Source organism: Prunus avium, chromosome 7 (genome assembly GCF_965620075.1).
Source record: "Prunus avium chromosome 7, drPruAviu1.hap1.1, whole genome shotgun sequence".
NCBI classification, from domain to species: domain Eukaryota; kingdom Viridiplantae; phylum Streptophyta; class Magnoliopsida; order Rosales; family Rosaceae; genus Prunus; species Prunus avium.
The window spans coordinates 19,459,754-19,531,842 of NC_142290.1; the positions used below are offsets into that span (position 1 = coordinate 19,459,754).

At 38.9% G+C, this 72,089-nt stretch overlaps 2 protein-coding genes, 1 non-coding gene and 2 pseudogenes across 21 annotated transcripts; 3 read left to right on the forward strand and 2 right to left on the reverse strand.

Moving 5' to 3' along the window:
- Window positions 1–6,758: 6,758 nt before the first annotated feature.
- On the forward strand, window positions 6,759–43,386 carry LOC110752189 (ABC transporter A family member 1-like). Of its 19 annotated transcripts, XR_015825743.1 has the most exons (13): window positions 7,595–8,068; window positions 8,539–8,618; window positions 8,905–9,073; window positions 9,900–9,982; window positions 10,718–10,934; window positions 11,942–12,159; window positions 12,313–12,373; window positions 12,554–12,640; window positions 13,708–13,790; window positions 14,199–14,267; window positions 14,370–14,468; window positions 40,648–41,244; window positions 41,345–43,336. XR_015825743.1 is itself a non-coding variant. In XM_088244380.1 (10 exons), the coding sequence occupies exons 5-9, from the start codon at window positions 10,905–10,907 to the stop codon at window positions 14,250–14,252; spliced, it is 450 nt and encodes a 149-aa protein (XP_088100506.1). In that variant the 5' UTR covers window positions 7,593–8,068; window positions 8,539–8,618; window positions 8,905–9,073; window positions 9,900–9,982; window positions 10,718–10,904; the 3' UTR covers window positions 14,253–14,267; window positions 40,648–43,376. The 19 variants fall into 19 exon arrangements, 3 of the variants coding, with proteins under 3 accessions (XP_088100509.1, XP_088100506.1, XP_088100507.1); XR_015825751.1 differs by having other exon boundaries at window positions 7,593–8,068; window positions 40,648–43,377; XR_015825737.1 differs by having other exon boundaries at window positions 40,648–43,336.
- Window positions 9,560–9,690, forward strand: LOC148293077 (U2 spliceosomal RNA; annotated as a pseudogene).
- Window positions 43,387–43,794: 408 nt separating the features above from the next.
- LOC110763192 (receptor-like protein EIX2) lies at window positions 43,795–49,589 on the reverse strand (annotated as a pseudogene).
- LOC148293078 (small nucleolar RNA R71) lies at window positions 45,084–45,190 on the forward strand. The gene has a single exon (XR_015825922.1). It is a non-coding gene; the product is annotated as a small nucleolar RNA R71 (small nucleolar RNA).
- Window positions 49,590–53,796: 4,207 nt separating the features above from the next.
- Window positions 53,797–55,428, reverse strand: LOC110763193 (UDP-glucose 6-dehydrogenase 1-like). Its single transcript, XM_088244320.1, has one exon. It carries the CDS (start codon window positions 55,401–55,403, stop codon window positions 53,952–53,954), a length of 1,452 nt encoding a protein of 483 aa, XP_088100446.1. The 5' UTR covers window positions 55,404–55,428; the 3' UTR covers window positions 53,797–53,951.
- Window positions 55,429–72,089: the final 16,661 nt, after the last annotated feature.

Here is a 72,089-nt window from a genome sequence, read left to right on the forward strand (position 1 = left end):
TATTGCCATCAATGAATTCCTTGGCTCCCTTGATCATGGAAGACATCAAACTGAGCCTCCCACCCTCTCTAATGACAACCAGCAACATTTGTGGAACCCCCCGGCCTCTCCTTTTGTCAAGGTTAATGTGGATGCATCCTGGAATCCAAACCCAAAGAGGGTTGGCATTGGAATCCTGATTAGGAACACCCATGGAGATTTTATCAAGGGTACATCCATCCCATCAGTGGCGAACTCTGCTATAGAGGCTGAGGCTCTGGCTTGTCTTGAAAGTTGCAAACTCGCTGCTGAGATGGGTTATCGTCAAGTCACTTTTGAATCTGATTGTAAGGAAGTAATCTCTCCTTTGAAGGGCTCCTTATCCAAAGGAAAGTGGGAAATCTATCCTATCCTAAGTAATGTTCCGGATGTTTTGAACTGCTTCCAGACCTACGTTTGGACGTGGATTCCTAGAACCGCTAACCAGGCGGCAGATCATTTGGCAATGCTTGCCAATTCGAGGATGAGCCCTGAAGTATGGGTCAACCGACCCCCATCCTCCCTAATGCATATCCTAAACAAAGATGGTTTACCATGCCCCCCAAGGAGTGCTTAATGGTTGCGGCTGTGTGGGCTTCTCGACGTATTTGTTTGTCTTATGACTACGTCTCTGTAGTTGTCCTCCTTCTCTGTAGCTGCGTTTTTATTATGTCTTGTTGTTCGCTGTGCTTTGCTGATTTATGGGCTTTGTACTTCTCTTGGCTATTTGCCTGCTTTTATGAAATTCCATCTTTCAGACCAAAAAAAAAAAAAAAAAAAAAAAGAATTCCCACCAAAATCAATAATCTCCAACTTGGACATTTGTCCAATATTTTCAGGTATTCTTCCACTTAATTTATTGCCCCCGAGAAGCAAGTATTTCAATGATAAAAAGTTCGCGAGATCAGGCACTAAACCCATAATGCCATGATTCTCAAAGATATCCAAATCCTCAATATATTAATTATATTTTACTTGATGCTTAATTATATAATAAGGAGGAAAAAAAACAGCCGGTGAACTACTGTTAGTTGGGTGTTAGGAGTTTTTATTCTTTTTTAATTAGGAGTAAATTGGGTTTTTGTTTTAGGATTATCTGTCAACTTTTAAATCCCTTAGATTAAATTTTAATGCTGTGGCATATGGAGAATAAAAGTAAAGGAGATCATAACAGGGAAAATCAGAGGAAGGGATTCGGATCCTATCAAATAAACCTTAAAGTTTCCTCATATCTTCCTGGTGGATTCCAAAGTTCCATATTCTAGACTAAGGTTTTAGCCATTTATTTGTCACGCTGCATCAATTTAACTATTGGAAAATACCATGAAAAACTTGGAGCTTAGTTAGTATATTGGAAGATACACATGTATTATCATAAGTGTAGCTCTAATATTTTAAATGAAACAGAGAAGACCTTACAATATTGTAAAACAATAAATGAAAACAACGACACCCAATAAAAATACCCATTAACTAAAGGAGAAGCATGGTATAACCACAATTCCGAAAGTAAATTAAGAGAGTAAACATAGGCATGTATTTTCCATATAGCCAAAAGGTCGTAAATCAGAAATTGAATCAATCAAACTAAAAGATAGCTACAAATTCAGTAAGGGTTAGATCATCAGATCTTCAATGAGCTTGAAATCCATGCACTAGGCAGTTTGAGATATTTGCACATATAGACATCAATTATAGGGCTGAAGTTGTAGTATTGACTGAAATCATATTAAAGGCACCGAATTCAAGACAAGTTTGCTGATCAAGGACTTGATTAGTAGGCTTCCAACACATGCTGGTGTGCTCTTCTGCTTTGGATACATTTCAATTTTGTTCCACAGAATCAATCTTCTTGGATGAAGCTTGTATCTTGGCTTCTAGTGAACCAATTAGTTTAATCAATTCGACCTGCGAAAACTCGTCGATTCGATCATCCCATGTTGGGTACATTTTTTCAAACTTTCAATCCACGTCTTCTTTCTTGGCGGCGTTGTAAAAATCAGACAAATCGAAGTTTTGCTTTAAACCAGGGACATGAATATCCTTGGAAGCTTTATACTTGTTAAAAATGCGATTGAATTCAGCTGAATCTTGAGGCCACGTCTCAGATTGAATTGCCCTCCCCTTCTTTTGATCAGCTTCATAAATGCTCAAGCAAACATCAATATCACAGAGTTTCGAAACCTCGTCCGCCTTTTTACATATACTTTTCTTTCGCTTCCGAAAGGTCATCTTATGAGCAATCTCATTTGGTATAAGTTCTAAGCTTCTTCTAGCTCTAGGAGGCATCTTTTTATAACTCTGCAAACAAAAACAGTTTCAATAATAAAATAAATAAAACGATAAATAAGTATATGAAAATTTTCGTACAGAACCCTAAAGGAGGTCCCTCAAATACAATTATTTGAGGGATCCCTTAATAGAAGGGAACTGTATATATATGATATAAATGGCAAAAAGTGTTTTGCTAGCTACAATCGACATACATAAGGCAGAATCAGGAATTTTTCAGTGGGTGAGCTAGCTAAAAATTTTAGCTTAACGTCTAATGATTTTTTTATAAAAGAAATCTTACCTTTGCATTTTTGAAGTTCAAATTTATTAGCATCAACCAATTAAGCTTCTAAAATGCAAAGTGCAAAAATATAAATAATTAGTTTCACATATATATTAGTTGTAAACACAAGGACAATAAAATTAGGTTAACATATTATTCCACTCTTAAAAGAGAATACAAATGAACTTGAGAAAATAATTTTATTTTGTGTTGTAGTTGATGGTGGACCATATAGGTATTTTTTTTTCTTCTTCAAAAATATTTTGCCAAAGGTAGCATATAATTTCACGCACAAAATACAGGCAGCAGAATATTTTTTTTGGTTGAAACAGGTAGCAGATTTAGCATAGGAAAAAACCAAAAAGAAGCAAACTTGTTGCCCAATGAGGCTTGTTTTTCTGTTCAACACATGGATTAAGATACATAAAACCCTAGTCACATACACGCACACAATATCAAGATATTTAATCACAACACAAATTAGATAACTCCTCTTTGCTTTTCTTTTCGAAGTTAAAATAAATCTCTTATTGAGAGATTCAGTTCACGAAAATAACAGATACAACATAGAAAAGAAAAAAGTTTGGATCGATTTAAGTTTTGAATGTAATTAGAAGCAAGCATGTTGCAAAACTTTGGATTCGAACCAAAAGAAAAATCTAGTGCTCAAGCATTGATCTTTGAAGAAAATACCTTAATTTTTTTAACAGCTTCTGAATCCAACAGCAGCTTACTTCTTCTCTCCCTCTTTCGGAGACATCTATCATCTAACATAAGCAAAGCAATAATAAAGGTCGGGTTATTGTGATTGAATAATTTATAAGGGGAGGGAGAGTGTGAGCCAGTTAAGGAAACTAAATTCAAATCCTAATTAGTTTCTCTTTAACGATATGGTTTGATATTTGGCAGGTTCTTGTGGTGGTTTTTACATTAATACCCTCAAGCTGTGTTGTGGTGGGCTTTTTTTCTGGGAATATTGGTGAAGCAACATAGTTTAGGGCCTGTAACACCTCTGGGCTACTAGACGCTGGAACGGCGCCGTTTTGCTTAGGGGACGAAATGTTTGTTTGGTTTGGTTTGGTTTTCCCTAGGGCTGGGCATTTCATCGCAAGCTCCAGCGTAGCCGTCTCCATCTCCACAGCAGCTCCTTCCAATCCGTCTTCTCTCCATTCAGATTCTGAACAATCGTACGGAAAACCAAAAATCCCCAAATTCCAAAACCAAGAAACTGCTGTCTCATCCTCCTCCTCCTCCTCCATCTCGGTAAGTTGTTTGTGTGTTGATTTTGGTTATGTGTAGTTGATTCTGTTTGATTGATTATGCTTTTGTGCTGCTCTGGGTCGATGGATTAGGTTAATTAGAATGCCCAATGACCTCGAGTCTCGACCCTGTATGTTCATTTTCCTTCCCTTGATTTCTTTTTCCAATATTGGTACTGAACCTTGTTGAGAAATGGTAGGCAGGATATGAAAATTAGCTCTTTTAGTTCCCAATATTTGGGTATTTGGTTGATCTGCAGTTGCTAGTTGTGGACCAAACTTGGGTTGTTTCTTTGTTTCTGGCCTTTTTTACTGTGATGCTTGTTTAGTCACTCCTCTATAGCAAAAACGTTTTATGTTCATTGCAATAGAAAATTAAGCATAATTGCTTAAATGGTTTCTGAATACATAATTTTTTTTTTTGGTAAATATAATTTAATTATTTCAAATTAAATATATAGAATGACTATTAGTATGTCATTGGGTTGGATCACAAGGTCATGCCTAGGTGGGGGTCACCGGGTCAAGATCGATGGTCATCAAGTTGAGTCCAATGGTCACTAGGTTAGATCAGAAGGTCACTAGGTCAGACCAAGAAGTTACTTGTTTGAGCTTGTGGTTAAGGAGGCTGGTTTGATTGTTAGAACTTAGAAGGGCAGGATCAAGGGTCAACGAGGAAACAAAAACAAATATAGTTACCAATCTTACTTATTTCAGTCTTAAAAAACTGAAATAATAATAATAATAATAATAATAATAATAATGAGTCATGGCTTGTTTCCTTGGAAATTCTGGGAGGGCTGCTCTCTGGCGCGGAGAGGGTTTAATCTGGTCCACCTTGAGGTCCTTTCATGGAGGGCTGCTCTTTGGTGGGAGTAGCTGTTGTGCAGCTCTCACATGAGTTTTTCTGTACCTTCATATATGATTTGAGTTTCCTTGTTGATGTGCTTTCATAAACAGAGCTATTTTTCCTATCATGTATATAATATGATTTTCCTTAGATTCCTGAAAGAGGAAGAGCTTTGAAATTTGTAGGCAATTCTTTTTTTGTCATTATACAAAATAACTATAAACTCATAAATTGATTCGCATTATGTTTGTCATGCAATCATGTTTTCCTAGTATTATTGTGCTTTATGAAATTTAAGCTGTTAGTTTTTCATGAGATATGATGGCTATAGGTGATAGATTGCAACTGATTCCTCTGTTATGACAGTTGATTTTCTCCAGTTATTGTTGCAGTCAAGGTTCGTTCTTCATTACCGGCTGAAGGTGATCCAAGTTTTTAAGTTAGACATCTCCAAACTGAAGCAGTGGATTTTTACTTTGGTTGGTCCTCTCCTTGTGTTATTTTGTTTATACTGTGACTTTATTGTTTAGATTAAATATCATTTCTATTTTGATCCGACTTTATATGTTTTTAGATGTTCTAATACCAAACGACCTTGGTTTGTTTTTCATTTTCTCTATATACATCTGATTGTTTTATTTTACTTTCTTGGTACTCAGTCTCATTATTTGTTACTTTTTGTACATAATCTATAAATCTGATATGAAATCTTTGTTTCTATGTTATATGATTTCCCCATCCTTTTTTTTTGTTTTGTAGTTATGTTTTCTATGACAATCTGGTTGATGTTATTTCGTTTTAGGGATTTGGGGTTTTATTTTTCTAGAGATGTTTGACTGTTTGGGACTTAGTTCTGCAGAAGCATAGTAGAGTTGTGAATACTTCAAAAAGGCCTGACTTGATGGATGGGTTTCTCTTGATTTCATAAAGTGCTTAATGGAGGATTTGTTAAAGATTGTTAAAGATATGAACATGCTCTGATCTGTGGGTTTTTTTTTCCTTTTCATACCCAACATTTATCATGAAGGACTGGATTCTTTTCTGTTTTATTTAAATCATTTTTTAGTTTAGACCCTGCTGTCATTCCTCTGACTAGGATTTGTTTATTGATTGTCAAAAGAGTCGCCAAAAAGAAAGAGCACCGAAAGTAATGTCGACCAAGATATGTGTAGTGATTCGATCTTTTCATCACCCAAACCTTTTGTGGGGGCTTCCACCTTCTACACGGAGGATTGCATTGCCTGAATCACGAGTCTTATATACTGTGTTGCGATCACCTCATATTGATAAAAAGTCCAGAGAGCAGTTTGAAATGGAAATCAAGAAACAATATCTGGTCATAAAGACACAACCGCATGAATTGCAGAAGAAGTTTTTTTGGCTAAAGCGGCAACGTATATTTGGAGCTCAATATGAACTCCTATTTTCTTGCAAGACTCGCTTGGATAAGGAACAACTGCAGAAATTGCTTTGAAGGAAGATCATTGCATTGACCCTTCCCTGAACCAGAACCAGAACCAGCATGGCGCCGCTGGATGGTTCTGTTTAACACAATAGGAAGGGAGGGGAAAAAGAGCACTTCAAGTGATGCCCTGGTTCGCATTGTGGCTGGAACGTGGATGAGCAGGTATCTTTTGGGATTTCTCTACCCAATTTCCCGGTTGATCAGCTATTCTGTGCTTGAGAAGGTTTGCTACCTGTTATTGTATTTTACTTGAAATAAAGCTCAAGATTTACCTTACTCACCTCATGGTTTCTGTTTATTTCTTTATGTTTTTTTTTTCTTGGTTAATGTTATGGACGAGAGTAATTTGTTTGTCATCCTTTATGTTCCTGACTGCAACTTGTTTTTTATTCATAATGTTTAGCTGTGTCACTGAATAAACTGAACTATTTGTTTAGGAATTGCTCGAATCCAAAAATCAAAGAAGCAGCAGTATTTCATGACCAAGGTCCCCAATTTTTTGATTATAGCATACGTCTCAATCACACATGGGCTTTCTCAGGATTTCCTGATGTTAAATCCATCATGGACGCAAATGGTCCCTAACTTAATGACTTGGAACCGGGCGTAAATACAATACCAACAATGCAATACAGCTTCAGCGGTTTCTTAACTGTATGGTTGTTTCGTACCTTCGCCATTTATTAATTTTTGATATCTTACTTTTATTTGTTACTTTAGTTGATGTATGGAGCTTTGTCATAATTATATTTATATTTTCTAAAAAGCTTTTTGTTGAAACCACAAGTTTAAGCACCTTTCAAAGCTTCAGACCACCAAAACACACTAGAATGGCAACTAGGCCTGTACCAAAATGTACGAACTTGCAGACCTTGATGCCTAAATATTCAAAAATAATTATCTTTATCGAGGATGGAGATCAACCGACAAGGAAAAACACTATCCTTAGCTGGAACGGAGTTGTCCTAGTTTTCTTTAAACCCAAAGAAACAGCACCAAACACAAAGAAGCTATACAAATTCTTCAAGATCAGCAAGCAAAACCAATGTGATTCCCAAAACAAAAACCAAAACGTTTGAAACAAAGCTATCTCTCTACTACGGTCTAAGAACCGGAGGAAACGTCACCGTCTCACCGATCTCGATGGTTTCCATATCTAATCTCCAAGACATCTTCTGTGGTCTAATGAGTTGGGAGCAACATGATTGATGCATGTGTGGGTCTAAATTGACGGTAGGTCTTCAATTGGTGATTTTTAAAAAATTCGAGTCTTTAATTTACTGAAAAATTGTTAAAGGGCTAAATGGACAATATGCAACTCGTTTAGGGGGTAATGCGAAAAATCCAAGTTATAATGAAAGAGTTGTGATTTAAAGAAGTTCAATGGCAATTTCAACATTTTAGAAAAATTTGGTTTAATTTCCAACCAAAAACGAAAATTTTGGTTTAAACGTCACTCCCAGACGTCACACTCCTAGACGTCACACTCCTAGCGCCCCGGTCCCCACCTTTCTATCTCTCTAGCTCTGATTTTCCCTCAACGCTGCAGTAGCCGTCGATTTCTCGCCGGCGTTTCTCTCCCGTCCGGTCACCAATGGCCGCCGTTTTTGTCCCAAAATGTTCCCCTGCTTTTCCTCTACCTATTCCATCAAAACTAAGCCAATCCTACCGCAGTGGAATACGGTTTCTCGTTCGAAAGAAATCCCAAAAATAACCGCCGATTTCGAGCTATTTTCGGTGGCGGTTGCCGTCGCCACCTATCTGGTTTTGATCCCCGCCCTCGAAGGAAGCTAATCTACCAAAGAGCCCCCTCATTGGTCCACTGGTGACGGAGAATCGAAGCTGGAGATTTTTCACAGCCACCGAAGCTTTACAGGCGAGATTTCGGAAAATCCGGCCACCGTCAACCGTCGACCCAGGTATAAAGTTTGATCCTCTCGTCGTACTTGACATTTTGACAGAGGTGGCGACCGGCGATTTTGAGTTTCGCCGGCGCCGGATTTTGAGTTTGATCCTCTCAAGGGTAAAGGTAATTAGGATTGTTATGATAGCATGTGACTTTAACGAAAAGTTGGGATCAAGCTCTGGTGCTACTGCTGTGGCTGTTGTTGTCGACTTGTAGTTGTTGTCGTTGTCTTTGTTCTTGTAGCAACTTGCTTCGTTGTTGTTGTAGTTGTTTGTTTGTGCCTTCATTTTAATTGTAAAAGTAAACAATGAAAACTTATTGTCTTCCTTTTGGATTTTAGTTTTTAAGTGGCAGTTTCTCGTTAGGTGTTATTCATAATTGTTTCAAATTAAAATAATTTTCTTATTTATTGATTTTTTCTTCACTTCTGTGAAGAAAAAGTTGTTGAAACCAATCTGAAACTTCTTTATGATTTTCTTGCAGATATTACTCCCCACAGTAGTAATGTTGTTGTTAATAGCTCTAAGGATGCGTGTTGATACTGAGATTCACCCGTCGCAGCCGTAAGTGGCGACAAAGTTTGGCTAATTTTTGTGTTTCATTTATATTTGTAATATAGTGTGCGTGTGTGCATGGCAGGGCGTGTGTGTGTGGTTTTTACTTGATTTGGTACTACATATTTTAAGGATGTTTCGCTTTGGGCAATATTCTCCCAATACTAAATAAATTTGAAGGAAATAAGGAAACAAATGAAATTAAAACCCTACATGGATTTGGGCAAGGTTTTTGTGTGCGGAATTTCTCATTTTGTGAGAAGTATTGGTGCTAAGTTTAATGAGACTTGACCAGGTATATCCGGAAAGGGATGTTTGTGGAAGTGGGCAAAGGAATATCACCTAACTTTAAACAAGTTTTGGAATTACTGTTGAATAAGGAGGAGTTTCTGGCTTTTGCACCAGACACCGAAGAAACAAGGTCAATGATTAACATAATATCGGTTAAATTTCCCCTCTTGAAGGTACCCATTCTTATCTATTGCCTGATTTTGTTACTTTTGGTATGTAGTTGTGTGTTCATGCACATTCTAGGCACATTCTTTTTCTTTAGCACATCTGAGCTTTGACACCTCTTCTCTATTTTGAAATTTATTTTTAAAAGCATTGAAGTCGTTGTCACATATGAGATTTGTTAACCACCCTACATAGAATGGATGATATTGGTGTGGGACTCCAGTTACCCTCAATTAGATATCAAGAGTGTATTGTCTTCATTCTAGCAAACTATTGAAAAAGAAGATGTTTTGTTAATGTTACCATCCTGCTTTGATTTTCTTAAATGGTGTTCATTTGCATGGGGAGGCTTCATCTTTAGATTATGATTTTGGGGCGAACATAATTCATTAGTGCACTATTGTGGGCGAGACATGGTCAATTAGGCTCTGTTTTTTTCGTTGTTGTCTTTTTCCTAATAAAAAAAAATTTAGGGTTAAGTTCTTGGCTTTCTCGCACTTTCTCGGCCTTTTGGTTAAGAACAAGTGTAGTATATGTTCTTATTAGTAGTTTCAGATGATTGACCCAATGGCCATTACTTATTAGGCATGGAATGTGTTGCTTTTTATTTATTAGAAAAATCTTATTTTCTGCCCCTTCCTTTGAACTGTATGTATTAGTTGCAAAGTTCTGAGCTTTGTGAATCCATATGGTTCTCTTCGTCACATTCAAGCATGGCTTTGTTAGTTGGAATTTGCTTGTATAAATTAGAAAATGAAATAACAGGTTTCACATCATTTCCTTTACAAGGGTTTTCATGGCTCAAGCTAAATAAAGTCCATTTCATACTTGCAGAATGTTTCTAGAGTTTACAAAGATGAACAGGAGCTGGAAACCTATATAGGCTCATATCTCTATGGTACCTGCAATCAAATAATGTAAGTCGTACTTTTGTATCACAGTATGGATCTGAGGGAAATTCCCTTGAAATGAATTTCGATTATAGTTGGGACTGGAGAAGTATGAAAGACTAGTGGAGAAATGCAAATTACCAAAATTGTTTCTTTTGATGGTTTTCTAGTACTGGTCAAATGCTTCCTGCCTAATATTTTGCAGATTAGTGATCTCTTGGACTACATGACTGTTGCTATTCATGTATGCTTGATTCGCGTGAAGCATTGATTCAGTGCATTATAGTTTTCATCTTTTTAGATGTGGCTTTGGCTTCCTGATATTATCTGTATGATCCACACGTCTTCATGAATTGAATGTGAGGTCTAATCATGCATGCATGATTTTTGAAAAAAAAAGGAGCCAACTATCATACCTGCACCAATTAAATGTTTTTCATAATGTGGATAACTGTGCTGGAGATATTACATTGGTTATGGTACGTTGTAATATCTGCACACTCTAATTACTTTACAAATTAAAATGTGTTTTGCTTTTGTTTTTATTTTATATTTTATAATTATTTAATTTATTCTTTTTAAGTAGTTATCTGTGACTTATGCTTATAGTTTAAAACTCTTACTATACTGTATTTCTTATGTGATGGCCATTGTGTGATCACTGGATGGCTATTTTTTGAACAACGCAAGTCTATTTGATTCTATGAGAAGTCACATTATTAAATTTAGCTGTGTCACTGATTAACTGAACTATTTGTTTAGGAATTGCTCGAATCCAAAAATCAAAGAAGCAGCAGTATTTCATGACCAAGGTCCCCAATTTTTTGATTATAGCATACGTCTCAATCACACATGGGCTTTCTCAGGATTTCCTGATGTTAAATCCATCATGGACGCAAATGGTCCCTAACTTAATGACTTGGAACTGGGCGTAAATACAATACCAACAATGCAATACAGCTTCAGCAGTTTCTTAACTGTATGGTTGCTTCGTACCTTCGCCATTTATTAATTTTTGATATCTTACTTTTATTTGTTACTTTAGTTGATGTACGGAGCTTTGTCATAATTATATTTATATTCTCTAAAAAGCTTTTTGTTCTCCCGTTGTGTTCCCAAAATTTGTCTATACAAAAAGTTGGGTTTGGATTATTAGTTCTTTTATTCAGGGTCTAGTTAAAAGTAATTTAATAATTATTTTTTAATATTCGTTTAAGTAGATCATTGGTGATGGTTTTCTGAATCTGAATGTTAAGGTGAAAATCCAACTGATTAGTGGCACAGAAATAGACAGTCATTTTTCCTGGCTTCTTCCTTAACTCATTCATCTATATGCTGGTGGCTAAAAAAATATCCCTTACAGAATATTGATTTTTTAAATTTTGGTATGTAAATCCCACAATAGAAATAATATCACATGCTGTCTCTAGTAACACATAAATTGTTAGTACGTGGTATATTTTTTAGAGTCTTTCTATATGTTGTTCCAAAAGAATCATAATTTTGAGCCAAGTGTAGTTTGTGTCATACTCAAACTTTGGTGCCAAGTATGATATTTTTTTTCCCAAACATAGGGCTTACTCATGTTGGTCGGATAGGGTTTATTTATACCAATACTGGCGTCTGATATTGTTGTTGCTTGTCCATTCTCAGACACTCTCTCAGTGTTTCATTGTGTGACTCATATATTTGTTGTAATGGTGAATTATTCAAATGTTAATATGATATCCACTCACAGACCAATCTTCAATGATTCTGAAACTTGATGTATTGACCTTTAATAAGTTTAATGATTGTTATTAAACAATAATGCAACTTCTAACTTTCATCCTTGTTAAATATTGTCACAATTTTTTTTTTGTTTCACAAAATATTTTCTGATTCTGCCTTGATAAGCCCCTTATCTTCAATAAAATTGTGGGTGAAACTGCATGTATATTTGTGAAAATGTGAGTTCATTCTTCTTATGCCTTTATGCTATTGCAGTTCCAGCAAGTTCTGGATTCCTTTATAATTTTTGCGGCCCAACAATCTGACACCAAAAATATAGAACTTCCTTCATCTTTGCCCTCTGGCGAACCTTCCTCTCTTAAAGTGCCATGGATGAGTTATGGTCCGTCAAACATTCGAATAGTCCCATTTCCAACTCGTGAATACACTGATGATGAGTTCCAGTCCATCATAAAAAGTATCATGGGTGTATTGTATGTATCTCTTGAATTTTTTATTTCTGTTTTTTTCTTTTGCTTTTCGATTTCTGTATTGTTCATGTTGTAATCTTCAGATCACAATCAATATTTCTTAGCATTAATATATTGACATTTTCTGTTTGGTTGTTCTGGAACGTGGATGGGCAGGTATCTTTTGGGATTTCTCTACCCAATTTCTCGGTTGATCAGCTATTCTGTGTTTGAGAAGGTTTGCTACCTGTTATTATATTTTACTTGAAATAAAGCTCAAGATTTACCTTATTCACCTCATGGTTTCTGTTTATTTCTTTATGTTTTTTTTTCTTGGTTAATGTTATGGACTAGAGTAATTTGTTTGTCATCCTTTATGTTCCTGACTGCAACTTGTTTTTTATTCATAATGTTTCAGGAACAGAAGATAAGAGAAGGTCTTTATATGACGGGGCTGGAAGATGGGATACTCCATCTCTCATGGTTTATTGCATATAATTTGCAGGTTGGTTCTTTGTTCTTTTGTATTTTTGTTTAATTTATGAAGAAGTCTCAGCAAGAATTCAATCAATTTAACCCCATTTTTTATAATTTTGTTATATTATAAATTTATTATTTAAATAATTATTGCCACCATTGCATGCTCTTGTTTTTGTTGGAGGATTTTTGAAATATACTTCAGACTTTCAGTTCTTTGGCTTTGTAGGATAACTATTGTTGCTTGGCTCTAGTATGTGCACTGTTGAACAATGATTGAGTCTCAGCATTGATCAACTTGCAAGAAAGGAAGTGTCTCCTCTGATTGATAAAGCAACGTAGTGTTAATGTACCGTAGGTATTGTGTGTTAGGTTAGATCATGAATATAATTAGGTACACTAGACAAGAAGAGGGAGAGGCTATGTATAATTCGTTTTTCTGAAATTTGAGTCCATTTGGTTTGAAGGAGATGGTCTATTGATAGGTTATGTTGCGTTGGTGGTAATCTAGATCAAGTTCTATTTGAATAAGAGTAGAAAATATAACGTTGGACTTTTCAGTGCTTGTCATCCCTAACAATTTTCTGTGGGGGTTTTTTATTTTTATTTTTCGTAGTTTGATTTCTTCTGCATTTTGCAGTTTCTTCTGCGATTATTACGGTTTGTACCATGGATAATCATTTCAAGTACAGTGATAAGACAGTGGTGTTCATTCACTTCTTCTTTTTTCTAAGTGCAATTATGCTGTCATTTTTAATCACTACATTCTTCACACGAGCGAAGACAGCTGTTGCTGTTGGGACCCTTTGATTTTCTTAAATGGTGTCCATTTGCATAGGGAGGCTTCATCTTTAGAGTATGATTTTGGGGCTAATATAATTCATTAGTGCACTATTCTGCCCCTTCCTTTTAACTGTATGTATTAGTTGCAAAGTTCTGAGGTTTTTATTTCCACTTCATCACATTTAAGCATGGCTTTGTTAGTTGCTTGTATAAATTAGAAACTGAAATAACGGGTTTCACAATGTGTCCTTTCATTTCTTTCACAAGGTCTTTCATGGCTCAAGCTAAATAAATTCCATTTCATACTTACAGATTGTTTCTATAGTTTACAAAGATGAATAGGAGCTGGAAACCTATATAGGCTCAGATCTCTATGGTACCTACAATCAAATAACGTAAGTCTTACTTTTGTATCACAGTATGGACAGAGGGAAATTTCCTTGAAATGAATTTCGATTATAGTTGGGACTGGAGAAGGATGAAAGACTAGTGGAGAAATGCAAATTACCAAAATTGTTTCTTTTGATGGTTTTCTTGTGTTGGTCAAACATTTCCTGCTCAATATCTTGCAGATTATGATCTCTTGGACTACATGACTAGCTATTTATGTATGCTTGATTCATGTGAATAAGCATTGATTCTATGCATTATAGTTTTCATCTTTTAAATGTGGGTTTGGCTTCCTGAAATTATCTGTATGATCCCAACATCTTCATGAATTGAATGTGGAAAACTGATCATTGAACCAATTAAAGGAATTGATAACTTGTCTTAATGTTGCTTATATGGCTGATTATCTACAGTTGACGGAGAATTTCGAGGTTTTTGGACTGAGAATTTCGGGCTTTTTGCCATGATTCCTCTTGGAAAAGGTGCGCCTCTCCTCCCTGTACATTTCCCTTAAGTTAGTTGATGTCGTTAGTGGCTGTCGTTGGTGCTACGAGCTTGAGAAGCTCCTATCACTTTTTGGTCAGGGTCTAAGAGTAAAAGTTGTTCTCCTTGAAGAGCTTATGCTAGTGGTATATTGCTTGTGCCAATCTGGCCACTCCTCAAGCCACCAATCGCTACTGAAGGTGAGTGAACCGCTTAGTGGTGCCCCACTTTGCTTTGTAATTGTCCCTGCATCGTCTGAAGCACGATGATAAACTTGGATTGGTGAGATTTCGTCGTTTGATAGGCGAACGAAGTTTTGCCAATTAGGCATTGATTGATCTGGACGGATCCGACCGTCGGATCGGTCCTTGTTTATGATATTTGGTTCCTTGTATCGTTTGGAGTGTGTAGGAACTTATAAATCTAGAATTGGAGTTTCGAATCTTCCGGATCGACGATTCTAGGGTTAGGGTTGTTGATCGTGCGATCGGACGATGATTGGCCATCAGTTCGTAGCCAAACTCTTTGGACTTATTTAGTGGACTGTTTGTTTTTATTTCTATATTTTGTATTCTTGTTTTAGTGACAATTGTTTTGAGACGCTTTAGGATTGTGATTTGAGTATGATGTTTTGATTTACGATTTGAAATGCCTCCAAAGTTTTATTTGATTATTATTCAATTCATGCCTTATTTAAGTAAGGTTTTGGGTGTTATGTAGATATGAATTTGGTTCTTAAGAATATTGCTGTTTTAGTTTGAGCTTGTGTTCTACCTATTCAGTTTTGCGATAGTTCTATTTAATTTATTTCGAGGTGAATGTTTTCTAGTGCTTAAGAATGTTTGAACTAGTTGTTAGCTTATCGATTGATCAGAGGATTGGTTTGGTTTTCTTGTGCTCAAGATATTTTTAAGAACTACGTGTGGTTTGATCCCATGAAAAGGGTACGTAGGCAAACTATAGTCGATCTAGGTGCAGCAACCAGGTTAGGCTTTTGGTAGTATGTTTAATTTGTCAGAAAGGATCTTGATAACTTATCTATGTTGTTCTGCGGGTTTCAGACTCGATTATGTTTGATGAGTGATTTTTGTCGTGTAAAAGGGCCTGAGGTCCATTGAAACTTTTGTTCATTGGTGTGGTTTATAGATTGTAAATGCTGAATGGTTGGGAGATTTAATTGTGTTTTCTTTGCAGGTGGTAAATTTTGGGTTTAGAGCCAATTTCAAGGGAGAATCAACTGATTTTCCTGTAGAAGTCAAACCTAAACGTTTATTTTAGAATGAGAGGAATGATGTTTTAGTAATTTGGGCACAAGACCTGCTAAGTGTCGGACATGCACCGGGTTCGTCATGGATTCCAAGAGGGGGATTCGGGGCGGGTCCTGTCAATTGGTATTAGAGCATAAGTTAGTGATTTTGTAGACTTGTACGTTATGTGCACCCTTCGTAAGGCGTTTTAGGATGTGCTCTTATCAATTAGTCTTAAGATGATTGCCTGTAGTTGTGTTTAGTATCTAGGTCTCTGACAAGGTTTTCCACAACCACCTGCATGATTTGTCGACACAGGTGGTTGTTTAATTTCCCCCTTCCTTAGTTGCCTTAAAATGTTTGCATGTACTTTTGTTTAGTATACAAGTGTCCGGTTAGGATTTCTCTACCCACTTGCTCTATTTCTCTACACAAATGGTTAGCCAGTTTCCTCCTTCACCGGTTGCCTTTAGATGTTTGCATGTAACTGTGTTAAGTGTACAGGTGTCAGACCAGGATTTCCCCTGCCACCTCTTTGATTTGTGTGCACATGTGGTGAGTCAGTTTCCCCCTTTTCCAGTTTCCCTAAGATGTTTGTCTGTACTTGTGTTTAGTATGCAGGTGTCGGATAAGGTTTAACCCAGCCATCTGCCCAATTTGTCACACAGGTGGTTGGCCAGTTTGCCCCTTCCTTGGCTTTAGATGTTTGAATGTACCTGTGTTAGTATACAGGTGTTTAGTATACAAGTGTCCGATTAGGATTTCCCCATCCACTTGCTAGATTTGTTTACACTGATGGTTGGCCAGCTTCCCTTTTCTCGGTTTGGCTTCAGATGTTGGCATGTACTTGTGTTAGTATACAGTTGTTCTAACAGGATTATTTCAACCACCTACTCGTTTTGTTTACATAGGTGGTTTGTCAGTTTCACCCTTAACCAGTTGCCTTCATATATTTGCCTGTACTTACGTTTAGTATATAGGTATCTGGCCAGGATTTCCCCAGCAACTTGCCCGATTTTTCTACACAGGTGGTTGGCCAGTGTCCTTCCAAGCTGCCTTTGAATGTTTGCCTGTATATTTGTTTAGTATACAGATGTCTGGCAAGGATTTCCTAAGCTACTTGCCTGATTTATCTGCCAAGGTGCTTAGTAGATAGTTGTCCAACCAAGATTTCCTTAGTCACCTGCCCGACATATCTACACAGGTGGTTGGCCAGTTTCCCATTTCTCCAATTACCTTCCGATGTTTGCAGGTAGTTGTGTTTAATTTAGAGCTGTCTAACGAGGATTTGCCTACCCACCTGCCCGATTTGTCTACACAGGTGGTTGGCCAGATTTCGTTTTCCTAGCTGCCTTCAAATCTTTCCATGTCCTTGTGTTTTGTATACAGGTGTCCAGCAAGGATTTGTCGATCCACCTGCCCGATTTTTCTGCATAGGTGGTTTGCCAGTTTCCCTTTTCCTAGTTGCCTTTAGATGTTTGCATGTACATGTACTTAGGAGATAGTTCTCCGATCAAGATTTCCTCAGCCACCTGCTCGATTAGACTGCACAGGTGGTCTGCAAAGATTTGCTCATCCACTTGCCCGATTTGCCTGCACAGGTGGTTGACTAGTTTCCATGTTCCTAATTGCCTTCCAATCAATTCATGTACCTGTGTTTTGTATACAACCGTCCATCCAAGATTTGTCTATCCACCTGCCCGATTTGTCTGCACAGGTGGTTGGCCAGTTTCCCTGTTCCTGATTGCCTTCAAATCTTTGCGTGTACCTATGTTTTGTATACAAGTGTCCAGCCAAGATTTGTGTATCCACCTGCCCGATTTGTCTGCATAGGTGGTTGGCCAGTTTCCCTTTTTCGAGTTGCCTTTATATTTTTGCATGTACATGTGCTTAGTAGATAGTTCTCCGATCAAGATTTCCTCACCCACCTGCCCGACATGTCTACATAGGTGGTTGACTAGTTTCCCCTTCTCCAGTTACCTTTCAATTTTTGCAGGTAGTTGTGTTAAATGTAGAGTTGTCTGATTAAGATTTCCCAACCCACTTGCCCGATTTGTCTACACAAGTGGTTCGCCAGTTTCCCTGTTCCTAGGTTCCTTCAAATCTTTGCATGTACCTGTGTTTTGTGTACATGTGTCAAGTTAGGATTTGTCTATCCACCTGCCCGATTTGTCTGCATAGGTGGTTTGCCAGTTTCCCTTTTCCTAGTTGCCTTTAGATGTTTGCATGTACATGTACTTAGGAGATAGTTCTCTGACCAAGAATTCCTCAGCCACCTGCCCGATTTGACTGCACAGGTGGTCTGCCAAGATTTGCTCATCCACTTGCCCGATTTACTTGCACAGGTGGTTGACTAGTTTCCCTATTCCTAATTGCCTTCTAATCAATTCATGTACCTGTGTTTTGTATACAACCGTCCATCCAAGATTTGTCTATCCACCTGCCCGATTTGTCTGCACAGGTGGTTGGCCCGTTTCCCTGTTCCTGGTTGCCTTCAAATCTTTGCATGTACCCGTGTTTTGTATACAAGTGTCCAGCCAAGATTTGTGTATCCACCTGCCCGATTTGTCTGCATAGGTGGTTCACCAGTTTCCCTTTTTCGAGTTGCCTTTAGAATTTTGCATGTACATGTGTTTAGTAGATAGTTCTCCGACCAAGATTTCCTCAGCCACCTGCCCGAGATGTCTACACAGGTGGTTGGCCAGTTTCCACTTTCTCCCAATTTTTGCAGGTAGTTGTGTTCAATGTAGAGCTGTCTGACTAAGATTTCAAAAACCCACCTGCCCGATTTGTCTACACAGGTGGTTTGCCAGTTTCCTTGTTCCTAGTTTCCTTCAAATCTTTGCATATACTTGTGTTTTGTGTACATGTGTCCAGCTAGGATTTGTGTATCCACCTGCCCGATTTGTCTGCATAGGTGGTTTGCCAGTTTCCTTTTTCATAGTTGCGTTTAGTTGTTTGCATGTACATGTACTTTCGGGATAGTTCTCCGACCAAGATTTCCTCAGCCACCTGCCCGATTTGACGGAACCGGTGGTCGGCCAAGATTTGCTCATCCGCTTGCCCGATTTGTCTGCACAGGTGGTTGACTAGTTTCCATGTTCCTAATTGCCTTCCAATCAATTCATGTACCTGTGTTTTGTATACATACAACCGTCCATCCAAGATTTGTATGTCCACCTGCCCGATTTGTCTGCACAGGTGGTTGGCCAGTTTCCCTGTTCCTGTTTGCCATCAAATCTTTGCATGTACCTGGAATTTGTATACATGTGTCCAGCCAAGATTTGTGTATCCACCTGCCCGATTTGTCTGCATAGGTGGTTGGCCAGTTTCCCTTTTTCGAGTTGCCTTTATATTTTTGCATGTACATGTGCCTAGTAGATAGTTCTCCGACCAAGATTTCCTCAGCCACCTGCCCGACATGTCTACACAGGTGGTTGGCTAGTTTCCCCTTTCTCCAGTTACCTTTCAATTTTTGCTGGTAGTTGTATTCAATGTAGAGCTGTCCGACTAAGATTTCCCAACCTACCTGCCTGATTTGTCTACATAGGTGGTTGGCCAGTTTCCCTGTTCCTAGTTTCCTTCAAATCTTTGCAAGTACCTGTGTTTTGTGTACATGTGTCCAGTTAGGATTTGTCTATCCACCTGCCCGATTTGTCTGCATAGGTGGTTTGCCAGTTTCCCTTTTCCTAGTTGCCTTTAGATGTTTGCATGTACATGTACTTTGGGGAAAGTTTTCAGACCAAGATTTACTCAGTCACTTGCCCGATTTGACTGCACAGGTGGTCTGCCAAGATTTGCTCATCCACCTACTCGATTTGTTTGCACAGGTGGTTGACTAGTTTCCACGTTCCTAATTGCCTTCTAATCAATTCATGTACCTGTGTTTTGTATACAACCGTCCATCCAAGATTTGTCTATCCACCTGCCCGATTTGTCTGCACAGGTGGTTGGCCGGTTTCCCTGTTCCTGGTTGCCTTCAAATCTTTGCATGTACCTGTGTTTTGTATACAAGTGTCCAGCCAAGATTTGTGTATCCACCTGCCCGATTTGTCTGCATAGGTAGTTGGCCAGTTTCCCTTTTTCGAGGTTCCTTTAGATTTTTTCATGTACATGTGCTTAGTAGATAGTTCTCCGGCCATGATTTCCTCAGCCACCTGCCCGACATGTCTACACAGGTGGTTGGCCAGTTTCCCCTTTCTCCCAATTTTTGCAGGTATTTGTCTTCAATGTAGAGCTGTCTGACTAAGATTTCCCATCCCACCTGCCCGTTTTGTCTACACAGGTGGTTGGCCAGTTTCCCTGTTCCTAGTTTCCTTCAAATCTTTGCATGTACCTGTGTTTTGTATACATGTGTCCAATTAGTTTTTGTCTATCCACCTGCCCGATTTGTCTGCACAGGTGGTTGTCCAGTTTCCCTTTTTTGAGTTGCCTTTAGATTTTTTTATGTACATGTGCTTAGCAAATAGTTCTCCGACCAAGATTTCCTCAGCCACCTGCCCGACATGTATATACATGCGGTTGGCCAGTTTCCCATTTCTTCAGTTACCTTTCAATTTTTACAGGTAGTTGTGTTCAATGTAGAGCTGTCTGACTAAGATTTCCCAACCCACCTGCTCGATTTGTCTACACAGGTGGTTGGCCCATTTCCCTGTTCCTGGTTGCCTTCAAATCTTTGCATGTACCTGTGTTTTGTATACAAGTGTCTAGCCAAGATTTGTGTATCTACCTGCCCGATTTGTCTGCATAGGTGGTTTGCCAGTTTCCCTTTTCGAGTTGCCTTTAGATTTTTGCATGTATATGTACTTAGGAGATAGTTCTCCGACCAAGAATACCTCAGCCACCTGCCCGATCTGACTGCATAGGTGGTCTGCCAAGATTTGCTCATCCACTTGCCCGATTTGCCTGCACAGGTGGTTGACTAGTTTCCTTGTTCCTAATTGCCTTCCAATCAATTCATGTACCTGTGTTTTGTATACAACCGTCCATCCAAGATTTGTCTATCCACCTGCCCGATTTGTCTGCATAGGTGGTTGGCCAGTTTCCCTTTTTCGAGTTGCCTTTAGATTTTTGCATGTACATGTGCTTAGTAGATAGTTCTCCGGCCAAGATTTCCTCAGCCACCTGCCCGATTTGACTGCACAGGTGGTCTGCCAAGATTTGCTCATCCACTTGCCCGATTTGCCTGCACAGGTGGTTGACTTGTTTCCATGTTCCTAGTTGGCCAAGATTTGTGTATCCAACTGCCCGATTTGTCTGTATAGGTGGTTCGCTAGTTGCCCTTTTTCGAGTTGCCTTTAGATTTTTTCATGTTCATGTGCTTAGTAGATAGTTCCCCGACCAAGATTTACTCAGCCACCTGCTCGACATGTCTACACATGCGGATGGCCAGTTTCCCCTTTCTCCAGTTACCTTTCAATTTTTGCAGGTGGTTGTGTTCAATGTAGAGCTGTCTGACTAAGATTTCCCAACCCAGCTGCCCGATTTGTCTACACAGGTGGTTGGCCAGTTTCCCTGTTCCTAAGTTCCTTCAAATCTTTGCATTTACCGTGTGTACATGTGTCCAGTTAGGATTTGTCTATCCACTTGCCTGATTTGTCTGCATAGGTGGTTTGCCAGTTTCCCTTTTCTGAGTTGCCTTTAGATGTTTGCATGTACATGTACTTAGGAGATAGTTCTCCAACCAAGAATTCCTCAGCCACCTGCCCGATTTGACTGCACAGGTGGTCTGCCAAGATTTGCTCATCCACTTGCCCGATTTGCCTGCACAGGTGGTTGACTAGTTTTCTTGTTCCTAATTGCCTTCCAATCAATTCATGTACCTGTGTTTTGTATACAACCGTCCATCCAAGATTTGTCTATCCACTTGCATGTATATGTGCTTAGTAGATAGTTCTCCGACCAAGATTTCCTCAGCCACCTGCCCGACATGTCTACACAGGTGGTTGGCCAGTTTCCCCTTTCAGTACCTTTCGATGTTTGCAGGTAGTTGTGTTTAATGAAGAGCTGTCTGACAAAGATTTCCCAACCCACCTGCCCGATTTGCCTACACAAGTGGTTGGCCAGTTTTCATGTTCATAGTTGCCTTCAAATCTTTGCATGTACCTGTGTTTTGTATACAGATGTCCAGCTAGGATTTGTCTATCCACCTGCCCGATTTCTCTGCATACGTGGTTTGCCAGTTTCCCTTTTCCTAGTTGCCTTTAGATGTTTGCATGTACATGTGCTTAGTAGATAGTTCTCCGACCAAGATTTCCTCAGCCACCTGCCCGATTTAACTGCACAGGTGGTCTGTCAAGATTTGCCTATCCACTTGACCGATTTGTCTGCACAGGTGGTTAGCCAATTTCCATGTTCCTAGTTGCCTTACAATCTTTGCGTGTACTTGTGTTTTGTATACAGCCGTCCATCGAAGATTTGTCTATGCACCTGCCCAATTTGTCTGCATAAGTGGTTAGCCAGTTTCCCTGTTCCTAGTTGCCTTCAAATCTTTGCATGTACCTGTGTTTTGTATATAGGTGTCTAGCCAAGACTTATGTAGCCACTTGCCTGATTTGTCTGCATAGGTGGTTGGCCAGTTTCCCTTTTTCGAGTTTCTTTTAGATGTTTGCATGTACATGTGCTTAGTAGATAGTTCTCCTACCAAGATTTCCTCAGCCACCTGCCCGACATGTATACACATGTGGTTTGTCAGGATTTGCCTATCCACTTGCCCAATTTGTCTGCATAGGTGGTTAGGCAGTTTCCATGTTCCTAGTTGCCTTACAATCTTTGCGTGTACTTGTGTTTTGTATACAGGTTTTCGGCCAGAATTTGTCTATCCACCTTCCAATTTGTCTGCACTGGAGGTTGGCTAGTTTCCTTGGTCCCAATTTCCTTTAGATGTTTGCATGTACCTATGCTTAGTTGTCCGACCAAGATTTCCTAAGCCACTTGCCTGACATGTCTGCACAGGTGGTAGGCCATTTTTCCCCTTCTCTAATTACCTTCCGATGTTTGTAGGTAGTTGTGTTTAGTATAGAGCTATTGGACGAGGATTTCCCTATCCACTTGCCCGATTTGCCTACACAGGTGGTTGGCTAGTTTCCGTGTTCCTAGTTGCCTTCAAATCTTTGCATGTACCTGCGTTTTGTATATAGGTGTCCAGCCAGGATTTATCTATCCACCTGCCCGACTTGTCTGCACAGGTGGTTAGCCAGTTTCCCCATTCTCAGTTGCCTTTAGTAGATAGTTGGCATGTGCATGTGCTTCGTAGATAATTCTCCGACCAAGATTTCCTCAACCACCTGCCCGACATGTCTGCACAGGTGGTTGACCTATTTCCCTCTTCTCCGACCAAGATTTCCTAAGCCACTTGCTTGACATGTTTGCACAGGTGGTAGGACAGTTTCCCCCTACTCTAGTTAGCTCCCGATGTTTGTAGGTAGTTGTGTTTAGTGTAGAGTTATTTGACGAGGATTTCCGTATCTACTTGCCCGATTTTTCTGCATAGGTGGTTTGCCAGTGTCCATATTCCTAGTTGCCTTCAAATATTTGCATGTACCTTTGTTTTGTACATAGCTGTCCAGCCAGGACTTATCAGTCTACCTGGCTGATTTGTCTGCATAGGTGGTTGACCAATTTCCCCCTTCTCAGTTGCCTTTAGATGTTTGCATGTACATGTGCGTCGTAGATAGTTCTCCGACCAAGATTTCCTCAACCACCTGCCGGACATGTCTACCCATTTGGTCTGCACAGGTGGTTGGCCAGTTTCTCTTTTCCTAATTGCCTTTAGATGTTTGCATGTACATGTGCTTAGAAGATAGTTCACCAACCAAGATTTCCTCAACCACCTGCCCGACGTGTCTACACAGATGGTTGGCCAGTTTCCCCTTTCTCCGGTTACCTTATGAGGTTTGCAGGTAGTTGTGTTTAATGTAGAGTTGTCTGACGAAGATTTCTCTACCCACCTGCTCGATTTGTCTACACAGGTGGTTGGCCAGTTTCCCTGTTCCTAGTTGCCTTCAAATCTTTGCATGCATCTGTGTTTTGTATACAGGTGTCCCGCCAGGATTTGTCTATCTACCTGCTTGATTTGTCTTCATAGGTGGTTGGCCAGTTTCCCTTTTCCTAGTTACCTTTAGATGTTTGCATGTACATGTGTTTAGTAGATAGGTGTCCGACCAAGATTTCCTCAGCCACCTGCCTGACATGTATGCACAAGTGGTTGGCCAGTTTACCCTTTCCTCTGTTACCTTCCGATGTTTGTAGGTGTGTTTACTGTAGAGCTGTCGGACGATGATTTCTCCACCCACCTGCCCGATTTGTCTACACTGGTGGTTGGCCAGTTTCTATGTTTCTGATATTTGGTTCCCTGTATTGTTTGGAGTGTGTAGGGTTAGGGTTAGGGTTGTTCATCGTGCGATCGGACGATGATCGGCCATCGGTTCGTAGGCAAACTCTTTGGACTTATTTAGTGGACTGTTTGTTTTTATTTCTATATTTTGTATTCTTTTTTTAGTGAGAATTGTTATGAAGAGGATTTCCCTACCCACCTGCCCGATTTGTCTACATAGGTCGTTGGCTAGTATCCCTTTTCCTAGTTGCCTTTAGATGTTTGCATGTCCATGTGCTTAGGAGATTGTTCTCCGAACAATATTTCCTCAACGACCTGCTTGATTTGACTGCATAGGTGTTCTGCTAGAATTTGCCTTTCCACTTGCCCGATTTGTCTGCACATGTGGTTGGCCAGTTTCCGTGTTCCTGGTTGCCTTCCAATCTTTGCATGTACCTGTGTTTTGTATATAGGTGTCCAGCCAAGATTTGTCTATCCACCTGCTCGATTTGTCTGCACAGGTGGTTGGCCAGTCTCCCTTTTTCTCAGTTTCCTTTAGATGTTTGCATGTACATGTGCTTAGTAGATAGTTCTCTGACCAAGATTTCCTCAGCCACCTGCCCGAGATGTCTACACCGGTGGTCTGCCAGGATTTCCCTACCCACCTGCCCGATTTTTCTGCACAGGTGGTTTGCCTGTTTCCCCGTTACTAGTTGCCCTTAGATGTTTGCATGTATCTATGCTTAGTATACACTTGTCCGACCAAGATTTCCTCAGCTACCTGCCCAACATGTCTGCATAGGTGGTTGGCCAGTTTCACCCTTTCCTAGTTACCTTTCGATGTTGCAGGTAATTGTGTTTAGTGTAGAGCTGTCTGAAGAGGATTTCCCTACCCACCTGCCTGATTTGTCTGCACAGGTGGTTGGCTAGTTTCCTTATTCCTAAGTGCCTTCAAATCTTTGCATGTACTTGTGTTTAGTATACAGGTGTCCGCCCAGGATTTGCCTATCCACCTACCCGATTTGTTCGCACAGGTGGTTGGCCAGTTTAACCTTCCCCCTTTGCCTTCAAAAGTTTCCCAATATATTTTTTTAGTATACAAGGGTCTGACTTGGATTTCCCCAGTCACCTACCCGATTTGTCTGCACATGTATGTGGACAGTCTCCGCCTTCCCCAAGTGCCTTCAAATGTTTGCATGTACCTATGTTTAGTATACAGGTGGCCGACCTGGATTTCCCATGCTACCTGCCCGATTTGTCTGTCTAGGTGGTTAGCTACTTTCCCTTTTTGCTAGTTGCCTTCAGATGTTTGCATGCACCTATGATTAGTACACAGGTATCTGACCATGATTTCCCTGGCCAACTCCTCGATTTGACTGCATAGGTGGTCGTCCAGGATTTACCTATCCACTTGCTGGATTTGTCTGCACAGATGGTTGGCCAGTTACCCCGTTCCCAGTTGCCTTTAGATGTTTGCATGTACCTGTGCTTAGTACACTGTTGTCCAACCAAGATTTCCTCAGCCACCTACCCGACATGTCTGCATAGGTGGTTGGCCAGTTTCACCCTTTCCTAGTTACCTTCCGATGTTTGCACGTTGTTGTGTTTAGTGTAGTGCTGTCTGAAGTAGTATCCACAAATCTACACTTAACAAACCTAGCTTCAAGCTATCTTGAAAGAACCCGACCCAAATTCCACTTTGGAATCCATGTCGAACCCTGTGCGTGTCCAACACCTAGCATGTGTCGGGCACGAATGACCAAAATACCCTTCTTGCCCTAATCCAAAAACTGCTTTAGGGTTTGACTTCTACCTGAAAACCAGAAAAGTCTCCCCTGAAAAAGTCTCAAAACCCAGAAATCTACTTACGCAACGAACTCAATTAATTCCCCAGCATTCAGTAAGCACAAGGTATAAGCCATACTCCAATTAGTAGAAGTTTAAATGGGCTTCATCCCCCTCTTTACCAACATACGAAAGTCAGCAAAATAATCTTGTCATAACTGAACATAACAAACAAATCATAAACTTGCGGTTGCACCTAAGTTAGCCTAGGTTGCCTACATACTCTTACTGAGGGATCAAGCCGCACGTAGTTCTTTCTACCATGAATCACAATTAAGATAGTACATAAATAATCAAAGTCAAACTAACGATGAACTCCTAGAATCATTCTTTACCTTGATTTCAACAAGCTATATAATTGAATATCATGCCATGAAATTATGTACTTAACTGTTCAATTAGTATATCATTGTACACCCAAATACTTACATAACCAAACCTTTTACTTGAAAGTCATACCTACAATCATCCACATAGTGCATATATCCTGTTGTTTGTGCCTAACAAATCACGGCCATGAGCTGGCCAAAGGAGCCCCTTTTCTCGACCCTGGCACTTGCTCGTAAAACTGAAACGCAGCGTTTTAATAGGGTGCTTTGCCTTCCTGAAGACAAAAGAAAAATGCTAAAGCATGATCATCTCGGCCTCGAGCGCAGGCCGAGGCCGAGGCCGAACAAAATCACGGCCAAAGGCATTAAAGGCAAATCATCACGTGACAACAGGGTCCCGTGCTTCATTTAATGAAGTAGTGCCTGTTTAATGCAGCAAACCCACTGGCCACAAATAAGCATTTAATGCATGAGGGAAGGTGGGAAGTGATTGAAATCAGGATTTGGTGATGAGGATCAGAGTGATTAGACGTAGACATTCTCACAAGAATTCTGACAGCTTGACATATTAGGTCACCAGCTATCAAGGCCATAAATGCGTCTCCACGGCCAGAAGCGCAGAGTCCATGATCGGGGCGGCAGCCGAGATTCACCAGGATTTATGGGGTCACACCACCATACTTCACGATCCCAAATGTCGATTGGACTACCCACTTGCTCTAATCAGGCTCCACCATGCAGATTTTCAGCCTCGATTACTCCTCCAGGAACTCTTCCTATAAATACAAGCCTCAAGCTACATTCAAAGGGTTCAAACACCAAACTAAAGCCTCCCACGGAGCAACTTATTTTTTCCTGTAATGCACTTTCAATATCTTTACTTGCTTTCCTAGGAGTAGTGTTAGACTGTAAGGAAAATTCATTCATCAATATATCATACGACCCTTGATTTTCAAGGGGCCGGAGCACCATCCCTGTTGCTCGCTCACTCACCCCATATATCATACGACCGTCGCTCCCTGAGCAACGCGCCGGAGCACAGCCCAAAACCCACCACCAACACCATCACTCAACGGCCTTGTAGTTCAGGCCGTGAACCTAAAAGCTGAGACTAGGTCCTCTCTCGGCTACAATCGTTTGATTAGAAGACGAGTCCAAACAGGCGCACCACTTATCCATCCTACACTCATCAACATCTCGACGCACGGTAGACCGTGCTGGCACGCCCGCGCACAACCGCACCGCACCGCACCCAAAAGCAGGAAGCCGCGTGTCAATGCATATCCCCTCCGCCCGGAACTCCAGGCCGTGAGATTTGCGCCGCAGACACCTATAATCATCCACCAAGGGGAATATGGGAACACTTTCAAATCTGAAGGCAGGAAACTAGCTAACCACCTGTGTAGACAAGTCGGGCAGGTGGCTAGGGATCCTGGCCAACCCTGTGCAGATAATATGAGCAGGGTGGCAAAGAATATCCTGTTAATTATACCACACGTTGGTACTACACTATTCTCCATATAGATGTACCTCGAACATAATATGTCAATTCCAAGTACCACACATGTGGCCACATGTGTGATACCAGCTCGCAGAACTCATGGGACACGAGGTCAGCTCGAGATGCATTCCTCGTAGAACTCAGGGGACCCACGGTCGACCTAAGACGCATTCCTAGCAGAACCCAGGGAGATATACTAAACTTGAGAACACAAATCCTTGCACCACATTGTTCAGGCGTCTCCAATACTCGTGGGACAATGTCATACGCGCGTAGACAAATTCATCAATTCCCCTCGCAGGACTCAAGGAGATATACTTAACTTGAGAATGCAAATAATCCGTCAATTCCCCTCGCAGGATTCAGGGAGATATACTCAATCTGAGAACGCAAAATAATCCGAAGGCAACCATATGTCCGATGACATTCAAAAGGCAACTGTATGTCCGAAGACATCAATATTTCCAAAGGCATCTAGGGTGTTTGAAAACATCACTATTTCCGAAGGCAACCAAGATGTCCATAAACATCAATATTTTCGAAGGCAACAAGGATTCACGAAGACATCAATATCTCTGAAGGCAACACAATCCAATTATTAATCCATTTAACACATATATTAAAATAAACATAGATATATCATGCTTGGAAAAAATAAAAGCTATAGAATAATAATTCATAACAGTTAATAAAACTCTCAAAGTAAAATACCAATTTAAAACAAATAACCAAAAACACAACACCTCATAACCAAAAGGATCTCGATTAGGCCAACGAGGCCCACCAACTAGATCAATTAGGCTTGTGGGGCCTAGACCTCTGAACAAGTCCCAAAAGTTTGATCTCGATCGAGCGGTCGGATCTAAGCCAATTGCACGAAGTTTAGGCGATCTTTTCGCCTAAACTTAGAATCATTGACTTGGAGTATCCGAGACTCCGATTCTCGATTAACAAGTTCCTACACGATCCTAAAGGTACAGAGAACAACATATTGAAATTGGGACCGATCGAACTGTCCGAACCTATCGAACCCGGATATCGCATAATAGGTGCAATATCTGTTCGATTGTCAAACGATAACCAAATTCAAATTCAAGTATATCGTCGTGCTCAAAACGACAAGGAAAACAACTTAGAACTCAATGGGCCACCACACAGTGGCCTACGCACCACCACCCACCGTCGGCAACGAATAGTTATCTTGAGAAATTTTTGACGACGAAAATTTCTCGAAACACCCTACAATACCGGTACCAATATATTCAGACTAACCAGAGGATCAACTTTTATTCTTGGACCACGACAAAAAACTGACCGGAAGTCGGCCAAATATAGATTTAAGAATCGATATGCAAAACCTCAAAATCAATCCATTCTAAGTACATAAACAACTAGTGCATGATGAGTAGATAAAGTTTCATACCTCATTAGACGAAAACCATCGCTTGAAAATGCAAGAACACCGCCGGAAAAACCTAACTCATTCTCAGCTTCGATTCAAGCTCACCGTCAGCAAATCGAATCAGGTCTTGGGTGGGTTTTGTAGAGGAGGACAAGAGGAACAGTTTCCGTGAAGGTGGTGTGGCCAACCGGTGCACGACATTGATTGGTGGCCGAGAAGTCGAACAGTCACTGTTGCTACAGTGACTGTCGCATGAGAAGAGAGGAAGAAGAAATGTCGGAAGGGAGAGACAAATAAAAAGCAGGCCCAATTATTGTAGTAGGTACTGTAGCAGTAACAAATTTGAAAATTCCCATTACGTCCTTTTCGTTTCTAGACCTTTTCTCGTTCGTTACAACTTGGAATTGGGCGTGCTGCATGTCTACTAACTCGTATCTTTGAGCTTTACGCAACAGTGCCACTTAATTCCCCAAAATCCTTCCCCAGCAGAAAGTGACTAAAGTGCCCCTACACCCAAGGGCAAAAATGAAATTTCACAATAAATAATCAATTGAACAGTGATTTTTGGGATGGGGTGTTACATATCTGCATCGGGTCTTTTGACATATGTAGGACAACCCCAAATCTGAACATGTTTCATATGGGGTTTTCGAGATGGACTTGGAAGGCATTAGACTACAGGTAAACTGCAGTGAGTAGTGCATATCCCCAAAAGGATATAGGTAAATCCATATAACTCATCTTGTTACGAACTATGCCCATCAAGGTTTGATTTCTCCTTTTAAAAACTCCATTGAGTTCTGGAGTCCCCGGTGGAGTCCATTGAGAAATGATGCCATGTTCCTTGAGATAATCAAGAAACTCCGTAGTCAAGTATTCACCTCCTCGATCCGATCTTAGAATCTTTATACTCTTTCATGTTTGCTTCTCAGCCTCATTCTTGAATTCCGTAAACTTTTCAAAGGATTTAGACTTGTGCTTCATGAGATACACATAGACCAACCGAGAGTGATCATCGGTGAATGTTGTAAAATATGAGAAGCCTCCTCTTGATGACGTGGACATAGGGCCACAAACATCAGAGTGGATCAACCCCAACAGTTTAGTGACTCTTTGATCCAAAACTTCTAGTCGATAGAACTACGAATTCCTAGTTTATAGGAAAAAGGGAACGAGAGGAATTTTAAGACAATTAGAGAAAGAAAAGGAAGAAGCTAAGGAACTGCTTTGAGTTCTACTTTCAGAATTGCTTGATTCATTTTAATGAATTACTTACGTATTTATACAAGGTTTGGTTGCTAAAATTAACTAAACTAAAATAGTAAATTATTTTAAGCCATAAAGAATGAATGGCCTAAAATCTCACTCATTTAAAACCATTAACTTTCTATGGTTTATAACAAGTCGTTATAAACCATTAGTTTTTATGGTTTTAAATAATTTAATAATATAATATAATAAAATTAACTAAAATTATATTATATTATGTTTATTTTTGTTGGTAGATCATCTTGGATCATGGCTCCCCCATTTAAGATGCTTGAGTTCCTGGTCAAGCTAAATTGTGAGATGAGGAAACTCTGTTATTGCCTTGTCTTGAATATACCACTTCAACTTGCTAGGAAGTTGACCTTTTCTGGCAATACGGAAATACTCATACTTTCCATGTCGAGTCTCATGAACCTTCTATTCCAAGATACAATCCTCCTGCAAAGGATCTTCTCGTTCAGTCTTTAAGTCATCAACTGATGGAAGGCGTGTGTCTTCGTTAGGATCATCATGAAGTAGAGATGGCTCAACAAGTTTAAGATTCTCGGCATTAATGACCGAGTAGATATGCATGTATGGTGGTAATTCAAGTTGAAAGGCATTATCACCAATTTATTTGATGATCTTGAATGGTCCATAATGAATAGGCTTCAGTTTCTTGCCTACACCGGTTAGCCGCTCCTTTCCAAGGTGTAACCATACTAGGACACCTTCTTTGAAGTTACATGGCACACGATGCTTATCATGGCAAGCTTTATATCGTTGTTGAGATTGTTTCAGTTGTGCCTCCACTTCAGCATGAATCTTTCTAACTCATTCGAGAAATTTCTATGCTCGAATATGTTCTTCTTTCCCACTTAATGGCTAGTCACTTATAGTGAATGATAAATCAAAGGGACTTTGGGGTAAATAACCCAAACAAACCTCAATGGAGATTTGAGTGTAGATGCATGAATTGCTCGGTTAAAAGTAAACTATAAGTAAGGGAGACTTTCATCCAAAGTTTTCGGATGCTTGGAATTATGTACCATAGTCCGGTTAATGAACTCTGTTTGCCCATCTGTCTATGGATGAAATGCAATGCTTCTCTTCAATCTTGTATCCATCATTCTCCATAACGAACTCAAGAAATAGCCTAAGAATCGACTGTCTCTGTCAGAAATAATCGATGTAGGTAAGCCAAAATGCTTCCAAACATGTTGGAAAAATAACTTAGCAGCTCCTTCCCCAGTAACGATCTTCTTGCATGGAGTGAGAATCGCCATCTTATTGAACGATCTACCACCACAAAGAAGTAGTCATTTCCAGACTTGGTTTTAGGCAATCCACCTAAGAAATCCATCGAGATACACTCCCAAGGTCGGCTAGGTTTTGGTAATGGAAGATACAGTCCTAACTTTCTATTGGAAGGCTTCGTTGTGTTGCGTAGAACACAACCTCGAATGTATCGTGAAACATCGAGATGCATCTTTGGCCAATAAACATAGCGACAAAGATTCAATAAAGTCTTCTTAACTCCAAAATGTCATGCTACTTTGGAAGTATGAACCTCACGAATCCACTGCAATATGTTGCCATCTTCTGGAATGCACAATTGTGTTCCCTTGTACATTAGTCCAACCTTCAATTGGAACTCACTAGTCTTTCCTAGTAGCAGCTTGGCAGAGGCTGAGTTGAAATCAACATTTGTGTCATACCCTTTGGCATATTCAGAAGGAACAATGGGTTGGATTTGCATATCCACCAGCAATGTGGAACTAACTGGTGTAGGTGGTCTAGATAACATATCTGCCAACTTATTAGTTGCTCCCTTCTTGTACTATATCACAATATTGAATTGTTGTAGGTAAGACATCCATTTCATATGTCCAGCTTGCTGTAACTTAGACTGTGTAGTTAAAAACTGAAGAGGTTTATGATCTGAGTGAACTATGACTTATTTCCCAACAAGTAAGCTCTCCAATGCTTCACTGCTTGATGCATTGCATACAGCTCCTTGTCATAAGTTGGATAGTTCAATACCAATCCACTAAACATCTCAGAATGGTATGCAACTGGTTTCCCATCCTAAAATAATACAGCTCACATGGCATACTTCGATGTATCTACTTCCACTTCAAATGGTTTATGCAGATTCTGTATGCTAGTACTAGGGCCTCTGTAATCTTTCATTTCAACAACTGGAAAGATTCTTCATGGTTTCTCGACCATTCAAACTTTTGATTGGCCTTTGTAAGAGAATGTAAGGGTGCTACAATTTGTGAAAAGTGCTAAATAAACTTGGGCAAATATTGACATGGTTTTCGACCTTCAGTTATTGAACGGGGCGTAGGCCATTGAGAAATCCCATGTACTTTCTCTAGGTCCATTTTCAATTCTCCTGCACCAACAATGAATCCCAGGTATACAAGATGTTGTTTCCCAAATTCACACTTCTTATCGTTTAACTGTAATTGATTTGTTCGTAGAACCTCCAAAACTTGAGCAATATGATGAAGATAGTCCTCCCATGTGACTCTAAATATGAGAATGTCATCTAAGTATACAATGACGAAGTCGTCAATGAAAGGATGGAGTACCTCATTCATCAATCGCATGAAGGTAGCTGGAGCATTACATAACCCGATTGACATGACTAACCACTCGAAGAGTCCCTGTTTTATCTTGAAAGTAGTCTTACAAGTGTCTTCTTCATGGATGCGAACTTGGTGATAGCCGGATTTGAGATTTAGCTTCGTAACAGTAGTGACACTGGTGAACCACATACTCTAGCCTTCGTCTTTCTTAGGCACAAGTAACACTGGTGAACCACATGGTGAGCAACTAGGTTTGATGACTCCTTGTTCAAGAAGTCCCTGAATTTGCTGCTTGATCTCGTCAGATTCCGTTAGAGAAGCGCGATACAAACTCAAGTTTGGTAGAGGTGAATCTCCTACTAATGGGATATCATGCTCCACAGCTCTACTCGGTGGCAAACTATGCACATCCTGAAATAAGTCCTTAAACTTCTCTTGCAATTTCCCTATGTTTGAGCATTGCATAAGAGATAAAGACAAAGTAGACAACGTCACAACTCCACAACTATGATCTTGCGATCGAATCACCGACATGAATTGACTAACCTCTTGGCTTGGTTAGGTATCAGCAAATTATCTATAGCTTGAGGCTTGCAAGCGTCGATGTGGAACTCCTTCCCATCCTTCACAAATCGATACTTGCAAAGCCTAGTTAATGGCTTCTCGGTCCCATAAATATTGACTGCCTCATATAACTTGGAAAACATCCAAAGGACCACCTCACATGTCACCTTATCGATATATCGATTGGTGATAGCAAATTTGAAGGTACATTGCTTTGTGATATGTAAGTCAACGTCCCTCTGAATCCATCCTAGTGGGTATAGCTTAGGATGTGGTGTGGTGTCTAAACCCACTTTTCTTACTAAAGCCTCTGAAATCAAGTTTTTCTGACTTCCAAGGTCAATGATTGCTTGTACAACACTTTGCTTCACCTAAATATTCACATGAAACAGCTCTTCACGGTTGTACGTGTCTTCAGTATCTGCTGGTCTTGTCATAAAGGTAAGTGTAACATTAGGTTGCTTCAACTCTAGAAGCTCTTCTTCCTATTACGTAGTTAAGGTGGTTTTTCTGTCATTTCTCCCCTATTTGTTTTTCTCGCGCTTTGTCCGCAACTCAGGATGCAGTATCCAACACTTGTCTTTGGCATGTCTACTGGTTTGACAGTGATCACAGTAGACCTTCTGTGTCTGACCTTCCTTGCTCTACTTCCCCTTTTTCTGCCAGTGAGTTTTGTTGACAGGTTTTGATTTGTCATCCTTCTTGTTAGTTCTTTTATTTTTCGTCTCAATGGTGATGGCCTTCATAATAGCTTCTTCAATGGAAACTCTGCTACCAGAAGATCAAAATCCCTTATATATATATATATATATATTCAAAGATATTTTTTTTGCTCCAGAGAAAGGCACTATTTTCAAGAGATAAGCAGACTACGTTTTGGAGATAAGTAGGGAGCAGGGAGTTGTTCAACTGGAAAATCAAACTTACAAAAGCAGTTGGAATTAAAGAAGGGTCAAGTTCTTTCAAGAAAAACAGGGAAGTGATTGCCTTAGGAACTGACTATTGAGAGCTTATCTGCCAGAATTTATAAAACCCCCTTTTCCTTTGCATTTAAAATGAAAGATCTTTTGAGAACTTTTGCTGCCCATTATTAAAAGAATTAGAAAAGACCCACTCCAAAACATTTCTTATAAATATAAGAGAGGGTGAACAGGGCAAAGGGGACAATCAAGAAAACAACCAAAAATCAATCAAAGACAAAAACTCAAAATGATCACTTGATCTCAAAAGCCTTCAAACAGCTACAAATTAAGACATCCAACTTCAGTTCAAACTTAGAGAAATAAATCATTCAAAAGGAGATTTTTCTTGTTACAAATTTGGTTCAGCATAAGCCAAATCAAGCAGAGTTCAGTTTTTTTTTACAAATATGAAAACCTCAACAAATTTATGAAGAGCCCTGATCAAGCAGGACAGATACCACAGTACAGTTCCAGCCCAATAGTCAAGTCCAGCCACTTCTGCCCCTTCCAGACTGAAGAAGTCCCAATTCTGCCCAATCAAAAGCCTTCCCGGGTTTGAAATAAATTAAGGCTCTGCCAAACTAGAACGTTGGCATCGATTTTTGCAGTTGAAACAGACCAGTTGAAGTTGTTGATAGTCCAATCCAGCACAGGCATATCCAATCCAGCCCGGATAAGAAGCATCTACCCAAACAGAAATGGAAGTCCAGTCTTCTTTTTGTCTTTCTAGAGTCAGTTTTTCCCTTTTGAGTTTTGTAAAAGAGAATTCTGCCTGAAAACAGTTCACTTTCTTATCATTTATTCTGGCCAAAACTACCAATCTTGTACTGTGAAAAATTATGAAGTCCTCACCAGTCTGAGGCAAGAAAAGAACTTACTTGGGAGATATTCCTCACCCAAATTCACAATCGCTTGTTTAGAAGTCAGTAACTTGGGGCGCAAGTTATCTGTTTTTAGGAAGTTTGCTAGGATTTTTTATTGCTAGCAGTGGCACGCTCACACACTAAAGAAAGTTGACTTGTAGACCAGTCAATGGTTCTCAAGGCAATGGGGAACTTTACCCTACCATCATAGGAACAAAAGTAGAACGGGTGAACATTAGTTGAGGGAGTTTTAGATCTCATCATACAACATTCATTTCAATCTCATTAAAATTAAATTGGTCATATCATAACTATTGGTCCAATTATTAGGTTCATATGATACTCCCGCTATTTGTTTTAGAAATCAAGGAGTATTTATTACTACTAATTAAAATTTTGCATTCTCGAATTTTGGTCATATAGTTATCTTAGGCCCTTAGGATGATTATGGACTTTTAATATTTGATCCAACATGAGCCAAATTTTGGATCTTGGTCTAGGGAGGGTGATTCATTTTAATTATGCGTTTAACTAATTAAACATGCAATCCTAATTGGGCTTGAGGCCCATCTAACTTGAGCATTGGACTTCATCTTCTTCTTTCTTCTTCTTCTCTACATCATATGAAAAGCAAAGGCATGCCAGCCTTTTAACAATTACATAAGAACAGAAAAAGAGAGACATGCAAGCCTCTTTAACAAAAGAGTTAAACCTTATTAATTACAAGCCTAATAAATGAATAAATCACATCCCAAGGTTCAATCAAATTGATACTTGCCCAATCACATAGTTCGATTGCAATTTGGGCCTTAGTCCATAATCATCCTTTCAACTACTTTAATCAAATTAAAATAATTAAACTTTAGAATGCAACTTAAACATTTTAGGTTTTTAGTATATGGGCCTAGTTCAAAACATGGGGTAAGTATGCAATTAATTAAAGACTTGAGGACCAAACCACAAAGTAAAGTAATTGCATAGAAGTCCAAAATAAATAATATAATTGCATGAGGAACCCAAGAGGATTCCAAGGTGGGGCAGCCCATGCGAAGTGTGTGTGTGTGTGTGTGTGTGTGTGTGTGACATGCATGTGAGTGTTGGTTTGTCCCATAAAAGGGTTAAGCATGCCTTATCAAGTTTCAAGGAAACATTTCTAAGACCAAGAGTGTGGTCTCCCAAGCTAACAAGTTCCTAGGAAAAGAAGAGAGGGCAAAGGAATATTTCTCCAACCAAGGACTGGATTAAATAGACTGGAGTAAATAGACCACACCCGGGGGGTGCTGGCCAAAAGGTCCTCCGATGCCTAAGTTAGTTCGAGTGTTTGTAGGAAAACAATAGCTAAGCAAAGGGTACGGAGTTGTATGTATGGTGTGAACCGGGCGGCCGAAGCCGTGTGTGGTGGCCGGAGCCGTGTGGAGAAAATATGGAGAGTGGAGAGTGGAGAGGGAGAGAGAGCTTCAGGTATTAGGAGTAGGTTTAGATGTACCTTGAATGATGAATGAAGTCATCTATTTATAGGAGCCTCGGGGCTAGGGTTTCGTAGAGATTGAGTCGGACTTGATTACATCCTTTTATTATGATAATATATGAATTAATGATATTATCTCATTAATTATGAGATAATACCCTATAATTAAGATATTATCCCCTTATTAGGATAATATCCAAATTAATGATATTATCTTATTAAATAAAGATAATATCTTATAATTAAGATATTATCCCTATTAATTAATTAACCAAATAAATTGGTTTAACTAATTAATTTAAGGGATAATCTTCTTTTCCATGTGGCATGCTGTGATTGGGGACGAAAATATTTGCTCCCACAAATGCCCCCCAGCTTCTGCATGGCGCTTGTGTGGCATGTAGGAGATGAAGTTATTTTTCGAGCTCTCCAACTGTGTCTGGGCTTTCTTCTGTGAGTTGGACTCCTTTTGCAGATCGGATTCCCAATTGGAGTAGGCTTCTGACTGTTCTTGGAGTTGGATTCCCAGTAGGAATGAGCTTGCGATTCCTTCTTAACCCGGGTTGTCCAACTTGTATAAATACAAGGCTTCTCTTCACTCTTTCTCACATCACAAACTTAACTTCTCTACTTTCTAGCTTGAGAAAGATCTTAGAGAATTTGTACTGCTTGTTGAAGAGAGGAGTTGCTGTGCATCCCAAGGTAAGTCGAGCACGTATATTTTTTCTTCGTCTTCTCTTCTTCGCTGCGAGGACCAGCTGGGTAGGACTAGGCTAGTCGTTGTCGTGACTGGTGGTCGAAGACGGTTGGAAAGGTGGTGGCCAAGAATCCATTTTACTAAGAAGGCCCAAGTAGGAGTTGTTCCCTCGTCATTTGCCAGGGTTAAATATCTCGTTGGCGCAGATAGCAAGAAGATTGGCGGTATACACCACATTAGGGATGTTCCACTTAAGCCTCTTGTTGATGAGTTTGGAGATCGTAATCTACTCCATGAAGTAGTCCGTGCGTGATCTAGTTCATCTGTTGAGAGGCAAAGAGATGCAGATATTCCTCTTCGAAGTTTGGGTCATCTGCACCAGTTAAAGGATGGAGGTCGATCTGGGAGGTCTGCTTATCCACCCAACCATCATGATCCAACTACTGAGTCATGAGCAGTCAAGTGTGGAGTTGATTCGGCGTCGCCAATTCTTTTGAAAGTGAGGTTGGAAGAGGCTAAGAAAGCAAGAGAGTCATATGCTCGGGTGAAAGGTTCTTCTACAACATCAGGGGCTGATCCCAAGGTGGACAGGTCCAGCCCTGCAGGGGATGTAGGCGCGTCTGATCTGCTGGAGACGAACTTCCTGTCAAGCCCATCTGCTTGCTTCAAGCTGGTTAATCATATCCATCATGTTGGCGATCTTGATACCCTCTCAAGTCTTTCCTTGGAAAAACAAAAGGAAGCAACATTTCATCTGCTTCAAAAATGAGTAGTTTTTACTGCTGAAATTATCCAGAACGCGTCTGCTGTTGCCCTCTCTTCTACTTCTGACTTGGTTAGTCAAAAAGATGCTTGCTTCTATCTTGAGTGCAAGAATGCTGACATCTCTCTTAGTTATGACAAGCTCTTGGCTAGATCTTGATAAGTCCATAAAATTACATATTTATGTACTCTTTATACTTAGTTTTTGTAGGAGAATTTGGTTTAAAAATGACTTATTACTTTATTTTCTCAATTTTCAGCTTTCCAGAGCAAGTAATTTGTTTTCAACGGAAATACAACTTTTTGGTGGAGTTTTAGCACAAGACCAATTGGAGATGAAAGCTAAGATCTTGCAGATGATTGTAGAATTTTTCTAGAATTTTCGGAAAAGCCAATGAGAACAGTCTTTGAAGTTAAGTCAGCATAAGATGCAATCCCGTCAAAACTGTGTTGCTGTGGAAGAATGACCATTTGAAGACTTTCCTGATTTTTCCTCAAGGCGTGCGATATATGGGTAGAAATATAAGACAAAAATATACAATTTACATATTTTTCTCTAATTTTCTTGGAGGAGGAACAACCCCAAACGTGCAAGAAAAGTAACTGACATGTTATCCCAGTCCAAGTAGGAAGAGGAGTCAAGTACTTACCCATCTTGGATTTATGTTTTAATTAGGTTTTTCTTTATTTTTGGGCTGCTGTAAAAGCCTAGCTATAGGGTAAGAATAGACGGGGGGTGTCTTATTTAAGCATGAGAAACAACTCCTTAGGGGGGACGTAAAGACTAGGAGAAATTGGAGACGCCGGAAGAGTACCACCATTGGCTAAGTTTTACTGTTTCTTCCTTATGTTTTTGTTTATGTCGAATTCAAAGATTATGTGTAACTAATTTTCTTTGCTATGGCATGATGTAGCCCTAGTATGATAATCTAGTTTTCTTATTTTACCTATCTATTGATTGTCGTTTGATGTTGGATTCTTAATCACTGTGCTTAATAACTTGGTTGATTATCTTGATGCTTGATCATCATCTAGACTTTTAATTGAGTTAATCGGATGCAAATTAGAGTAAATACCATACTTAATTTGAGGCTTGCTTCTTGTGATTAGGATTTGTAATTCATCTAGGGTAATTACCATACTCCTAGGGTTTACATGCTTGTTTGAGGTTTTCACTGATCTTAATGAGTTTCTACGTGTTGATATTTGACCTAAATACCATAGGCGAATTGCTTGTAGGAATATATGAGTTAGCCTAAATACCATAGGTAATTCATGAAAAAGGAAAACTAAGCGACGACATCAAATGGTTAGTAAATCGGTAGGTGAATAAGAGGCTAGATCGGATTACTAGTGGTGAATTCATTGTCCTAGTGCTTTTATCAATTTGAATTTCTCATCCTTGTGTTTCGTGAGTTTCTACTTATTTTGTCTTTTAATTTCGTTGTTAATTAAATCATTCTTTCAAAAACCCCTTTTGTGTTTACGTGAGTATGCTACAGGTTTAATTTCTTGTTTGTATAATTAGAGTAGTTAAAGTATTTTGCGAAGGAAATTAGGTTAGACTAATTGGAAGTTGAACTCAATCCTCGGCGGAATGATGTAAGATCCCACATCGACCAACGGAGAGTTGATGTGTCTTATATGTACATGCCCGCATCCATCTAGCAAGAGGCCTTTTGGGAGCTCACTGGCTTCGGAGTCATGGAAACTCCGAAGTTAAGCGAGTTGGGGGCTAGAGCAATCCCAGGATGGGTGACCCACTGGGAAGTTGGTAGTGAGCTCTCAGAAACAAAACCGTGAGGGCCAGAGAGGGGGGGCCAAAGCGGACAATATCGTGCTACTGCGGAGCCGATCTGGGATGTGATAATTTGGTATCAGAGCCACTCTGCCGTGTGGTGCGAGCGTGCCGATGAGGACGTCGGGCCCCTAAGGGGGGTGGATTGTAAGATCTCACATCGACCAACGGAGAGGGGGTTGATGTGCCTTATATGTACATGCCCGCATCCATCTAGCACGAGGCCTTTTGGGAGCTCACTGGCTTCGGAGTCATGGGAACTCCGAAGTTAAGCGAGTTGGGGGCTAGAGCAATCCCAGGATGGGTGACCCACTAGGAAGTTGGTAGTGAGCTCCCAGAAACAAAACCGTGAGGGCCAGAGAGGGGGGACCCAAAGCGGACAATATCGTGCTACGGCGGAGCCGATCCGGGATGTGACAAATGACCTCGTATTTGCCATACTATATTACGATTGACCTTGTGCACTTGCGAGTATAATTTGTGTTTAGACTAATCTTTATAATCTCAATTTTTTCAGGTTGTCTAAAATTCACAACAAGTTTTTGGCGCCGTTGCCTGGGATTGGCTTCGTCAACTACAATTTTGTTCAATCTTAATTTTGCTTTTCAGTTTTTATTTTATTTTATTTTATTTCATCTTTTTTATTTTATTATTTATATTAATAGATACTTTTCGTTTTTTTTTTTTTTTGTTTTTTTTAAATTTATTAATTTTGTTTTTTTTATTGGAAAATTTCAGATTATTGGAATTGACCTGTGTTTCTTGTTTGTCTTGTTTATTAGGTTTGACTGAGTGTATGACTGGAAGACGCTCTCAAGGTCAAGACCTCATACCGTTTGATCCTGAGATTGAGAGAACAGTTAGGAAATCAAAAGACAAATTCACTCACTCACTGGATCCTGAGATTTCAGACGGAAGTTCTGTCGAAAATATAAACGAGAAGAGTGACAAGAACGTTGGGGAACAACAATTAGTGAAAGAGGAGTACTCCATCATGAAGGAGTACAACCTATTCGAGCTATGAAGCAGTACTCCATTCCAACTCTTTCCAACACTCCATCGTGTATTGTAGTACCAGCAGTTGAAGCAAATTCATTTGAACTCAAGTCTGGAATGATTCACTTGTGGCCGAGAGAGGAACTAATCTCGGCCGTCAGGTTCACGGCCTGAGCTACAAGGCCGTTTAGTGGTGGTGTTGATTGGGTTTTGGGCGGTGCTCCAGCGCGTTGCTCAGAGAGCGACGGTCGTATGATATATGGGGTGAATGAGAGCGTAACAGAGATGGTGCTCCAGCGTCTTGAAAAATCAAGGGTCGTATGATATATTGATGAATGGATTTTCTTTACAATTTATCACTACTCCTAGGAAAGCAAGTAAAGGTATTAAAAGTGCATTACAGGAAAATATAATTTGCTTCGTGGGAGGCTTTTGGTTTGGTGTTTGAACCATTTGAATGTAGCTTGAGCTTGGTATTTATAGGGAGAGCTCTGGAGGAGTAATCGAGGCTGAAAATCTGCATGGTAGAGCCTGATCAGAGCAAGTGGGTAGTCCAATCGACATTTGGGATCGTGAAGCATGGTGGTGTGACCCCATAAATCCCGGTAAATCTCGGCCGCCGCCCTGATCGTGGGTTTTGCGCCTCTGGCCGTAGGGACGCATTTAATGGCCTGGTCTGGTGGTTGTTTGAACTGACCTCAAGTTGTAAGAATATTTGCGAGAATGTTTGCGCCTAACCACTCTGATTTCTATCACCAAATCCTGACTTTTAGTCACTTCCCTTCTTCCCTCATGCATTAAATGCCTTCTTGCGGCTAGTGGGTTTGCTAGTCAAAGGCGTTACTTCATTAAATGAAGCGTGGGGCCCTGCTGCCACGTGGTGATTTGACTCCAATATCTTTGGCCGTGTCTCCTTCGTCCTTCGGCCTCGGCCCATAATGCCGCGGTCGAGGCCGAGATGATTATGCCTTTGCAGCTTTTCCTTTGTCTCTGGGAAGACAAAACGCCACGTTCCAGTTCATGAATGGATTCAGTTGCACCAAAATGGATTCAGTTGCATCCTCAACTTGTGATACTCGCAAGTGCACGAGCCGTTGGTAGTTTAGCATATGTAAGTGCGAGGTCGATCCCACGAGGATTGGTGATTGAATGATCCAATTCATTTCCCTACACAAAATAGAAATGAAAAAAAAAAGGAAATAAATACAACAAGAAAGAAAGAAAATAACTAACTCAAGCAGATAAGTTCCCAAGTTCAATTTAGATTAATAGATTGATTCTAGCTAAAGTATGATTAAGCCATGGTGTGTGGTCATAACCTTGTGTTCCTAATTCCCTAATTTGATCATTTGTTGTCTAACCTAAAATTAAGCATTAGGAATCCATTAAGCATAGAAGAACATTTTAAACAACCAAGTATGTATCTAATCCCTGTTGTCGAATGTCCATACCTACTCTTCCTATTCATAGTTCAATTCGAATTAAAGCATGGTGTATACTCTTAATTCAAACCAAGATAGCTAACATGCAAGCCTAAATGGTGATCAATCATTCAAACTAGCATATTAACTTATAAGCATAATGAATAAGAACATGAACCATAATTGAAACTTGGAAACTAATTAGGGTTTTCCACAATCACTTATAAGTCGTCCCACTCAGCTAAGTACTTAAAAGAAAGAGATAGTGAGCAACTCCTTTATAACAATCATTAATTGGAGTTTATCCAACAACACATTTGATTGTGATGGAATTGCGATTTCTCTCAATTCAGAGCTCAGTTCCTAACAAATTCTATATGCTCGTAAAGCTAATTAGTCACTTCGTGTCAAATGCAAGGTACATGTTTATGAATTTTGTGAGGCGACAAGAAATCAGTGTGGAACACAAATTGACCAACACACTCAAGCTAGTACCACCATATGTGTTATTTGTAGAATATGGTAGTTGTGGGAGTAAGATTTCTCAAGCCAATGACATAATTACATGCGTACAAGACTCGAAGTGGTCAGACGAAATTACCCCTGCACAACGTGGGAATGAGATCTGCACCTCATCATACATTGAATAGGTTAGGATGACACCGTTTCACCTGAGAGGAAGTCAATTCTTCTGACTTAAGGAGAAGTTAGACCAGAGATAGGCCCAAACGTGCATCCCAACGGCTCATAAGGAAAGGCCCAACGAGGTAGTTTTTCTTATTGTTTTTGTTTGTTGTCGTTTTCTCTTTCCTTTGTTTTTTTTTTTTTTGGGACAAAGTCGTTTTTCCTTCTTCTGTTTCTTCTGTTTTGGTGTTTTGATTTTCATTTCTCGGCAGTTTCGTCTTTCAATAGGAAACGACAAAAGTCCCTGTGCTAAATCATACCGCCCACCACATTATATTCTAATCACAAAATTCTCAATTATAAATGATAGTTGAAAATTAATACTTTCAGTGATAAAGCTGGCCGGTTTCTCTTCATAAACCATTCTTTATATTCTTTAACATATATCAAACGAAAGTTGGCATTGCATACAATCCAGGCAGTATTTGTGCAAACTTTTTTTTTTTTTTTTAAATAAAATTTTAAGTGCAAGCGAATGGATGAGGGGATTTACAAAATATTCATTGAGTGTTTGGAGGGGTGGAGGTGAAAGAGCTCAACCAACTGAACTATACCCCACATGAAGGTGGAATATTTTAAACAATTGTTGATGATAAATTACAAAAACCAAATTAATCTTAGCGACAATATATATATATATATATATATATATATATATATATATATATATGATGATCGAGGCATATGTTAATTCAGGAGTATGATGCTAATTTCTTTTGTACAACTAGAAAATGGAATACATATCATGCTAACTTCAAACGTTATATTCAATCTTTGAATACATATCATACTAATTACCCTTTGCCTAATAAGTATGAAGAACTTGAACTATGTGGATCTGCCTGACTCGTGGAACATCAATGTGCCAGAAACTCCCCAAAATCCAAAAGCAAATCCTAGTGTTGTGAAATTACATAAAGCTCCCCAAATCACATAAAGCTTTTTCAAAGAAATTATTTCCAATAGTACATGGAATTTTAAAACTCCCTCTATCTTTTTTCTTTGGTGGAAGCTTCCGTTGTAGGATGGCACTGCACTCTTCTGTCAGTTGGATTTTCTCATGATCACCAAATTTCCTTTTCTTGGAAAGGATGTCTTTCATGAATGTTGCATAACTTGGCATTTGTTCCAAAGCTGCAGCGAATGGAATGTTGATTTGCACCTTTTTGAACATTTCTAAGAAATCAGAAGATTGCCCATCAATTTTATTTTTCTTCAGCCTCTGCGGAAAAGGGATCGGTGGGACATATGGCTTCAATGGAGGAGAAGGGGACGGCATAGCAGCATAATTTTCTTCTTCTTGAGATTTCTCAGCTTCTTCCTCTTTTTCTAATTTTTCTTTTTCCAAGATGACCGCTGTGTTCACTTGCTTCCCTTCCCGAAGTGTGATTGCCATTACTTGTTCTTGATTTTTCGGATTAATTTCGGGTTGGCTTTGCCATACTCCTTGATTTCTTCCACTCAATACATTAGCTAGTTAGCCTACTTGCACCTCCAAATTCCGAATAGAAGCGCTCTGATTTTGAAATTGGGTTTTTGTTTCAGTCATAAATTTGGTGGTAGACATAGTCAACTGAGTAAGTGCATCTTCCAAATTTATTTTCTTCTCTTGAGCCGGAAAGCCAGGTGGTGGTCTCTGCACATTCTGAGTATTGCTCCATGAAAAATTTGGATGGTTTCGCCAACCGGGGTTGTATGTATTGGAATAAGGATTATTTATTTGTCGATTAAATTCTCCAACCTGATTGACTTGCTCAACAGACGTGAATGGGTTCCCTGTGGTGCAATCTGAACTTGGATGAGGACCTGCACAAAAATCACAACCAAAATTAGTATTAGTGTTTATAGCATTAACACTCAAAGAATCAACTTTTTTAGTAAGGTTAGAAATTTGTGTTGCTAGCAAAGCTATAGCATCGACTTCCAAGACCCCAGCTGGCTTCGGATTCATTCTCTCACTCGGCCATTGGTAGTTGTTGGATGCCATGGTCTCCAATAATTCAAATGCTTCAGTAGCCGTTTTTGCCATTAAAGCCCCTCCAGCAGCTGCATCAACTAGTGTCCTGCTTGTTTGACTCAACCCATTGTAGAAAGTTTGAACTTGAATCCAGGTTGGTAGCTCATGGTGAGGGCACTTGCGCAACAAATCTTTGAATCGTTCCCAAGCTTCATATAAAGGCTCCTTATCATACTGAGCGAATGACATAATATCTTGTCGGAATTTTGCAGTTTTGGCTGGTGGGAAAAATTTAGCAAGGAATTTCTTGGATAAATCATCCCAAGTACGGATGGAGTCTTGTGGCTGTGACAGTAACCAAAGCTTGGCTTTATCCTTCAAGGAAAAGGGGAATAGCCTTAAACGAATCGCATCGTCAGATACCCCATTGAACTTGGATGTGTCACAAATCTCCAAAAATATCGCAAGATGTATATTTGGATCTTCATTCGGCAGACCACAAAATACGGATGAATTCTGTAGCATGGTGATCATGGCTGGCTTGATCTCAAAATTGTTGGCTGCAATAGAAGGACGTCGGATCGCTGAGGGAGTTGCCACTGGGGGGCCAAATTCCCTCACTGCTCTTTCAGCTTCATCCGCCATAAATGGGGGTGTCGGAAAAATCCAATGTACCTGAAAATAAAAAGAAAAATTCAAATTAAACTCCGAATTAAAATATATTGATATTAATAGAAAATAAAACAATCCCCGGCAGCGGCGCCAAAAACTTGTTGTGAAATTATTGCAAGCGCACAATTCGCACAAGTAATATAGAAATAAGTAGAGTATCGTTCCCACGAAGACTGTAATTTCCTATTAATTACCAATTATGATTAATTCAAAAGTTTATCTGAACAATTGATTAAGAAGATTGATTGATTTAAGTAACCTAAAACAATTATGAAAAATAGCAATTTAATTAATGATAGAAAATTAAGATGATGAGACACTAGAGCATCCGATTTCACCATAACCAATTCCACTTAATTCTTATAGCCAATTAACCCTAATTACTATCCATATTGACAGTTGGTTTCTCCTAATTCATTCGATATCCCCTCTCGGGCTCAACCAAAAGTATTCTTAATTAACAACCCATTCTCTCTCGAGCAACGGATTTAGGAAATCAAGAACCCATTAAGTTCTATGAGAACCTGCAAGAAAACTGCATGAGTCATGTTAGTCCCTCTCGGGCACTCATTCAAGACATGGTATTTGTTACAAGAAGCAAACACCAAACATCTCCTCTCGGTCTCCGCTTGGATCATCAAATCAATTAAATATTGGCCAGATATTCAAAGCATTAAGAACAGTAACAAATACTCAACATGGAATAGTAATAAGAAATTAATATAACTATAAAAATTAAGTATTCATGGTTAGGCTACATCGTAGCCCTAGCAAGGATAATTAGTTCATGACAAAAGAAAAGATAAACAAGAGAATTGTTGTCATAAAACCGATTTGGCAGATGGACTTGATCTTCCGAGTCTCCACAGGAACACCTTCGAAAGCTCCTCAAGTAGTGCAGCAGCAAATCCTTGCCTCTCTCTGATGTTTCTCTGGGTGTATGAATGTTGGTGGAAAAATATGGTATATGGGAGGATGGTCTGAAGAGATCCTTAGGGTGATCTTATATAGTGTAAAACAACTAAACCCTACTCTTAAAAGGTCTGGAAAAACTCTCCTAAAGCAAAACAAAATCCCAAACAATTAAGGAAACAAATTAGGAAAGAATCCTTCTTTGACTTGGAAACACGTCAGCCAACTTGCACGTACACTTTGGGGTCATTCCACTTCCTAGAAAATTCTGGAAAAATATGAGAAACGTAGCTTTATGTCTAAGCTTTCCAGGCATATATTACACGCCACTAGGAAAAATCGGAAAGGTCTTCAAATCTTCAATCTTCCACAGCAGTGCAGTTTTGACGGAATTTCAACTTAGGCTGTCTTGACTTGCAAGTCTGGAGCATTTGGCTTGGTAGAAAATTATGAAACTTTGATACAATGATCTTCAATGTCTTAGCTTTCTTCTCCAATTGGCCTTGCGCTAAAATTCATTTGAAAACTCGATTTTCAGTCGAAATCCTTCCAAGAGTGCAGAATAGCTGAAAATAAGGAAAGTAAGGTAATAATGCTATTTTAAATTAACTTTCCCTACAAAAACCAAATAAAAGAGATACAAAAATATAGTAAATAATGCACTTATCACCTAGCCCCATACTAATGTAAAATCCACGCGTTACAAGCCCACCTTCATGGTCTTGATTCCCTAAGCCAGTTTGTTGAACACTGCCTTTCTCTTTCTCTTGATCACACATCCTTTGAAGTGGAAGTCCACAAAGCAGAGGGTTTTCGGCAAAGGCTGACGGATCAAAGTTTTGGAGCTGAGACCCCATTGGAATATTTCCAGACAAGTTGTTGTTTGACAAGTCCAAGTCACCCAAGACCATATATCTGAAAAAGACTTGTCGGAATTCTTCCATCGATCTGGTTTCTTGATAAATCAAGAGACTGTAATAACTCCAACTTCCCAATGTCTGGATTTATTTGACCTATTAGATGGTTTCGTGACAGGTTTAAAGAAACCAAACCACCAAGATGAATGATTTCTTTAGGAATCTCCCCCGTCAATTGATTGCTTGACAAATGAAAGCTCTTCACAAGTCCCAGAGTGCTCTTGTATTCAGACATTATTCCTTTCCATATTAAGGTTGCTGCATCATCATAGCTCTCTGAAAAAATCCCATTTCCAAAATCACATGCATAATGATGAGTGATGGTTAGAATTGAATGTCCTTTATCAACTAAAGCCGTCAAATTGCTGAGACACTTGGGTATAGTTCCAGAGATGTTGTTAATTGACAAATTCAATATTTGGACGTGTGTTAGATTGCATAACTGTAAAGGAATTCTTCCATAAAAGCGATTAGAACGGAGGATAAGGATAACCAACTTCGGAAGTTCAAACCCTAACCATCCAGGTATCAATCCTGATAGTTGATTTTCTGCAGCATCAATAACTTTCAAGTGTTTACAATTCATCAAGGATGAAGGCAACTCTCCCACAAATCTGTTGTGTTTGAATTTCAAGGTTTCAAGAGAATATAAATTCCCCAAGGTGGTAGGAATTTTTCCAAAAAAACCATTGCCACACAAGCCAAGAAAGACTAGATTTTCTAAATGCGTCCAACAATCTGGAAGTTCTCCAGATACATGGTTGCTTGTGAGATCAAGAATGGTTAAATTACTGGCCTTGATTCCACACAAGAAAGAAATGAACCCGGAAAGTTTATTGTAGGATAGATCTAGAGATGATGATTTTGACATAAATGAAGGAATTGGACCTTCCAGTTGGTTCCAACTAAAATTTAGCTTAGGGGAATAAGCAAACTCCATTGTTGAACTTGGAAATGTTCCTCTAATTTGGTTGTGGGAGAGATTTATAAGGACAGCTGTACGTGACAAACCCCAAAACCAACTTGGAATGATGTCAGAAATTGTAGTGTTAGAGATATCAAGGGATGAATAATTTTTCTGAGTTTGAAGCCACTGTGGGAAATATGGACCCATCTTGCAAGACCTCAATATTATAACACTCAATTGAAAAGGAGGGACCCAATCAGAATGGAAGTTTAAAACCAGTGAGTTGGAGGATAAATCCAAATATTTTAACTTGGAGAGTTTTGAAAAATGAGTTTCAAAAATCACCCCTTCCAGAGAATTCTTACCAAGATTGATGTACACCAGATTGGACATTTGTCCCATACTTTCAAGTATTCTCCCGCTTAATCGATTTCCGTAGAGAGATAATCGTGTCAATAATTGCATTTGCCCAATACTTGCAGGTATTCTTCCGCTTAATTGATTTCCATAGAGAGATAATTCTGTCAACGATGATATTTGCCCAATGCTTTCAGGTATTTCTCCGCTTAATCGGTTGTTAGAGAGATACAAACCTTCTAGTTTCTTTTGAGAACATTTAGACAATATCTGAACGAACTTGGGAAATTCTCCACTGAGATTATTGTTTGAAAGCCTTAATGATCTCAAACTGCATAGCTCCGAAAACGAATTTGTTATGTCTCCTTCAAGTTGGTTATCAGTGAGATTAAGGACTGTAAGAGAGCTCATGTTGCCCCAAACATCCATAGCTGAACCTGCAGTCCTTAAAAAGTCATTAAATAAAGAGTCTACATAAACTTTGTTTAATTAATTAAGGAGCTTCTTAATTAACTACTTTAATTATTACATAGCTTTTCTGCATATATAATTAGTAATATATAGTACGTAGTTAAAGTCATGCTGCAGCAAGCCAATCATTTAAATTAGAACTAATCGTACCTTGCAAAGATTGGGATCCAAGCTGAAGTTCAACAACCTGGCCAGTTTGGTTGCTGCAATAGACTCCTTTCCACGTGCAACAATCTTTGTTTTGGCCTTCTGAGGTGCCCCATGTAGAGACTATTTGACTGCGGGTATCCACGACGAGGCCTTGTTTGAATGCAAGGAGGGCTTGTCTTTCCCTCTCTATGTATCCATTTATTGAAGGACTCATGTGTAGCAAAGGCACCACAAAAGCATACCAGAGTTTGAAGCACCTTCTGAGGTCAACTATGGCCATCGAAGTGAGGAAGGGAGAGGAATAGTTGAGAGAGAGACAGAGATAGAGCTGGAGAGAGAGATGGACGGATTGAGGTTGTGGTTTCTATGTTGCAGATAGAATTATGGAATAGTAAACGTTTAATCCTTTTACAGATACAAGAGATGAGCTTTGTCTAAGGAATTGCATGGGTTTATATACTAATAGTACGTATCGAAACCTAGTAGCCCAATCTTAGTGTAGTGGTACTTTTCTTTCTAATGTTAGAAGATGCCAAAAATTTGGATACCCTTTCCTAAGAAAAATATAAGTATAGCAAAAAAGCTAATTATTAATTTGAAGTTTACAATTTGTCGAAGAAATATCTTGCTTTTATTTTGATCAATGTAATTCTATTCAAATAAATTGGCGAAATTGAAACAATTTGGTGCGTATATATGATTTGTGAAAGTAATTTGTAAATCGTGACGGAGTTAGAATTTCTCTTTTTTGTAGGGTAATGCCAATTTAGTCAGTCGCGTGGCAATATATTCCACTGATGGGGCACGCATTGTAGGAATTTATGCCACTACATTTTGTCACCCGTTATCAATCAATAGCTGCGTCATAGGAAAAAAGCTGAACCAAACTTGACTAATTCGTAAGTAACAACGCATACATTTGTGTGTGTTGGGGGGGGGGGGGGGGGACTCAGTGAATCTGGAGTTTTGAGCTTGTCGGATCTGGAGAGAGAACGGTTGGCATGAGGTAAAGGCGTTGGGATGGAGGCCCTTCCTCTCCCCTCTACCTTGAAAGTCCAACCTAACTTTTACACCATCTTCATCAAAATCACAATCATGAAGGACAACCATGATCTAGGCAATATTTTAAGGCAATTCCCTATTACAAGGAGACCACATTTTATAGATACTAGGTACGAAGGGAGGGGGTGGGGTGAGGGAGGAGATCTGTTAGTTGCGATGGTGGAGGGGTGTGGAGAAGACGATGTTGCTGGTTTTTTAATTCCCTGTTAATTTTTTCTTTTGTTTTTCTTTGATTAATAATAATTGAATTAAGCTTTTGAAAAGAAAATCTTTATTTTTTATTTTTTTTTACACATGGCACCTACCTGGAATCCAATTCAAAAAAATTGTGGGTCCCATTCATGCCATGTCGACATTTTTAACAGAGTTTTTGACTGAGATGATAGTATGGGGTAAATTGAGATGCAAAACATCGGTTAAGGGGGTAAAGTGGGCCATTTTAACTTTTAGAGGGTGTAGGGGCCTTTTTCTTCCGGCAGCAAGTGGGCTGGGCTGCTACAAGGAGCAATCTAATGCAAGTATCCCCTTGTGTCTGAGTTCGAAGATCAAGCCCCAAAGATGTCTCGAAAGGGTGATGACGCCTTAGGAAACTCCTTGGTTACCTTCACCAATGAAAATAACAACAAATTACAGATAAATCTTCTAGTTTTGCATGAGAAGATTATGGCATGTGAGCAAAATTATCATGGGTTTAGCACTTGAGGAGAGAGAGCTGTGAGTTCCTATGAGAGGCAGAGGTTCTAAGGGAAAGAGAAAGGGATTCTAAGGAGGTTTGATGAAGAGGGAGAAGGATGGTGAAGAATTATGGGTAATCTTAGCAGTTTCCGGCAGCTTAACAGTGACTCTGTCAAAGCTATGCCAATCTGCCAGAACAGGGGAGATAAGGGGAATGGGCAAGTAAAGCACGAAAATTACTGAGTTTGCAGGTGAGAGAGGAAGCTTGCTCTCTCAAGGATGGGTTGTGTTGTGTTGGGTAGAAGGGGTCCTATTTATAGCTGCTGGGAATGGTTCTTCTCCAAGAAACCCTAATGGTTTCTTCCCAATCTAGCTAAGCTTTCCTCTCCCTTTCTTCTCCTCCTTCTTGACTTACCTCATGGTGGCAAAGTCAGCTCTGCCCAATCCCACAAAATCAGAGATTTTTGGGAGCTCAATGCTTCTTCCCACGGCTGCCTCAGAGGAGAGCTTCCATTTTCATCCATCTTCTTTCTCCTCTTTCTTCCTCTTTCCATGGCCAAATCTGATGAAAGAAAGAAAATGGGTGCGCCTGCTGGTTTAAGGGATGGCATCCTTCCTTGCGTGCCAAAATCCCTTGGTCTCTTGAATTATTGCACTTGGAACTTGTTCCTTAGCCTCCCAGCAACCCCTCACGTGTAGATTTCCCAAGCCCCTTCGTGGTTTTGTCTCCCAACTGAGTGCCAAGGCTTGTGCTGCTTTTTACTCTAATTATATGGGTCTTTTAAGACAACCACATGATCTATCCAATGGATGAGATGGCTTTGTCAAATGTTGGGCTTTTTGGTTGGCTTATTCTAATTGGAGCTATGGGCTATTTTGGTTGGGCTACTTTAGTTGAAGCAATGGGCTATCTTCTCTCTTGTGCTTACCCATGTTTGGGCCTAAGAAAATGGGCTTGAGTCCCGAGGCCCCCAAGCGACCCGAGACTTCCATTTCTCGACCCATCAATGGGCCCCATGACAACTCGTTACTATCCATACCCCAACCCACTCAAGCAAGCCCCGGGCATTCGAGTGGCTTGGGCCCACTTAAGCTTGTAGTGCGATTGGGTGTGAAATAATAATTTCCCGCTTGGCATGGCATGTCGCTTGACATGGCATGTCATTTGGCATGCTTTTAATTATGACACTTGATAGGATAATTGGCATGGATTTGCAGAGCTAAATGCATCTTTATAATTTTAATCTCAATAATTTCTAACATGACAGATTTTTATTTGGCATGGCATGCAGGGTGTGGCTTGTGCATGGCAGACTTTCGTGTACTCCAAATCGGGTCTTTTTCTAATAATATATCGTTTTGGGCTAGGAATTTATTCGGGCCCAACCATGAATTTTTTGGGCCTCAACAGAGGGCAAAGTGAGATTTGACCAAAGTTTCGGGGGCCCTACAATAAATAAGCCTTTAGACTATCACTTATACTAAAAAATACATTAATTTTCATATCACTTTTATACCTCCATCTGTTTGCCTGTCCTAACCCATGACATAATAATAAATGGACCCATGTTGACTTATTCATATGTGTCGTGTTAGTACAAAATAAATAATAACAGATTATGAAATTAATTCATTAATAATAAATAATAAAAATCTACCTCTCATGGCAATAAATTAGTGAGTCCAAATGGGTCCCGTTAGTGTCACGTTATGGGTTAACATAGCATTTAACCAGCATACTAATGAAGATATGCAATTGGTAGGGAAACCAATATTTCAGTACGAAATGGACAAAATTATCAAAACGTTTCTTTTTCTTACGTAACTAGTTGCACATGTAGTATTCCTTTTTCCTTTTCCTTTTCACACGCCGTACGCGTTACTTTTTTTGTTGTTGTCAAAAGGCGATATCATTTTATTCGAGAAGGATGGAACAAGTACAAAAAATGGGCTATGTCTTAGAGGATTAGGTGAATGTCTCTACACCTAATAGGCGTTTTGGTCTTTTGTTACGAAGTAGCCTACCCTCTCAACACCGCAAGCGGGAGAAGGAACCTTACCTCCAATAGAGTGCCCACCCGTCCCCCCAAGATCATGCCTGTAAAAACTACTTATTACAATCCTCATACAAAATATCAGTAAGGAAATCTGGCGGTTCCTCGAACCAAGTAGTAGTAGAACCAATGGATGGAGCAAAGGGTTTAGGTTCAGGGATCAATTTTTTCTTTTAGTCATGCTCGTGCGAAAGATTTTTAATAGATATTTATTAAAAAAATCATTTTAGCATGACATATTACATAAAAACTCGTATAGAGCTTATTATTTGGAGAGAAAATCCCAAACTAGAAAATGATAAGTGGCTAGTTTTAGGTTTTTTCACTCTAAATAGTGTATATTATGTCATTGCTAAAATGGGTTTATTAGTGAAATCCTCATTTTTAAGCCTAGCAAATGAAGGTAACTAAGAACTCATGAGCTGCCTTTAGGCTTCCGTCTGTATAATCTCACTTACAAGTTACGACAACTGCTAAGGTCATTGTATTTCACCAAACATATCAGGTTTACTCATAATGATTATAAATATAAATATGTTTATTCAATGTATAAAGTTGAATTTGATGTATGGATGCATTAACAAGAGTGAGACACACCTACTTACAGATGAATTTGAATCAACTTATTTACCCAAAAAAAGAAAAGAAAAGAATTTGAATCAACTTAAGACTACAATCTTGGAGGGAATGCATGAATTAATGGATCTCCAATAACTTTATAATACTTATTGATTTCAAATTGTGAATCTCCAATAACAAAAACAAAACAGCAAATACAAGAACCTGAATCAAAACTGACTGCCGCCGCCGGGCGGGGCGACTCTGATGGAAGCACGATGAGCAGTTTAGTCTTACACCACAGCAGGCATGTCCTTGAGCCATGCATCCAGGGGCTTACCAATTGAGAAGACAATGAAGCCAATCTCACGCAGCTTGTCTGCATCAATAACATATCTACCATCAAATATGAATGCCGGTTTCTGCATGTTCTCATAAATCTTGTTGTAATCAAGGCTCTTGAACTCATCCCACTCAGTCAGAATGCAAATCCCATGGGCGCCCTTCGTCGCCTCATACGCGTCCCGGACAACTTTCACTTGATCTACATTAAAGCAACTGGTCGGATTCACGGGCTGCAGGTGAATTGGATGGTCCCAATCAAACTTTCTCAAAGTGAGGTCCCTTTGGATCTGGTCCTGAGTGACCTGTGGGTCATATATGCTGAGCTCGGCCTTGTCCACCAACAAACCTTTGCACACATCAATGGCTGGGGTCTCCCTTGTGTCACCTGTATCTTTCTTGAAGGCAAACCCTAGTATGGCAATCTTCTTCGTCGACACGGTGTTAAACATGGAAGCGACTACACGGTTCACGAACCGGCTCTTCTGGTAGTCGTTGATCTTCACAACCTGTCTCCAGTACTCTGCCACCTCCGGGAGGCCATTGCATTCACAGATGTAGACAAGATTCAGGATGTCCTTCTGGAAGCAGGACCCCCCAAAACCGACACTGGTGTTGAGGAACTTGGGGCCTATCCGGGTGTCCTTGCCAATGGCATGTGACACCTGCGAAACATTGGCCCCGGTAGCCTCACAAAGGGCAGACATGGCGTTGACGGACGATATTCTCTGCGCCAAGAACGCGTTGGCAGCGAGCTTCGAGAGCTCTGCAGACCAAAGATTGGTGGTTATGATTCGGTCTTCGGACACCCACTGCGCATAAACATCCTTCAATGCTTGGATGGCCTCCTGGCCTTCAGGGGTTTCCCTGCCGCCAATGAGCACGCGGTCCGGGTTAAAGAGATCTTGGATTGCTGTTCCCTCCGCAAGGAATTCGGGGTTCGAGAGGATTTGGAACTTGATCCCCTTGCTGTTGTGGCTCAAAATCTTCTCTATTGCCTCAGCCGTCTTAACTGGAACCGTGGATTTTTCGACAACAACTTTGCTAGACTCGGAGACATCGGCAATCATTCGAGCAGCGCTCTCCCAGTATGTCAAATCTGCGGCTTTACCTGCGCCGAGGCCGGTGGTTTTCGTGGGGGTGTTGACGGAGACGAAGACTATATCGGCTTCCTTGACGTGCTTCTTGACATCAGTGCTGAAGAAGAGGTTCTTGCCTCGGCATTGCTTCACCACATCATCAAGGCCAGGCTCATAAATGGGAAGCTGGTCGCTGTTCCAAGCTGCAATCCGTTTGTCCCAGATATCGACAACGGCCACTTCAACAGACGGGCACTTGAGGGCAATCACTGCCATTGTAGGACCTCCAACATATCCAGCTCCAATGCAGCAGATCTTCACCATTTTCCTACGTATGTTCCACTACTCTATATGCCTGCAATATAAACATACACATAAAATTAGGTTCATATTATATATATACAGAAATTCTCTTATGCGGACATCCGGACGTTATTATTGTGCGGACGCAGTGTATTTTGTACTACCCTTCTTTGTTTTCCTGCCTGTTTACAATAGAATCCGCACGATAATAACGTGCGGACATCCGGATAAGAGAATATATATATATATAAACACACATATAATGATTTTGTGGCACTCCAAAATCACCCTTAAATGACCTCATACGCTCCATCATGCGTGGGTGGTAGGGGAGTGCAGGAGGTGATACTCGAAGTGCCCCCAAAAAAAATAGAGTCACAGTAAATTTCTGTTTGATCCCTACAATTTATGAAAATGGAATATTGTTCAATTTCGAAGTTTCTAACCCTACACTGAATCATGGTTTAACCAAACCCTTTTTCCCCGGATCTATAGACTACATATTTATGGCCACACCCTGTTCCTAAACCTAAGACTTTTAGCCTCAATAATTTCAAGAACATCCTCCTTTTTTTTTGTCTTTTTTTTTTTCGGATTATATTCAAACAAACATTGCTTAAACTAGAAAATTTTCATTAGAAGGAGCAAAATAAGATGTACCAAAAAAAAAATGGTAGATCCATACATGGACAAAGAAACCAAAGTTGCTTACAGAAAATCCCCAATAATAATAAATTGAACAGATCCATGGAGAAGTAGATTAATTCACATTACGACAATGGATGAGTGATCAAGCACATATATAGAACGAAGAGAAAATAACTTCATGCGCCAGATCTGACCAATTGTCAGTTCCATAAACAAAACCCATTTAAATTATTAAAATATTCAAACGAATTGCACAAGTTGAAACAAGAGAAAAATATATATAATACAAGTGATGATTTAGAATTACCAGAAAAGCTCCTGCGGGCGTCCAAAGTGAGTGTATGATCAAAGAAGAGCGTGTTGAGGCTTGTTTAAATACCCCTGCGATATTTACGCAACTATTTCTTTTATTTCTTTTGAGAATAATACTATTAGCGGGCCAATGCTTGGTGGAGACTAAAATTCGTGCGGTGAACACGGGCGGGGCTGATTTCCGGATCGGTTTTTTTCTTTTTCAGTGAGTGATTTGGGACTTTCTTTGTAAGTATTAACTATAGCTTGCTGCCATGCCATCACTTTACTTTGGAACCCTTCAAAAAGAGTAATTTCTCTGGGATTCTTGTTTGGGTTGGAGCAACCGGCGTCAGGGGACGAGGGGCTTGCATGCATCTTCGCGAGCTAGCTAGGGTTGCTCTTCAGACAGGCCTCCAAAGTCTCCTGTCAATTTCCTCTTAAAACTTTTTGGCTGAGAGGCAGAGGGATGATTTTGCTTCCTACTGTTTCCAAGGCAATATTTGGTCGAATGAGAGGTCATGAGTTCCAAGTGATTTCTAGTGTGCAGAAAGCTGAAGCAAGTTTAAAAGGAATACAACTTTGGTGTTTACACTTACACTGGCTCACTATTTTTCTCTCTTGGAAAATTTCTCTATGTTCTCTTTTCTCTCCTCTCACTAGCCTCTTTCTTCCTTCTCTGCATAGACTCTAACTTTCTTTTTCTCTGGAGGTGTTTCTCACTTTTTACTTCGGATTTGTCTGTAAACCTTGAAACAATCGTTCCTTTTATATAGGGAAGTTACGTAGCACAACATTAACTATGAGCATGTGAAGATCAACTCCCTCTTGTAAATATGAAAACTATTTCACCTAGAATACATGAAAGTCTTCATCCCAATAGTTGTGGGCCATCCACATATTTACAACACTCCCCCTTGAATGCCCACAAGTCCCTTGATTGGTTGCCTCATTAAAATCTTGCTAGAATAAAATTCAGTGAGGTAGAAAATTGGTTGGAGCGAACAAGAGTGTAACAATCATATGTCCAGTGTAGCATACTTGTAGACAGAGCCGGTCTAGGATTTTCTACGGCCCTGGGAAAATTTCAAAAGTGTGCCCCTTTAGACAAATTAAACACTAAAATTACAATATCTTTTTATTAAAATTAAACATTGCTCAAATGCATTTGGTAAATTTTCAAGTGAAGCATTGGTCTTTTTAACAAAATGTTTATTCAAAGATCCTCTTACACTTGGAAAAATTTCTTCTTCTTTTTCTTTTTTATCTTTTGAGATTTCCATAAAGTTGTTTATTAGGAAGCATTTTTTAATTTTTATAAAAACACAACACAATAACAAATAACAATAAAACTTGAATTTTGAGCATCTTTTCTTTAACTTGAAACTTCCAATTGTAAAGAACAAGAATCTTTGCCAAGTTTTTTGTTGAATCAAATAATAAAGAAAAAGAAGTTAATAAAGATGTGTATAATATATTATAAAATTTATACATCTATATCTATCTATAAAAAAGGAAGAACCTTGAAAGATATGATAAATAAATAAAAACCTTGAAAGAAAGGCACTGGTCTAGTCTTGTGGAGGATTGTTTTCCAACTCAGTGTTGGAGAAGAAGAGAATCACAAAAAATTAAAATTAAAATTGCTTGCATTTGAGAGTCTTCTTGTGTTGTGTTTGAGAGCCTTTTTGCTTTTTGATTAAAAAAGAGGGAAGAAGGCATGTTGGTGTATCTTTGTTTAATTTCCCAATGTTTTGTTTTTCTTTTTTCTTTTATATTATATAATATATAATATATATTTGACTTTGTTTTCAAGTAAGGAAGTTTCCTTGAGAGTATCAAAAAGTGATTTGTCCTGACATGCCACCATATAAGTGCAAGAACGGCTCCTTTGAAGGTTTGGTTCCTTTTTTTTATAAATATATTTAATATACGTATATATGGGCTATTAAAAAAACATTATGTGCCCCTCTTTGGGCCCTGGGCTGTAGCCATGGTCACCCTGGGCCGAGGCCGCCTCTACTTGTAGATGCTCTCCCTGATGAATATCTCCCCTTGATATCTTCATGACTATCTTTTTGGAGGGAAAATCTTTTGGAGTGAGTTGAGGATGTGACCACCAAAAACTCTTTAGTTGAGTGACATAAGATCGATATATCTCTATAAGTAAATACATTTCCAGTGAGCGATCTCTATGGAAATCAAAGAAATTTCTAGAGTCCGCGTCTCCAACAAACCTTGGGCTATTTGTAAGTTCACTTGAATAGAATAAGCTCTTATATGTTGTTTTGCGGAGGTAGTATCAAATATGCACTACATCACCCCAAAGTAATGGTGATGGAGCTAAGCTTTATCTGAAAATACTATGTCCAGTCTAATATGCTACCGGAAAATCATTTAAGTGCCCAACGGATGATCCACATAAAATTGATTTAATACTTTCTTAGTATAAGTTGATTGGCGAGTAAGAATCTTGTTGGCATAATGCTCGATCTTCAGGTCGAGACAAATATTTCTTGAACTCTTCAGGAGTTTTAATCAAATATTAACTCTTCAGGAGTTTTGATCAAGTATTAACTGTTCTAGAGTTTTAATCAAATATCAACTCTTCTAGAGTTTTAATCAAATATCAACTCTTTAGGAGTTCTAGTGTGGTGCAACCATATCATAATGAAAATATTCACGGAGTCAATTTATAGATACTAGTATTGAGTACAAAATTTGTGCTTCAAGCACTTGTCCTTCAGGGACTTGCTTCATGCAATTTTAGTCATTTAGGGAGTTTATTTAAGAGATTAGACTTTATGACACATTATATAGCTTTATACCTAGATATTTATTCCTCTTATACATCTGTAGGGAATCGCTTCTGACGATATGCTCCATGCATTTAATAACCCTTAAACATAGTATGTTGGTCTCTGTAAATGTGCAATAAGCATCTATAAATGTTGTATTAATAACTGACACAAATTAATGTGCAAACAACCAATTAAAAATACTTGCAAGTGCACGAATCTATTGAGGTATAGATTATGTAAGTACGGGGTCGATCCCACGAAGAACTGTCGGCTTCCTACAAGTTCTAATTTGAGTACGTAAAGAACACTTATTTAACACACCACAAAAGCACAATACAAATTGGAAACTAAAAATGAGTAAAGAAAGGTAAAAGAAAAGAAACAAAACAAGAAACCAAAGAAAAACACAAACAACACTTTCTATCACCCTTTTATCACCATTTGGACATATTCGTTTCTCTGTTTTTCAGCTTCGACCTCTGTTCAGTGTTTGACCTATAACTTTCCAACCGTTTGTCCAAATTTCACATTCTTTGTACGGTTGGATTCAGCACAGAAAATGGAAGAACACAACGTGGACCAAAAGTAAAAAACAATTACGTAAACAAACAAAATTCAGTGAGGAAGACACACAATGTTTCAAACACACACACATTTTGGGGGGGGGGGGGGGTTGACCTAATTCTAATGCTTGAAAGTAAATAAAATTTAATGAGAACGGCAGAGATGAGTTATCAAAGTGTGAAAGTACAAAGTAACAAACACTAGGGTTTCGGAATCCACCCTAAACAATTCTACCAATGTTCTTGGATACTCAAGTAATGAACTCTAAACATATTGATGAAGATGTTCGCAATCAAGACCGGGCACTACTACAAAAAGGGCAAAAGAAGACCAGTAAACAACGACGGTAGATCAAAAAACCGTCGTTGTTTTTTAAAAGACGACGGTAATAGAAACCCGTCGTAGAAACATACTTTAAACACCTAAAAAACGGCACACGTATAGATATTTTGAAACCACGACGCACCAAATTAAAAAAGCGTCGTCTTATTACAAAGGTATTTTCAGAGTTAAAATCTGAACCTAAAAACAACGACTGCATCTATGAAATCACCGCCGTAGAAAGTAAAGACGACGATATAAAAATAAGACGCCGTGTTAATTAATTAATAAACACGACCCAATTTTCTTAGTCAGCGACGCATAAATTCAAAGGAATCTACGACTGTTAATTACAAAAAAAATCGCCGATTTAAATTAAGTTACCACGACTGTAAATATAAATTTATCGACTTTTTAATTATACTATACTACGATGGTATCCATAACTCTACTGTCGCATAATTGTACTAACCACGACGGTTTGTTAAATTAACGACGTACAAATTTTATGCCATTATTCGTCTATCATTACCAGAATGAACTCTGTTCCTCATCATAATCGAACCAGAATGAACAAAGGCAATGTTTTAGAAGTGGATGATGTGCCAATTACTCTCACAAGGAGTTTGAGGGCAAGAAGCTTGTCTCAGCCGCCAAGGAAGGTCTCAAGCTTGATGAGAGTGAAGACGAGGAAAAGAAGAAGGAAGAGTTGAAGGAGAAGTTTGAGGGACTCTGCAAGGTTGTGAAGGATGTTTTGGGTGACAGAGTGGAGAAGGTTATGGTGTCTGACCGTCTGACCGTGCTGGACTGCCAACATGGAAAGAATCATGAAGGCTCAGGCCTTGAGGGATAACAGAGCGGCTGGGTACATGTCGAGCAAGAAGACCATGGAGATCAACCCAGAGAACCCCATCATGGAGGAGCTGAGAAAGAGGGCTGATGCAGACCTCTTTCTGTGCAGAAAGACAATTTTTTAGATGATGTGTGCATGTTTGTGTCTTTCAGATACACAAACGCGCACACACATCAACATCCAAACTGAAAAATGAAAGCGAGATGAGACAGAGAGGTGATGTGCCTCTAGAGAATTGAGAAAGAGTTGAAACCCTAATTGAAAAATGAAGATGACAGAAAGACAGAAAACCCATTATTTATAAACAAATCTTATATACCATGTCGGTTTTTTAAATTATCGACGTTTATATATAACATACACGTCGTTTAAATTTAAAATAAGGTCGTATAAATTATTTAACAACGACGCTATATAAAAACGACGTTGTAATTTTTTGGAAAATTAATTTATTGTGTAATTAAAAAACTTACACGTCGGTATGAGTAATTAAAACGACGTGGTATTAATTTTTCACGTCGTTATTATTGAATATAAGGTCGTTGGGTAAATTGGAAAATGACGATTCATCTTTTTTGAAGAAACATGCGTCGTGTAATTCGATTTAAAAACGTCGTTTCATTAAAACATACCGTCGTTTAAAGTAATATTATAGGGCAGTGTTAACAATAGCGCCGTATAATGTATTATACTAGGGCGCATACTATTAATAGCGTCGTTTTTATGAAACAGTTTTTTATTATTTTAAACTTTTCGCCTTCCTGACCCATACTTGCACTGTTTCCAAACCCGAGAAAAACTTTCAAGCTTTTCTCATTTTTCATTCTCCAAGAACTGTTTCAAACTTTCAAGCTTATCTCCTCTTCGTCTTCATCTTTGAACTAAAACACCAAACTCCAGAAGAAAGCTTTCATCGCAAGCAAAGGGTAAGCATTTCTGGAAGGACTTTTGTTCCTGTTTTGCACGCGCATATCATTTTCGTTTTTTTAAATCTTTGTACATTTTTTCTTTCCAAGTTTGATAAAATTTGCAGACAAAGACGAAAAGTTTCCAAGTTTGAACACTACTCTGGTTCTTTTACTTCAACTAAATAAGACAACGGTGGATTGTTATTTACGTGGTTAGATTTATAGACCACGACGGTTCGTCAGTCACCCTAGCGTCGTGTGAAAGTGTTCGTCGTTGTTTTTTAAAATGATATCCTTTTTTTGTTTTTGATTTTCAAGGATATATTCATCGCATGTTTGATTTCTCTGAACAATGGTTTTTGTTTCGAAAATCTTTTTAATTATTTTTCTGCTGAAAGAATTTTACGTTGTTCCTAATTTGTTTTTGTGGTATAGACGACGGTATATTAATATTTACGTTGTTTTATTTTCAATACCACGGCGAATTTTTATTATTAACATCGTTGTAATATTTAATACTCTGTTTTTGATTATATCATAAGACGTCGGTTGTTTATTATTGACGTCGTTGTAATATTTTATCACGTCGGTGATTAATTACCGTCATGTAAATTTATTATTACGTCGGTTGTTTTGTTCTTACGTCGTTTGAAATATTATAATACGTCGTAGTTTATAAATAATCGTCGTGGTTTTTCTTAATTTCACTGATATATTTTCACTTGCAGGTTTAATTTGTCTGTAACCATGGTTTCTCAATCCCAAAGTTAGGAGTCTGGCTTGAAAAAAAATGAATCCTCGAAGGAGCTTAGAGTTGTAAATCCTCAAACCAAGTCCTCGAAGAAGATGAAGTTTATTTCATCTTCTGAGACAGAACCAGCCAGCACGGCAACTATTTCTGAGGAGCCAAAGTCAGGTCGGGGTATGAGCACAATGCCCCGTGTTGTGCAGTGAAAAATTCAGAAAATCAAGCCTGTTGTTGAGTATAATGAAGAAGGGAAACCATATGGCCGTGCACATAATGAGATGCAGTCCTACATTGGTGTGTTGGCACGCTCCAGAGTCCCACTTGCGGACAAGAAATGGGTTCAAATATCCAAGGATATAAAAGAGCAGATTTGGGAAGCCGTTGACATGGCTTTTGTGGTTGGTAAAGGGGGCAAGCAAATGGTGCTATCTTCTGCTGCCAAGAAATGGAAGGATTTCAAGTCTACACTAACGAGGTTTCATATCCTTCCATTCATCAAGGAGCAGGATAGATTAAGGCAGCCCCCTGAAACATACAAATTCATAGAGAAAGCTCAATGGGATGCCTTTGTAGCTTCAATGTTATCTAAAGAATTTGAGGCTGTGCATGAAGAACAATCACAGAGGAGGGAGAAACTCGAGTACAATCATCGATTGTCTCGAAAAGGATATGTTGGTTTTAAGGAGGACTTGAAGGAAATCATGCCTGGGGTAGATATTGATCGATCTTCCGTATGGAAAAAAGCAAGAGAAGACAAACATGGTAACATCCCAGATCCAAAGACTGCAGAGAAAGCAAAATTAATTGTAAGCCTACTCACTATGTTTTAAAAAATTTATTACGTCTGCTGTTATATTTTTGCGTCGTGTGAAAAGTTTTACTACGTCGAAATATTTTAAAACGCGTCGTTAAAGGTCTGAATCTGGAATCCATGCTCTGTTTTTTGTAATTATATCATAAGACGTCGGTGGATTATTATTGACGTCGTGTTAATAAATTAATAACGTCGATATTTAGTTAGGGTCTGTTGCTTCGATTCAGCTGCACCAAAATGGTTTCAACTGCATCCTCAACTTGTGATACTCGCAAGTGCACGAGCCGTTTGGTAGTATAGCATATGTAAGTGCGAGGTCGATCCCACGAGGATTGGTGATTGAATGATCCAATTTGTTTCCCCTACACAAAATAGAAATGAAAAAAGAAAATAAATAAAACAAGAAAGAATGAAATAACTCAAGCAAATAAGTTCCCAAGTTCAATTAGATTAACGGATTGATTCTAGCTAAAGTATGATTAAGCCATGGTGTTTGGTCAAAACCTTGTGTTCCTAATTCCCTAATTTGATCATTTGTTGTCTAACCTAAAATTAAGCATTAGGAACCCATTAAGCATAGAAGAACAATTTAAACAACCAAGCATGTATCTAATCCCTGTTGTCGAATGTCCATACATACTCTTCCTATTCATAGTTCAATTCGAATTAAAGCATGGTGTCTACTCTTAATTCAAACCAAGATAGCTAACATGCAAGCCTAAATGGTGATCAATCATTCAAACTAGCATATTAACTTATAAGCATAATGAATAAGAACAAAAATCATAATTGAAACTTGGAAACTAATTAAACTTGAATACTTAAGAAAGAATGTACATTACAAATAAAAGTAAAGTAGAACTTGAAAAACTTAAGGAGAATTTCAGCACAAATATTTCATTACAACAATTGAAAACTAGAAAGGAAACTAAGAGAATTTGAGGGAGAGAAGGGAAGGGAGCTCTAGAGAAGTGTTTGAGAGCTCCCCCCCTTGGGGTGTGTTTTGAAGCTTGAAGGCTTCTCTATTTATAGGGCTAAGAGGGAGGAACACCATGATGGATTCCCACACCATCCTTCATCTTTTGCTGCACCTCAAGCTTTCATCACATGGGTTCAAAGGTGGTCAGATGTGGCTGCCCTTTGCTGCCAACCCATGTGATTGCCTTTTGCTGCCAACCCATGTGGTTGCCTTTTGGTTGCTGAAAAACGAGTTTTCTGAACCAGTCTTGGTGTAGGAAGGCCAGAGGTTTCAAAACGTATCCAATGGTGCTCAAATTTGGATATGTTATACTAGACACCCATTGGAACAACTTCTATGAAGAAAGTATTCCCATCGGAGCAGTAGAAGTGTGCGTTTTGGGCCTTGAAAGTTGGCAGCCGAACAGAGACTGGAATTGACTTCATTTCATTTCTTTGCTTTACATGCATGCACATGCTTTCTCTATAATAACTCCAGCATGTACCAACTTGCTCCTTTAGAATTTCATAGCTGGAATGCCTCCCCACTTCACTCATTATGTTGGATCCAAAGTCAGTTGCAGCATGGGTGAGGCACATGGCTTAAAGGAGGAGACAAGGCTCAAAGCTGGCAGCTGCAAATCCTCCTGAGCATGGTTCAGTGTTGGACGGGCTAAGGACTCCACATATGTTCAATTGGGCTGAATTTTGGATATATTATACTAGACACCCAATTGAACAACTTCTATGAAGAATGTCTCCTCATCCGAGTTGTGCAGATTGCCGAAATGAGACCTGCAAGGTGACTTACGAAACTGGACTGACAAGAAGTGTGGCCCAACTTTGGTTTTGTCTTTAAGCTCTTGCTCTTTGCCAATCAGCCCTTAACATGCATGGATTGCATCAAGTGTGATCTCTTGCTATCTTAACCTACAAAACACACAAATAGAGGTAAGTGACTCAAAATAAAGAGAAACTAAGCAAAATCACTAAGTAAAGAAGGCAAGCAAGTGTATGAAATTATGGACTTATCAAAATAGAAAATGGATTAAAAGCACAAGTTTAACTCAATAACATAACCAAATCAAAAGCTAGAAGGGTACAAAATGATATACAATTATGAACCGATCAGGGTCGTCTGAAATATTATATTACGTCTATTTTTTATAAATAACCGTCCTTTTTTTCCTTATTCTGACTTTTTATTATGTCTTTTTGTTAGGATGATTTGCAAAAGCAAGTCTCTAAAGGCACTCTTTCTCTGTCAGGAACCAATGATGTTTTGACATTGGCTTTGGGTCCCGAGCATCCAGGAAGAGTTAGAGGGGTAGGGGCTGGGGTTTCCCCTAAGCAATACTTCAATTTACCTAGACAACAGAAGGTAAGGTTTGCTGATCACTTGAAGGAAAGTGTAAGACTTGTCCTTCAAGAAGAGACTTTGAAAATGGAGGCTAGATCAAGGGAAGAGAGTTTAAAGATGGAGGCTAGGACCAAGCAATTGGTAGAAGCTGAGAGGGAAAATTTGCTGAGTCAGCTTTCAAAAATCATCCCCAATTTTGATCCAAGCGTGCTGAAACTGAATACATTGTCCCAAATCCAAGGGCAAAGTCCCAAAAATCCAATGTCGGACAAAGCAAGCTGCTCTGGGGCACTTGATGTTAGAGCCCTACAATTTGAGGAGGATACTGCCAAGAATGGGGAAAAGCAGGAGGAAATGGTAACGTCTTTGAACTTTGAATTCTCTGTTTCTCTGTTTATATTTACCACCGTGTTAAAGTTATACCACGACGCTTTTTATTAAACCGTCGTTTGATGTTATTCAGACGTCTGTAATTATTTCATACCGTCTTCTGTTAATGTTTACCACGACGGTTTATTTATTTGTTTTAATTTTTCTACAATGTCATTTATATATTTCTTTGTTTCTTAAAACAGAAATCAGGGGAAGTAGAAAAGAGAGTAAAAGGAAAGATACTTGAGATAGTTGAACAGGTAAATTCTCATAACTTTGCTTTTTTCATTTTTTTTTTCAATAAAGGAATTACCACGACGTTTAATGAATGTTACACATCTGCAATTATTTAATTGAATGTTTAAATTGTTGTACAAGCTTAGATACCGTCGTAGTATATGAAATACCACGACGTTTATTATTTACCGTCGTTTGATTAAATGTACACGTCTGTAATTCTTAAATACCGTCGTTTGTTATTATTACCACGACGGTTTAATTTAATTTTTTTACTCTTTTTTTTTTGCCCTTTTTGTACTATGTCTTATATATATTTCTTTATTTCTTATAACATAAATCTGGGGATGGTGAAAAGATTGAAGAAAAGAAAGATGAAAAGGTAAATTCTCTTAACTTTGCCTTTTTCATTTGTTTTTCAATTTTCAGACGTCTATATTTTCTTTCAACCGTGGTTTGTTTTAAATTTCCACGCCATTTTTTATTTAGTTGAATGTTTAAATTGTTGTACAATCTTTCTTATATATATATATCTCTTTATTTATTAAAACAGCAATCCAGTGTTGGAGAAAAGAAAATTGAAAACGTAAATTCATTAATTATGAATTTTGCATTTGAATTAGACGTCGGTTTTGATGAGTACAAAATTAATACAAGTTTTATCCTTAAATTTATAGTTGTTAGTATTTTCTTTTGTTTCATGTAAATCTATTAGAGTATTTTTATTGTTTCATTCCAAATCTTGTTTTTATATTTAATGAGTGGTTATTTGTAGATATTAAGTGTCTTCCACCAATGGCATGAGGAGGAGGAGGAATAAGTGATGTGTTGCAAGAAAAGAAGATAGAAGAAAGATGAAAATGTGTGCAGCCATGGTCAAGGAAATATGCTCAAGACAACGTGTGGTTCAATGCCAAATGAAAAGAAGAAGCAATCAATTGTATCTATGCTGTAGGACATGCATGCAAGCTTCCATCATTGAAGAAATAAAGAAAGAATGAATAAACAATGAAGGAGAAGTTCAAATTGACTACTTGCAACCAATGAATGCAAAGAAGAATGATGATGCTTGAGTTGTTATCTAGCTACAATTTGAGGAAAGTTGCTGCAGTTTTTATGAGAAGACACGAAGGAAAGTATGGAAATGCATGATAAAGTGTTCAAGTGGAAGAAAGTTTTGAAGAATTTAGATAAGGAGTCATCATCACAATGAATTAATGAAAGGAAGCAACTTGGCAATTGGTTTGATGGCAAGTGGAAGACATATTAAATTCATGAATAGAGGGATTTAATGAATTTAGAGTTGCTCCCATCCTCCTATAAATAGGTGGAGCTACGACATTGTAAAACTACACCAAGCTCCACAATTCTTGAGCTTTCTCTCTCTTCCCTCCATCTTTCTAAGTTTTAATTTCTGTTTTAAGTTTTATTTTACTATGGGGAACTAACTCCCTAGCTAAGGCTAGGGAGAAAGCTTTCAATATAAGTGTGTAATTTTTATTAGTTTGATCCAAATTTAAGCTTTAATGTGATTTTGTAGTATTTGTTCAAATGGAATTTGTAGTTTTCTTTTTAATTAATTGATGAATGTTCGATAATCTATTTCATGGGTTCAATCATGTTTTTCCCATTGTGTAGTAAAAACTTTCATTCTTTTAAAAGAGAAGAGAATTACTAAGGATTAATAGAATTTTGATGAAGATTATTTTTTGATAGTTTGTTGCCAATGGTACAAGTTATGCTTAGAATATGTTGTTAATAATATGTTAACTCGCAATTGTACGGGGCAATTAGTAGTATAGCAAGACAAGTACGAGGTCGTACCCACGAAGACTGAGAAGTTCAAATTATTTATGTACTTTAGATTACCAAATTCAAGAAGTTAGGAAGTTAAATCTAAAACAGAATTTAAAGCAAGAGTGAGTTTGAAAACAAATGCAGCAAGATTAAAATGAACTTTGAAGTGAGAATGCTTGTGATTATAGAAAGAAATGAACAAACTGAAATTGCAACGGAAAGCAAGTAAACAAAAGTAACAAAGGGTGGTTTTGAAAGTTAAAACACAGGTTTGGAGACTAGGGCATTCGATTCACCATAACAATTCAATTCTGGGTTATAAAGATTCAAGTAACAAGTCTAATTCAGATTCAAAGATTGATTCTAGCTAAAGTATGATTAGGCCATGGTGTTTGGTCCTAACCTTGTGTTCCTAATTCCCTAATTTGATCATTTGTTGTCTAACCTAAAATTAAGCATTAGGAACCCATTAAGCATAGAAGAACATTTTAAACAACCAAGTATGTATCTAATCCCTGTTGTCGAATGTCCATACATACTCTTCCTATTCATAGTTCAATTCGAATTAAAGCATGGTGTATACTCTTAATTCAAACCAAGATAGTTAACAAACAAGTTCTAATGGTGATCAATCATTCAAACAAGCATGTTAACTTATAAGCATAATGAATAAGAACATGAATCATGAATCAAACTTGAAACTCCAAACTTATAAACCCAGAATATTCATGTTAGGTTACATCGAAGCCCTAGTTATGGATTTAGCTACTCATAATGGAAAAGAGACTTGAACAGAAATGAGAAAACATAATGAATGCAATAAGAGTAGAAAAACCCTTTTTCTGAAGTTCTTGTGGTGTCCAAGGCTTCTCCAAGTGCTTCTCCACTTCTAATGCTTCTCCAAGAGCTTCCCCACTTCTAGAAAGATGTATGAAGGATATGGAGGTGATTTGGGATGAGTTTGAGTGAGTGGTGATGGCTAAGGAAGATGAAATTCGTAGGGAAATGGAATAGAAGTTTGCTGGAGTTGTTTTGGTGATTGTTGGAGTGTTTGGGATTGTGAGAGTGTTTGAGGATGGTTGGAGTGAATTGTGGGGGTTGTGAATCTCAGGATTTGTTGTGTCTTGAATGTGGAATGGATGTGGTATTTATAGGGAGAGGGGAGTGATAAATCTGAATTCAATATGGCTAATGCATACAACACTTGCATTATAAAATCTGAATTGGTTGATGCACTTCAGCAATAAATCCCACCAGCAGCCCTAGCTCATCTTCATGTCACCATGACCAAGCCTCCAACCAGCTACAATAGCTCATGCCTAGCTCACCATGACCAAGCTTCCAACCAGCTCATCCTGAGGTCAGCATGACCAGCAACTTCAAGGGCTTACAACTTGGGCTAGGCTGAATCAAATGAAGACTTTAAGATGTCCATTGTGAAGTTCAGAATGTGTATGATCCAACCACACAAGTATTGGCCCAATCCAAGCTCGGAGGAGGAAGTTAAGGCCGAAACAAATTGCTAACTCAGTTTGCTCGCTGACAAAATCCATCCTGAGCATGGTTCTGTGTTTGCTAGGTGACGGACTCCAGATTTATCCAATGGGGCTGAATTTTGGATATGTTATAGTACACACCCATTGGAACAACTTTCATGAAGACTGTTGCCTCATCCGAGCTATGTAGGTTGCTGAAACGAAGCTTGCAATATGACCTACGGAACTGGACTGGCAGGGGGCTGTAGCCAAAATGAGTTTGTCTTTAAGCTCTTCTTCTCTTCATCCAAATTAGGCCTTAACATGCATGAATTGCATGAATTATGCTCTCTTGCTCTTTTGGCCTACAAAACACACAAAGGGAGGCAAATAACTCAAAATTATAAGAAACTAAGCAAAAGAAGTAAGTAAATTGGGCATGTATATGTATGAAATTATGAGCTTAACACACCCCCAAACTTAGATTTTGCTAGTCCTCGAGCAAAACAAAAGAGAAACAAAGATAAAAACAAAACAAGAAGTTAACTAGACCACTTTCGTAGGTAACTCGATTGCATTGAGCGTATGCAACAAGCCTTTAAACCTCTAGGCATCCCTAGTAGGAGGAGTTGTGTCTCCTGAGGGTTTAACAGATACGATACCCACAAACGTTTTTCTAACTCTACAAAACAAAATGGTTAGAAAAACAACTTTGAAATCAACTAATGAAAATGAAAGAAAGTTTTAGTCATACCTTCAACACCATAGAGTTGCCAAGATAGGTCATCAATCAGTGTGTACAAGTGGAAGCTATAGCTCAAAGGCACACAGTTTCAAAGCAAGCACACTCAAACCTTGAATAGAGAACATGCTTCGACTCTAATTCTCACAGATAACACTCAATCACTCAGAACCTATGTTTTAATTCTCTCAAGAAAGCATAAGTGAGTGTATGAAATAGAAGCACAAATTTGGTTAGATCTCATGAAAGGAATTAAATACTAAGAATAGAGATACACACATACTTACCAGCACCCATGAATACATCCTCAAAGATCAGCTAGGTCTTTCACAATGTTGTAATGAAAGGCTAAGGTTTAGGGGAAATGGAAGAATTGGAAGGAAAAACAAATAACTTAAGAACATACCAAGGTTGCATGCTTCATTAATCTGCAAGGCATCATTGATTTAGATTGGCATGGCAGCAAACTTCATGGTATCACTTGGCATGGACTTTATTTTTCACACTTAGATCAAATCGAAACACTTTCATCTTCGTTGATTTGATCTGCATCTTCATTAACTTCATTGCCCAGATTCACACCAAATTTCATTTAGGTACACGGCAGCAACTTCCTTGCATCAAACTTTATCTTGGCACACCTTGGTATATTTCTAAGTTATAGGGTATGGCTACAAGAGGTTAAGTATCTCAGATTGAGATACAAAGGTAGGGAAAATGATGAGGGTGATAAAAGAAAAGGCTTTGAGTGTTTGGCTTCAAGAGGGCTAATGGAACACACATATGGGTAGGGTGAAAAGAAAGCATAAAGAATGGTTATACACACATAGCCTAGCATCACTTCAATGAGTTCATTCATGAATGAGAGCAAGCATATGATATCTGCAAAAGAGAATCATCCTTAGTATTCGATCAAAATGAAATGATGAGATCAATTAGAGTGAATTGAAGAAAATAAGTATGGATGAGAAATAGAACACTTTAAACCCTCTCAAGAAAGCAATTAGGCTCGATATAGCTCACTAGGGTAGTCTCCACTATTTTCCTTCAAGAATTTGAGCATGGTACTTTAGCCACCAGAATTCTAAGAGCCAAAGCTTTGTGAAGTGCAAAATTCTGATATGAAAACCTCAATGGCAGCTCCATAGCATCGATTGTATGACATTTAGAAAAAAAAATTAGTGACAAATGAACGAAAATTGAAACACAAATGAATGAAATTTGAAAACCTTCCCCCCAGACCTGAATTAAACATTGTCCTCAATGTGAAAGCATACAAAAGATGATTGAGAACAAACAAATGATAAAGGGAAAAGTTTAGAAGAAGGTTTAGGAAAAATATAAATAAATAAAAAAAAAAAGAATATATAAGCAACTCATGGATGACCAGTTAAGGGCCTCAGAAAACACAGCCAGGGGATCCGGGAAGGTTGGAGGGGTCACAATGGTCCCGCTTAAAACCCAAACTTCTTAGACACCGAAGGTGTCGCCTAAAGAACTCCTAGACACTGTATTGACGGAGGTGCTCACTGGGGTTACCAAAAGTTAGCTTATATGAAATTTTTTTTTTTAAAAAAATTTTTTTTTAATTTTTATATTTATTTATTTATAAAAAGGAACAGAAACTTAAAAATAAAAACAAAACAAGTAAAGAGAAAGGATTGAAATGCTTCCCCTTGATGCGATTAGGTCGATTGCTACCAAGCACCTTCTTCTTGAACACATGGGTTGCCTCCCAAGAAGCGCCTTAGTTACTGTCTTGGCAAGACATTGTGCAATCAGCTAAGTTGATGGTACGAAGGGAAGTTGATCTACCACA

What these genes read in the sequence shown, in the direction of transcription:
- LOC110752189 (XM_088244380.1), top strand. Translation starts at nt 10,905, where the DNA reads ATGCAATACAGCTTCAGCAGTTTCTTAACT. An exon ending in GCTTCAGCAGTTTCTTAACT is followed by an intron (nt 10,935 to 11,941) that starts GTATGGTTGCTT and finishes ATGCTATTGCAG; the next exon opens with TTCCAGCAAGTTCTGGATTC. An exon ending in TTATTGCATATAATTTGCAG is followed by an intron (nt 12,641 to 14,198) that starts GTTGGTTCTTTG and finishes GATTATCTACAG; the next exon opens with TTGACGGAGAATTTCGAGGT.
- LOC110763193 (XM_088244320.1), bottom strand. Translation starts at nt 55,403, where the DNA reads ATGGTGAAGATCTGCTGCATTGGAGCTGGATATGTTGGAGGTCCTACA.